This window comes from Arachis hypogaea, chromosome 20, assembly GCF_003086295.3.
Source record: "Arachis hypogaea cultivar Tifrunner chromosome 20, arahy.Tifrunner.gnm2.J5K5, whole genome shotgun sequence".
Lineage (NCBI taxonomy): Eukaryota > Viridiplantae > Streptophyta > Magnoliopsida > Fabales > Fabaceae > Arachis > Arachis hypogaea.
The window spans coordinates 14,942,836-15,014,924 of record NC_092055.1 but is presented as its reverse complement, the minus strand read 5'-3'; the positions used below and the strand labels follow the sequence as shown (position 1 = coordinate 15,014,924).

The 72,089-nt window shown below is 37.4% G+C and overlaps 4 protein-coding genes across 4 annotated transcripts; 1 reads left to right on the top strand and 3 right to left on the bottom strand.

The window, feature by feature from the left end:
• Positions 1–5,640: 5,640 nt before the first annotated feature.
• LOC112785492 (uncharacterized) lies at positions 5,641–10,078 on the bottom strand. The gene is made up of 9 exons (XM_025828955.1): positions 9,453–10,078; positions 9,191–9,323; positions 8,849–9,070; positions 8,218–8,707; positions 7,916–8,018; positions 7,510–7,719; positions 7,317–7,413; positions 6,640–7,217; positions 5,641–6,010 (listed from the first exon to the last, which is right to left on the bottom strand). Exons 1-9 carry the CDS (start codon positions 10,076–10,078, stop codon positions 5,641–5,643), a joined length of 2,829 nt encoding a protein of 942 aa, XP_025684740.1.
• A 27,366-nt stretch (positions 10,079–37,444) lies between these two features.
• On the top strand, positions 37,445–38,594 carry LOC112783693 (large ribosomal subunit protein bL12c). Its single transcript, XM_025826738.3, has one exon. The coding sequence runs from the start codon at positions 37,581–37,583 to the stop codon at positions 38,385–38,387; it is 807 nt and encodes a 268-aa protein (XP_025682523.2). The 5' UTR covers positions 37,445–37,580; the 3' UTR covers positions 38,388–38,594.
• Positions 38,595–40,077: 1,483 nt separating this feature from the next.
• LOC112785179 (mitotic spindle checkpoint protein MAD2) lies at positions 40,078–42,193 on the bottom strand. The gene is made up of 7 exons (XM_025828623.3): positions 41,942–42,193; positions 41,833–41,848; positions 41,582–41,712; positions 40,897–41,017; positions 40,688–40,791; positions 40,463–40,584; positions 40,078–40,363 (listed from the first exon to the last, which is right to left on the bottom strand). Exons 1-7 carry the CDS (start codon positions 42,012–42,014, stop codon positions 40,310–40,312), a joined length of 621 nt encoding a protein of 206 aa, XP_025684408.1. The 5' UTR covers positions 42,015–42,193; the 3' UTR covers positions 40,078–40,309.
• Positions 42,194–57,979: 15,786 nt separating this feature from the next.
• Positions 57,980–58,555, bottom strand: LOC140182965 (uncharacterized). Its single transcript, XM_072230949.1, has one exon. The coding sequence runs from the start codon at positions 58,553–58,555 to the stop codon at positions 57,980–57,982; it is 576 nt and encodes a 191-aa protein (XP_072087050.1).
• Between the last annotated feature and the right edge of the window lie 13,534 nt (positions 58,556–72,089).

Genomic DNA, 72,089 nt, shown 5'->3' with positions numbered 1-72,089 from the left:
GATACGTGTTCAAAAAAATAATTTCATTATTCTAGAGTCAAGAAGTAAAATTATAATCTTATCATATTTAAGGAATTGATTACTAGAAAAATTATATTTTGTCGGCTTTAGAAATTAAGAAGACTAAAAAGTCGCCTCAAATACAAGTATATCAACTTCAAGAGCAAGAAATATAGATTTTTTGAAGTTACTTAGAGTACAAATAACCATGAGAAATTTACTAAATCTAGACTACATCTAACTAAATTGGTTAAATTTAGTTTAAATTTGGAAATTACTTAAGATGTAAGCATTTAAGGGGGACGAGGTACATTGTTGAATTATATCAAAATTAAATTTAAAATTATTTAATTAGAATTAAATTTAAAAGATTTGTCAAAAATTTAAATTAAATCTGATCTAATCTATTGAGATCACATTTAATTTAAATTATGTATCATATATTTAGATATTTAAAATTTAAATCAAATCTAATCTAATTTATGAGATATCATGTATTAGCGCCAAAAGTAAAAAGTTTAAATCCATAAAAATGATAATATTTGAGACTCATCTCATTAGTTACCTAAAAGTATTAAGTCTTTGGTATTGAAAATTAAATAAACTAAATGGATAATATGAAAATATAAAATATATTTTATTGTAAAAGGTCTCACTCAAAAATAAGGCATTAGATATAAGGAGAATTTTCTTTCAATTTTATGGAAAGACTTATTTAGAATTATAATGACACTGTAATATATTTTGATCTTGAGTTATCGTAGATGGATATAAGAAGTTGTTTCTCAATAGCAATGTTAATGAGATAATTGTTATGCGGATATTTTTTGTGTCGTAAGATACAAATAAATATATAGACGGACAAATTAAAGGATCCCATCTATATATTCAGGAAAATTTTTTATCATTAATATCTCATATTTTATTAAATTATTATCTCATATAATTTTTTGACATAAATGTAGTTGATGTTTGTATATTAATTCAATAAAAGTAATTATATTTTTATTATTTTTGTATTTTAACTAGTGTATGAACCGTGCTCAGCACGGAAAAATTTATAAAAATAAAAAAAAATTATATGATTAGATATTAAAAAAAAATACAATAATTATTATTTTAAAAAATTTATAAAGTTACAATTAAAATCAAAGTTTAACTTAAAAATATTGAGTAATAATCATTTTATACTTTTTTTAAAGTAAAATAATTATACATTGATACAGAATTTAAAATAAAATTAAAATATTTATATTAGAATTCTATTTTTTTAAAGATTTTTCTATAAACAACATTAATGGTTGAATTTGCAGATATTCTTACGTGATTTATAAGTAAAATTTTTAAACCTCTTACTTTTAACTCTTGAAAGTGTCACATATAGTTGGTCATGTGTAAAAATTGGTTTGGGCAAGTACAATCTAACATGAGATAAAGTTTGTCCCTGAGATTTATTAATTGTCATGGTAAACGATACTATTATGAAAACTGTCTTTGTTGAAATCTAATTAGGACGATTTCATTTGTTGGTGCCATATTCATTCTTGGAATCAAAGTAATATGATCAACATTGTTACGCGTTAAGACTTCACATTCTATGACATAATTTTCAAGCTTCCTAACTTGTAGCCTTGTACCATTACAAAGACCATTGAATTGGTCAATATTTCTCAGTAACATCACCGGAACACCAATAATAAAGAATTTTTATAATTGATCAATAATTTTTATAATTGCAATTAATAAAAACTCACCCCTCATGTTCATCACGATTCTCTGTCGATACAAAATATCATCTGAGAGTTTATGCTAACATCTATTCCATACATGTTCTGGTATTAAGATATTGTTGGATGTTAATAGAATGACAAATAACCTCCTAACATATGATCCTAAGGCCCACGAGCTTGCTTCCTTAATTGCATCTATGAATTCTCTGTCATCTTGCAAGAGTTCAAGGGTGAAGCATGCATCTCTATACATAGCATAAATTATTCTTCCTACTGTTCTTATATCTCGAAAATTCATACATCCTCTTTGAATATTCAAGAGAAGTCGTTGGTAATATTTTTCGGTATTTGCTACAAAAAAATTGGTTAAAACCCCACTTTTAAGTTGCTAAATGGATTAGGCTACGCGATTTCAATTATTATGATGACAATCATGCATGAGAATTAAGTGTTATTTAGAAAATGGTTAAGATTAACGACAAACATGCATATGTGTTAGTCATGCTCTTATTATGGTTCTCTCTTTTTTTCCCTCCATATGCATCTTTGTTTAATGTGATTGATTTAGTCTAGAATTTTGAATGTTAAATCAGTGGAGGCTATACTGCTTGGTCCCCAACAATCAACACTACTTGAGGATGCTTAGCACAAACTTTTCTAATACAAACCTCTCTTGTTAGTTGTCACCCATACGGGAGGAGGAAATTTAAGTCTTCAAGATGAGAATAATAAACAAAGAAGTAAGAAATAATCTGATTCTCAATTTTGTTGTGATGTGCGTATTATTTCTTATCAAAGATATACATTATGCTTTTTGTAGGATGTGAAAGCAAGAGTGACTCAAACTTTGTTATTTTTTGTCGGTATAAACTCTTATATCTAGTGAAAAAAATAAAAGCAAATGTAAATTCTAGCAAGTACGTATGGTAAGATTGTAGGACCACACCTTTTAGAATTTTATAGCAACTAAGAAGAGGTATATTTTTTGGTAAATCATTTTAAAATTGGAGTGCATCAAAAATCACATATCCTCCATAATCCAAAAGAAGAAAAAATCTGTCTTGATGATTTAAAAAACGAAAAAAGATTTGAGTTAAAAATAAAACACTTATTCTACATCATAAATACTGATAAATCAAAATGTACTGAGTAAAAAAAAAGGTATGAAAATAAGATCTGAATTCATGCCTTTCTTGTAGCAGCTCACCTCCATCAGTTACAGATAGAGAGCATTCTAGTGCGACGGCGATCTAAACGACAACAACATTAGTGAAAATCTCCTCTTACCGGTCCGCTATCTAACCTCTCTGGTCACATTAGCATCTCCGATCGTCGTCGGCCTCCTCGTCGGCACAACTCCGTCATCATTCCGTCGCCGTATGAGCAACCAGTCTTCTCGTCTTCGCTGTTCTGAAGTTGCTAGTGCCAAGCCGCCGTTCTCCATTGCTGGCGTATATGCTTGTTTGTTGGGAGAGAGAAGACCCAAAAAGACTAAAAGAGGACTTTAGGTGCGGGTTGAAATTAATTGTACGAGATCCGGATAGATTTTCTATCTGCCCAGCTTAGAATCGGGATTAGTCTCCGTAAGTCCATGTTTTATTAAGATACAATGGAGGTAAGCAAGCCGACATTGTGTGGGTCTTACTTTCTTATTCCCCTTTTATCACCATTCACAAATTCTATGCTTTGTTTGATTGTTGTATAAATTATGGATCTACATTGGGCCGCCTAAAAAATTAATTTATTTTGCTTACGTTTTAGAATGAGTTTAATTAATAATTTGTTATATAAAATTATTTTATATTTTTAATAAATCAAGTCTAATGATGATATTAGTTAATAATAAATAGAATAATTCCGTTTAGAATGAAAAAAGTTTTACCTTATATTACTTTTGCTTACGGAAATATAAAACTTAAAAATTAACAATTCATGGAATATAAAAGACTAAGGAAATAAGGTGATTTATAAATTATCTTTAATTTATATATAATATAATTAAATTTAATGAATTCAATTAGAATAAACAATAAATTATTTATTTTATTTCAGACTTTATAAATGAATAAACCAATTAACTAATATAAGGAATTACAATTAATGTAATAAAATTAATCAAGTATTATATACTATAATAAATTACAATCATATTTAAATATCTAATCAAATCAATTAGCTAATATAATTAAATCACACCAAAACTCTTAAAAATACACCATTCTTAATTTAATATTATCTATACTATATAAACCACATTTAAATTCATTTTTCTGTGTGTATATAATTTAAAGTAATTTACCATTTATTTGATTGAATGTAAAATAATTTATAAATTAACATTAATTCATATATAATATATAATTAAATTTAATAAATTTAATTAGAATAAAACAATAAATTATTTATTTTATTTTAGACTTCATAAATAAAAAAATCAATTCAATAATATAACGAATTATAATTAATGTAGTATAATTAATTAATTATAATAAATTATATTAATATTTAAATATCTAATCAAATCAATTAGTTGATATAATTAAGTCATGTAATAAATTGAAATGAATGAGTTAAAATAATTAAATCGGGAAACACTCTCCAGAGCATGCCACGTCAGCTCCATCATTAAGTGCAAAAATTTGATTTTTATATAATAGAATAGATGGCATGTAAAATTATGAATAAGGTTATATACTCAATTCTAAAGAAGACAAGTATAGTCTCATTAAGTGTCACAAGAAAATTATAAAATTTAAAAGTGTATAAAAAAATTTTTTATGCTTCAACAGTAGTTTGATGGATACCGAACCTGTACACTTACAGTTACACATCATTGATATCTTTGGTAGAAATTTAGGTAAATTAAGAATGAATCACTAAATAGTATAGTAAAAAAGGTTTTGTTATAACAAAACATTACATGTTCACATATATGAAGTTAAAAAATAAAGTTAAAGATCATTTGGTATTCTGAGTCTGACTTTGTTAAATGTTTAATTTTGATCCACTACAAGTATATTCATATACTCAACGGAAGAGGTCTTTAAAAAAGTGGTGGGAAGATACTTGTTACTCTTTTCATTAAAACACTTGAATATAAAATACTCTTTAAAAACATTTAATTAGGTAACTACAACCACTTGTCATAAATTATGAATATATATTTGAAAGACCCTCAATTGAGTTATTTGTGATAATTTATTGGTAGTTTACTATTCACTACAAGAATTTCGGCAGATAGCGACGAAAATTTTGTAACCTCCAGCGCATATAGCGGTAGTTAGGGGTTGGGGCTGCAATCAGGCCTACATTTAGCAATGGTTTTTCTCGAACCATCGCTATATTTCAATCAACTTTGCATTTAGCGGCGTCTTTTCGAAAACCGCCACTATATGTACCACAGGATGAGTTTTTGTTTTACATTTTACGGCGGTTTTGTTTAAACCGCCGCAAAATGCGTATTACCACATATTGCAATGTTTTCTTTAGTAATAACCATCTGGGTATAATCTAGTTAAGTAAAGACTACTATCTTAAACTACATATGTTTAAATCATTGTTACGTAAACTCGTAACACTTTTTCTACATTCGTTTTACGTAAAAAAATTCACAAGTTAAATAAGCTATATATGTTAACTCATGTGAACAAATTTACTAATAAGATTTTCTTGTTTACTTTATTGGCATTTAAATTTGCATTCAAACATGGATGTAAAAGAAGAAAATAAAATCATACTCTGAATTTATAAAGTTAAAATAAAGTTCTAGAGAGCATAAATCAAAGTTACGCCTCTTTGAAGTTATGCCTTACTAAATCTAAATCAAGAAACTCTAAAAGTAGATAAACATGTACAATTGCGACCCAAATCATTAAATTAAGGGAATCAACGTAACTCTTATAATAAAAGATCAAAATTTCTCTCCAACATCGTATTGACCTCGCAAAAAATACTCTGTCAAGAATCTATGGGCTTCACGTTTTACAGGATCTGATATTTCATCTCCATACCATGGTCTTTTGTTCAGATCAAAGCACATTTTCTTAACATGTATATCATCTTGTCTTTGTTGGTCTTCTAAAGTTTCATTGTTTTCTTCCGAAACCTTATTGAGATCAAACTGCATGGATCTGTCAACTACAACAGAGGAGATATCATCTAAATTGTCTTCTGAATCAGACTCTTCTCCATCTAAACTGTCAGGAACTATTTCTCCAGAATATTCAGGTAAGATTGAAATATCAACATGAACATAACAAAATGAGTATACATAGAAGAAACTGAGAACTCCGAAGTCATTAAATATTGACTTAGAAAAAAAAATCAAACGACAATATGCTAAGACAATTTTAAAAGTAAACGCAAATTTTCGACAATTACCATCTCCCTTATTAGTAGTTTGGGAAAATTTCTTAAACAGAAGTTCTGTAGCAATTGTTGTGCTTGCAGAAGATGACGAAAAGTCCTCAATTTTTATTGGTCCTATTATGTTCACTAGTGTTTTCAAAACATAACACTAGTGAAATTATATTGAATAATAGATAGCAAGATTATCAAAAATGCAACCCTAAGAAAAACAACAACTGAAACAGCATTAAGGATTTAACGTAAACTAACTTTTCTGTATTAAAATCGTTGAAAGAAACGAAAAATCTACTTTTACTCATGAAAATTCACAATAACATAAATATTTAACTGCAAATAAAAACTATACAAGTATAAAGTAACCAAAGAAAACAACGTACAATGTTGAGTTTATTTAACTTAGTTTATGACAAAAAGATCCTTTTTAAATTACATTAAAATGCTTCATTTAAGCACCACACGACATCATCGAAATTCTCTGAAGCATTTTCTATGAGGTCTTCTATATCATCCTCTCTTGTCAACAGTAAATCTCCAATGTCACCTTCCGCTGACATGTTCAACTGGCTGTGGAGAAAAACCAACTTCAACTTCTTCATTCTCTTCTCCCATGTCATACAAATCCCGTGGTTTCACAAGAACCACAACACTCCATTCCTTAGCTACTTCATCATCCACATAGTATACAAGCTGAGCTTCCGATGCCAATATGTACGGTTCATCTTCTTCTCGATTACCAGTGTGTATCGGACGAGAGAAATTAACGCTGGTAAGCCCCAAATGGTCTTGTTTGATACCTCTACTGGTAGTGGTATCAGCCCAAACACATTTGAACAATACCACTGTGAAGGAACAGTTATAATTCAATTCAATTATGTCTACAATTTTTCCGTAATACGGAACACCACCAACAACCACTCTATTATCACACATACTTGCATAACTTCTTGTATTAGATGATACATATACTCCATTATTTTGTGTTTTCAGCCTGTTTTCCTTTATGATAGTTCTAAACTTGTATCCGTTAACATTGTACGCCCCAAAACGTCTTGCCTGAATCATGGGACCGCACGCAAACAACTTCAAGTCTTTCGAATGAAGTGTACTTTCCATAGGAACCTGGAACCACATAACATTCATACTTTATATTAAAATCGGTTTTTATATAGTACTAATTCCAGGCTAAAAACACATTGGTCAGATTAGTATTCTGTCAACCTCATGTTTGAACCACCGAGGAAATTCTGCATGGACGACACTATCTATCTTAGCTTGCGACCTTGTCTGATGACGCAAGCTTCGCTTTGTCTTTTCCCTAAATGTACTTTATGGGAGAAAAGAAAATTAGTCTAACTAGTCACTGGGAGAAAAGAGTTATATTGGTGTTTTAGAAATACATGTGTATACTTACTCAACAAACGGAACCACGGCAACGCAGTTGACTAGCACATGACGATGAGCTTGATGTTTTTCCATTGGAGTGAGTTCGAAATGCCAAACAGCCCCTAATGCCTTTCCAATAGCTAGGAACATACTTTCCCCTGAATTATGAAAATCATCAACGTGCTCATCATCAACTCGCCCTGGTCGGTTGATTCTAGTCTCAATATTATCCAAATATCTAGAACAGAAAGTCAGGACCAGATAAATAGTCTTCTGCAATTGAGCCTTCTGGTTGTGCCCTATTACGAACATATTGCTTCAGACGTCCTAAATACCTTTTTTATAAATACAATAAAACGCTTAGTATATACACAATTAATTCAACTGAGTGTACTAAAGGGGTTTATCAGCAAGCTAATCTTTCTATTGGATACATCCACCGATAATGTACTGGTCCACCAAGAGTAACCTCATCAACAAGATGCACCGTGAGGTGAACCATGACGGTGAAGAAGGATGGAAAAAAATCATTTCCATCTGACACAGGGTTTGCACAACATGATTCTGAAGCTCAGCAAGCTGCATAGGGTTTATGGCTTTCCCACAAAGTTCTCAGAAAAATGATGACAAATTTGCAATCACATTGGACACCTGACTCAGAAGTGCATTCTTCACCAAAATTAGGAGTAATTGTTCCATCAGAATATGGTAGTCATGACTTTTTAACCCAAATAACTTGCGCTGTCACAAATCAATACAACATCAACATTGCTAGAGTAACCATCTGGAAAGACCACATTCTGCAAAGTCTTCAGGAATACATCCCTCTGTGAATTTGACATCGTAAATATTGTGACTGGATATTTACCACCTTTCCCCGGCCATAATTCAAGCCTTATGCCCATGCATTGTAAATCTCTGTGAGCTTTAAGATTGTCTTTTGATTTGCCGCTATCGTTTAGGATAGTGAAGACCACATTATCACACACATTTTTTTCTATATGCATCACATCGAGGTTATGACGCAACATCTGATCCTCCCAGTACGGGAGGTCAAAGAAAACATTCTTCTTTTTCCAATGCGAGTCATCTTCATCCGCATTCTGACCATTGCGTCTTTTTTTGGATGTCACAGTTGAACTCTTCCCAAATGAAAGGTGCACATTAGACTGTTGCCTCAATACATCTGTTCCGGATAACTTCTTTGGTGGATCTCTACCTTTGACCTACCCGTCAAATCTATTTTGGTCTAGTCTGTATTTGTGTCCCTGATTCAAAAAGCGACGATGGCCCATGAAACACCATTTTTTACTATATTTCAGCTGATGTGACTTAGCATCCAGGTTACACGTAGGACAGGCTAATACACTGTGCGTATTCCAACCAGATAGGTTTTCCAATCCTAGAAAGTCGCTGATAGTCCACATCAGTACCGCACACATCTTGAAAGTGTTTCCCTCTTTGGCATCATACGTTTCAATGCCATCCCATAATTGCTTCAACTCATCTATCAAAGGCTGCAAGTAAACATCTATGTCGTTACCTGGCATTTTCAGCCCAGGAATAAGCGTGGATAGAATGAAAGATGTCTGTTTCATGCAAAGCCAGGGTAGAAAATTATACAGAATAAGAATCACAGGCCAGATAGAATACTTTGTGCTCATATTCCCAAAGAGATTAAATCCATCGCTTGCCAAGGCTAGGCAAACATTGCGCAGATCCGTCGAAAAATTAGTATACTTTGCATCAAACTTTTTCCATGCTTCAGCATCCATTGGATGCCTAAAGAAACCATCGTTATTACACGCCTGTTTATGCCATAACATATCACTTGATGTCTTGCTGCACATGAATAACTATTGCAACCGTGGTATGACAGGAAAATAACGAAGAGTCTTGACTGCTATAGGTTTTCCATTTCTCTTCATAGGTACGTTGAGCCTAACAATAGAGCCCTTTTTAGTCTTCTACTTCCATCTTGAACACTCACATTTCTTGCACTTAGTCAAGTTCTCATCATCACCTCGATACAGCATACAATCATTTGGACAAGCATCTATCTTGTTATATTCAATACCCAACTTTCTTATTGTCTTCCTGGCTTCATACACTGCCTTTGGAAGTTTTTCTTGTTCGAATGCGTCCTGCAGTAAGTCAAGAATCATGGACATTGCCTTGTCACTCACACTGCACATACACTTGAAATGATAAAGTTTCACTAAGAATGATAATTTGGAGTACTTTGAGCATCCGAGATATAACTCCTGCTCTCCATCTGACAGTAGATCGTTAAAATCCCACACCACGCGACTTGGACCTTCATATAAGTAAGGTAACACGTCTTCATCATCTTCTGCATGTTCGATTGTTGTGATGTCCTCACTCCCATGTTGCATCGTGAAATTGAATGCCTCGTTGACCATTTGATGCATTTGATTTACTTGGGATATCATATTTTCATCTACTCGTCCCAATCCAGATCTCTCTTCAACCGGCTTCTCACCATGACGCAGCCAAATAGTATATCTAGGGGAAATGGTTGTAACAACAGATGATCGTATGCATCCTCTCTTGTTTGCATAAGTTGAAACTTGCATTTAGGACATGGACACTTTATCATGCCATCGGAGGATGCATTCGCAGATGCAAAGTCTAAAAAATTGTTCAATTCTTGCCTATATTCCACACTATTCTGTGACTTTGAAATCCAGGTTTTATCAATATCTAGTATAGTATCAAAATATATCGAACTAATTAATAGTGGCATAAGAAAGTGAGAAAACAAACTTGTAAAAATATTCCTCCATCAGAATTATCACGATTTAGTTTTAGCTAGCAACTTAGGTTTAGCGAATTACAGTTGATATGAAATTTAGTGAGGCTTGCACAATATAAAAAATATCTTTCCTTCACTTACTACTATTTTCGTAAGAGAATTTGTGACGAATAATACTTAAATAAAATACAACCACATATAGTCTTATTAGCACTTTTTATAGTTTTGGCATTATTATTATTTAAAATTTTTGTCAATGTACTTTAAAGTGAAGAATGTGTAACTAATGTCTTTATTAAATATTTTATTACTTCTACTTGTTTTAACTAAATTATTGTTTAGGTGTCATGCAACTTGGTCGAACTTGTTTTCATTTTATGTTAACTAATATTGAAAAAATTAAATATTAAAATCCAATAATGATTCTATTATTATTTTAAAAGAAATTATAAATTTAAATCAATAAATTATATTTTATTGTCAGTCATTTTCTAATTTAGAATAAAAGATCTCCTATGTTCCAATTTGGATTTCTCAATTATTAATTGATTATCAAACATTATATATTTTTTTTAGACTATATCATTTTTATATATACTTTAACATATGATAAATAACATAAAAAAAAGGTGATTCATCACCATTATTATATATAACGTGTATTTCAAATAAGTTAGTAGTTAAAGATTTAATTTTACTATAAAACTAAAAAAATATTGCCATACTTAAACTAATAGAAATATAATAAAAGGAAAAGTTTAGGGGCTAGCAACTTTGTTAAATTCTGACCAGCATGTAACCAGCAAAGAAAAGTGAGCTATTGGATGAAATCTCACATCCATCTCACACCATTAAAACCATCATTGATGGCTATTTGATGGCTACAAATCACAAAATTGCTGGTCCCCTAGCATTCCTCATAATAAAATTCTTGCCCACAAAACAAAAAATATAACCACTAATAGAAAAAAATTACAGAAGATTGGAAACTCCAAACGCGTTGCCTTTCGTGAATTTCATTTCAACTTTGGACTTTTTAATCATTGTCACGATATTTATTTTGGTTGAAAATGATTACTAAATATGCGGGTCGATAAAAAAAGATAAAATGAATATAATTACTTTTTTTACCTTTGTTTTGTTATATTTTTTGCAATTTCCTCCATTTTAAATAATCATTAAAATTCAGCGTTTAAAAAATTAATGCTTTTATTTATATTTTCAAATTAGAAATCTAAATTTAACAGTTGAAATTAAATTTAAAAAAAAAGTCAGCTTAGGTTATCTAACATGTAAAAGGAAAGGGAGAGTACTACATGTACTCCGTAGAAAAAAAACCGATGACAACAAGAGTAAAAGTTATGTGTATACAAAAAACAGTGTGAAAAAATTGAAAAATTGACTGATAATTATATTTTGACCAAATTTTAAGATGACAGTTATAGTTATCATTGTTTAGTAATTGGAATAAGATGAAAAAGTGAAAATTGGGTACCAAACTCTCTTATTCCCTTTATACATTGTTATAGAAATGGTTTGAGAAAGAAAAAATTGAACAAAGTCAATATTTAATAGATTTTTATAATTTGCAAAAATTATTATACCATAATTAGTTGTAGTTGGTTTTATATTAAATAAAAAGATAAACTTAACCATAAGAAACCACTTCAACTAAATTATTGTTGCAGATATTTTTTTTATTTAGATATATTTTTAAAAAATAAAAATAAAATAGTTCATCAGAAATAATATTTTTTTTAAATTAAATTTACACATAATTCCATTTCTCTTCAAATTATTATCATACTATTTTAATCATAGTTATGAAAACCGAATCGGACCGGCCAGTTCAACTGAGTTAACCAGAAACCGATCACTAGAACGGTTCGATTCGTCTCAAAAATTGTATAACAAAAAATCGGTAAAAAAATGGTCGAATCGGTGAACCGATCAATTTTTTTAGGTCTTCCAGTTTGATAAATACCCCAAAATGGTGCCATTTTGATTTTTATAAAAAAATCCCAAACTTATTGGACTACCCGAAAGCTCCCCATCTTTCCCAGGCCCCGACTCACCTCCTCCCCTCTCTGAAAATTAAAAGGACAAACAAAAAACCCTAGCCCCCTATTCCCGTACCGCAGCCACCGTAGCCACTGCAGCCCCCACAGTCCCGCAGCACCGCGTCGTTGTCATCGCCGAGCGCTCTCTCTCTGTGTTCGTCGGCATCGTCTGGACATCGGAAGCAGGGTTGAAGATTCCTCACTGTCGCCGTTGTTGAGCTCTCTCTTCTCCTCACCATCACCGCCAAGCTCTCTCTTCTCCTCGTCGTCGCCATCGAGCTCTCTCTTCTCCTCGCCGTTGCCATCGAGCTCTCTCTTTGTCGCCGTCAAGCTCGCTCTCTGTCTCTCTGTCCCTTCCTCTGGTTAGCTTAAACACTGCTTCTTGAGTTTGTTTTTTCTTGTTTTGTTGATCTGTTGTTAATAATACTGAATTACTGATTGAGTTACTGGGGTAGTTCACTGATATTGAGTTGCTGAGATTTTGTTAATTTCTGATTATTCTGAGTTGCTGAGATTGCCAGAATAATATTGTTGATTGTTTTTCTGATGTCTTTCTGTCTCTTCCTCTGGTTATCATTCAGCATTAAGCACTGTTTGTTGAATTTAATTTTGACTTTTTTCTTGTTTTGTTCTATTGATTTGTTGTTAATAATAATGTTTGAGTTGCTGGGTTAGGTTACGGATTCTGAATGGTTGAGATTTGTTAATTTTGTTAATTTTTATATGCTATTGTGAACATGTTTTTTAGTTGTATATTTTTTTCGGTTAAAAATTTAATTTATCAAGGGGCGTTTATTATGATTTAGACTGAAATTAGAAAAAGTATAAAACGAGGTTTGAAATAGTACATACATGAGATGCAGAAAAACAATGTTACTTACCTGGTTGAAGATCCATATAACTGGCTATTGGTGTGAAAATTAAGGCCTTTAAAAAACTGAAAAACAAAAAAAAATTCATCGTGTGAAATCAAAACAATTTAATTTGAAACAGTTCAAAGTAGCAGATAAATAAGTCTTTAGAGAGAAACACAAAAAGAGGAGAACCAGATAGGTGAGTGATGCTTCAGAAATAATTTGTGCTGAACTTGTGTAAACTGATTTTATTGCTTATCAGTAAAGTTTATTTAATTGAAATGGCACGTTTATATACCTTTGAGAAGCACAGATTTTTATAACTGATTAGTTCAACAAACATTTGAAATTAAACCGATATTCTCTACTTTTTTGTTAACCTAACAGTTTAAGTCCATATAAAATATGAAAGTGGTTCAATTTAATTTTTTAAAGAAGCAATACTTAACCTGTTTAAGTTAATCCCGTAACTTCGTAACAGATTTGGGGCGACAATAAAAGAACAGGGATACATTGCATAATACAAATTTAAGGTGATTTGAAAATACAAAAAAAATATTTGAAATGATTAATGTTAAATCCACAGGTTAAATATTGTTGTGATCTCCTCCTAATTCTAAGCATTTTCTGTTTTTTCCATACGCCCCAACTTTTCTATAACTCTCAAACTCTCACATAAGCTGCACGTCATTCTCATCAGGTGAGAGACTTCTCCCTTTCAAACCCTTACATGAGTTAAACCCTTTCTCTTTGAGAGTTTTTTCCGTTGCATGTTAAATATAAGATTGTCATTATATATGTTCTCAAGCTTCATGCATTTTGGTACACAGTACAACTAAGGAGTCAGAGATCCCTTTCACTGTGCTGCACAAAACATCCACTTCTTAAAACTTGTCCACATCCATCAATAGGAAACTGAGACCAACCAAGTAAATATAGGATTTGAAATTTAATCTCCAAAGTTAAGGTACTTTTTTGTTCTTCTTTTCTTTACGTTATTTTATTTTTCTTTTACATATCATTCAGTAGTAAATAATGTATAGTATCCAAATTACTCTATGAACCTCACGTGTTACATTTCTGAATTGTTAAACTTTTTTTTAAGATAAAAAATTCTCTTTTTTTAATCCTTAACTTGTATTAATCTCATTTACTGCTTTTTGGGTTTATTATGACTTCTATTAATCTCATATTAATTCGACTTTTCATATGCTACGAATGACAAGAGAATTGATTTCTGTTCATGTGTTGATGTCTACGGGTTTTTTTTTAAATAATTTACTTTGTTTAGTTCTTTTATTTGTTTTAATTATGCAAAGGGGACCGTATTCGATAATTTAGTTTACTTGATTTTGCTCTCTCGCAGAACAACTAAGTTCTCGTGACTTTTGTGTGTTCTATTGATCTTTATCTTTGTACAATCTTTATTACAGAATGACTTCATTTTACTTTACTTAGTTACTTGTACAAGCATTTGTTTCTCACCCACTAATAATGCAAAGTCACCCCATCTTTTTTGTTTTTCTATGCATTCATCATTTTTTTTTGCTTTTATATTTTAATGTGATATCAGGAGTGTAACAATGAAAAATAGTCAAAGCACACACCCATATACATATATATAGAGGAAAGAATGTAAAGTCATGTATAGTTAGTTCCAAGAAGATTATAATGCATGAGAGTAGTTAGTGCCAACTAGCATATGCAAGGATCGAGCTGATGAAATAATCTAATTCCACAAAAACATACATGTGTATACATATTATACCCCTTACATTTTATATTCAACATCTCTTTCTCATTTACATTTGTTCTGTTATTTGTTCATAGAAAAAGTGTAAACAGAACGCTTTAAATCAGAGCAAGCAACTTTATACACATACTGAGGGCTCCAAAATATTGGCAAGAAAAAAAGACGAAGTGGTAATAAGTAATTATTTGCATTAAGATTTTGATTAATCTTCTTGAATATGTTGTTGTTGTTTACGTAATTATGTCGATATCAATGATATAGGAGAAAGAGCAAGGAAGGCCCGTTGGTAGAGGAGAGTTGTTTATCATGACTCATAAGAAAAAAAATGGCTCGTATATCCATCCCGATGCGCGTGTTGTTAGTGTAAGTCATGTTTGAAAATTTCAAGCAACTTAGCTTACTGTATATATCGTGCTACTGTTAACTCATGTCTTTCCAATGTGTTGTATATTTGTAGGAAACAATTGCGAATGTTGAGAGCCAGGATGAATCCTCTGAGCACCTTTCACAAAATGATTCGCTAGCACAAGTTCTCGAAAAGGAGCAACCAGGACGAGTTCGTGCCCTAGGTGCTGGACCATGTCCCACCCAACTCTTTGGTAACGCTGCTGGACAACCGTCGGGTTCTGCAGAGCCCAATGAAGAGTATGAGAGGAGGATTGCAGAATTGACGGCTAAGCTAGAAGAAGAGCAGGCAAAGAGGCAGTCGATACATAAGGTCTTGGGATATCTAGTCCAACAGCAAGGAGGCAATTTGCCAGCTGAGGTTGCTGCAGAGCTGACTTTTTTGGGCAGTATACCGGACTCGTTACGTGCAGGGCCATCTTCATCTGGTAATCACGACCTGCAACAAAAATTTTGAATTTCAATCAATGTTCTTAGATACTTTTGCATTTAAGTTGGTTTAGTGCTTTATGCTTATTTTCTTCAAGTTAAGCATTCCTACTTTATTTTGGATGATGTTATGACAATCTAATTATATATGTTATGTTTGCATATATTTAATTTGGTTTGCTATGTTATTTGGCTATTTTACTTGGTTGTAATTTTTTTAAATTAATTGAAAATAAAAAATTAAAGTTTAATAAACAGACGTTTTCAAAAGAAGCAAAATAATTAAAAACCTAAAATTTTAATGGGAACTTTAAATTTAGCGGCGGTTATATTGTCCATTTTTTTATATTAAGCGGCGGTTATCACCTGCCACAAAACGGCATCGTTTTCAAATCACTGGCATTTAGCGGCGGTTGCAAACTGCCACAAAATTAGAAATATCATTTTTCATCCTCATACTGCAGTGGGTAAGAACCGCCACAAAATCAGTTCACATTTCGCGGCGGTTATTCTAGCGGTTGAAAAAAATCGCCGCTAACCGTTTGCCCGCGCCCCATCTTCTGGCGTTTAATTAACCGTCACGAAATATTTTGCGGCGGTTCAAAACCGCCGTAAAACAGCTCCAGAAACCGCCGCAAAGTGCCGGAATTGTTGTAGTATTTTAATTTATTGTTAACCAAGAGAGTTCAGAGTATTTTAGTGTCTTTTGAGCAAGTTAGCACAAACTCCAGAAATGCATGCATATTTAGTTAGTATAAAATAAACACTAAAAGTTTTTTATGTGGATACTATTCATATGGGTATCATATTATTTTATGATATATTATTTAAGTGGGAGTATGTATTTAAATGCTTATATGATTTAAACAAATTTAGAATATTGATATTTCTGCAGAAATGAAATATTTAATTTTGTTTTTATTCTGACTCATAATCTCATAAAGTTTATTAAAATTGGACTAGTTACAAAATAGACATGCATGAGTTTATTTTTTCATGTAATTTTTGAATTTTCTCATCCAAATTTGATCTATGTCATTGAGTATATTAGTATGGTGATCATCGTGGTTTCGTCGTGACACTAATGTGACAAAGTTGTGGTAATTCCATAACTAATATATGAGATGGAGTAAATTGTTAAAGTAATTAGGGAAATAACACTTAGATACGCATATAATGTTTATAAGATGTGATTATCTCAAGAAAATATATATGTATAACTCAAGTGGGAGATTGTTAAGAAATTATTATTTTCTATTCTATTTATGGGCAATACATATATTAATTATAAGGGATAAGTATGATTTTGGTCCCTAACGTAGGGGCAAAAAATTTATTTCGTCCCTCGCCTTTTTTTCACAACAAAAAGGTCCCTTAGGTTCCGGTTTGTTTTAAAATCGTCCTTTGCCCCCAAAAATAAATTTTTAATACAAAAATGCTCTTGATGGTTGGTATTACTTCCCGCGAGATCAATTTTCCTTTCCCAAGCAACGCTTTGTCTGAGAACAGGACTCCTGAGTGAAACGTTTGTGTGAAACAATTGTGCGAAACCCTTGGAAGGCCTTCCTGCGACGTCCGGCGTTGGTAGCTTGAGAGAGGTTGCCGGAAAACTTCCTGGGTTGTTAACTTGGCTTCGTTCCAACAAAAATCCCTTGGCAAGGTAAGCATTATGTGAATGTAATTTATCATTTCGTAATGTGGATTGTGCGAAGGTGTGTGGAAGGGTAGGGTTTGAACTGATTGTAGTTGTTGTTGTTCATAGTTGGTTGCCTAATTCCCTGTGATGATTAATAGGGTTTTTCGGGAAGGAGATGGCGCTCTTCAACATGCGGGTGTACCATGGTGGATTATTTGGATATAAAAATGGTGTGCTCAAGTACTTGAAGGGTCAATCTACAGTTGTGGAGGACATTGACGGCGATCGGTGGAGTGTGTTTGAGGCATACGAGGAACTGAGACAGCTTGGATACCTGAAATCCAACATTTCTGCGTTATGGTACAAAGACCCAACTGAGGATGATTATGAGCGTCACTTGAAGCTGTTGGGAGGTGACACAGAGGCAATTGAAATGTGTACCATAGCAGGGAGGAGAGGCTTTGTTGATCTGTTTGTGGTGCATGAGGTTGAGGATGCCGAGGGATTTTCGGAGGTGGGTTTTCTGGACGTGGGGGGAGAAACGGTAGGTGGCCAGAATGAGAAACCCTTAGGTGGTGGTATGGATTTAGTGGTATTCGAAGGCAATATAGATAACAGTGATGGAGCTAGGGTTGCTGGTCAACAAGAATGCCAGAATAAGGATGGTGGAGTGGAATTAGGCCAAGAGGGACATGAGGCGGTTAGTGATGATGTTAGCAGTGGCGAAAACAGTGATGACCCAACATACTTGCCATCTGATAAAGAGGAAAACAGTATGGAAGACATCCACTTCACTGACAGTGATGAGGTGTACGACTATGAAAGTGGATTCGGTGAAGATAATGCTGTGCCGAAGGACTGTAATGTGGAAAAGGGCAAAAAGGTTGTTACAAGTGATTTGGATGATGAGGATGCAGTTGACGGTGATGAATTAGAGCAGGACCATGTAATAGGGATAGATGCTGATGATGGGGAGGATCTTGCTGAGGAGGGGGGGCAGAGGTTTCCTGTGCATAAGACACAAAAGGAGATGGGAAAGTACCAATGGAAGGTGGGCACATTGTATGAATCTCGGCAGGAGTTCAAGGATACGGTGGTGGCCTATGCAGTCAACACAGCTAGGAACATTAAGTTCAAGAAGTGCAACTTGGTGAGGGTTCGAGCTATTTGTCAGAAAGGCTGCCCATTTTGGTTATATGCACACAGGGTCGGTGAGGAGTTCACTTGGCAACTAAGAAGCATGAATCTCCAACATACCTGCATGCAGACACACAGGATTGGGATTATGCACAGCAAATGGTTGGGTAGCCAGTTTAAGAAGAAAGTTGAATCCAATCCAAAGATCAAGGTGAAGGAGCTGGTTGCAAAGGCTCACAAAAAATGGAACCTGACCGTTACCAAGGCAATGGCAGCTAAGACAAAACAGGAGGCTTTTAGTCAGATACAGGGCGCCTTTAGGGAGCAGTACAAGCGAATAAACGACTACTGCCATGAACTCCTAAGAACAAACCCAGGTTCCACAGTGATTCTGAAGGTTATTAGATCACTAGATTTTGCTCAAGAGAGACAGAACGCAGAACTGATGAACTATTGTGTTTTTCAAAGAATGTATGTATGCTTTGATGCTTGCAAGAAAAGTTTTCAACACTGCAGAAGGTTCATTGGGCTGGACGGTTGCTTCTTGAAAACCCCCCAAGGTGGACAACTGTTGACTGCAGTCGGAAGAGACCCAAATGACCAGATTCTTCCAATTGCGTATGCGGTTGTGGAGGTGGAGACTAAGGACTCTTGGGTCTGGTTTCTGCGTCACCTGTCTGATAACTTAGGCCCATACAACCTTGCAAAGTGCACGTTTATGTCTGATCAGCAAAAGGTAACTCACCATATATCAGCAATGCAACTTGTCCTTGTATACATTTATATATGAACTAATAGTTTGAAATCTTACCTTCTGTAAACAGGGCTTATTGTCGGCGTTTGAAGAGGTCATTCCAGGGGTGGATAACAGGTTCTGTGTCAGGCATCTCTACAGCAACTTCAGGAAGAAGTTTCCTGGTTTAGAGCTAAAGAACAAGATGTGGAGGTGTGCTAAAGCAAGTCATTGGCAGAGCTGGGAGAAGGAGATGAAAAATTTGCGAGTTCTGAATGAGGGAGCATTTAGACATCTCAATGGCATTCCACCAAGGTTCTGGTCAAGATCCAGGTTTACCTTCCTATCTAAATGTGACAGTCTTGTTAATAACATGAGTGAGAGTTTCAATGCTGTGTTAGTAGAAGCAAGAGAGAAACTAATTGTGAGCATGTTAGAGGATATTAGGGTTTATATGATGACTAGATGGGCTGCAAATAGGGAAAGGGTTCTTAATTATCCAGAAAACATTATGCCAATGATTACCAAGAAATTAGAGAAACGGGCAAGCTTAGCTAGGGACTGGAGGCCTTACTGGTCATCTGCTAGCAACTACGAGGTTATGTGTGGTCTAGATAAGTATGTTGTGGATCTGGCTGCTGGTGAATGTTCTTGCAGGACTTGGCAAATGAGTGGAATTCCTTGTCCTCATGCCATCAGCTGCATCACCTTCAAGGGCCTTAATTTGGAGTCATATGTGGCTGACTGCTACAAGAAAGAGGCCTACATCAAGTGCTACCAGGAGGTGATACACCCTGTAAACGACCCGGAGCTATAGGAGAGGACTCAATATGATGATGTCATCCCACCTCCATACAGGAGGCTAAGCCACAGACCGGTGAAGAAGAGGAAAAGAGGGGCTGCAGATGAAGATAATAGAAGCCAGACTCATCTGTCACGGAGGGGAGAAGTCCAGAGATGCTTCAACTGTGGTGGAGTTGGACACAAGAAGAACGGCTGCAGCCAGCCTAAGAAGAGGGTAAGAGGGTATGTGATATGCTATTCTAGGGTTCAACTACCATTATGATTGTCAACTATATAATTTTACTGCTATATGATATGTGTGTAACTTTCTATATGATTTTCATAACTATTGTAGGCCCAAAGTTCAACCAAAAAAGCTAAGAAGAATGCACCTAAGCTGGCACCTGGTCAGACAGCTTGGGGAGGGAGAAAGAGGAATACTGCATCATCACCAACCAATCTGCCAGCATCCCATACCAGGAAAACCCCCCCCCCACAAGGCCCAAGAAACATGAAGCCCGGCCCACCACAGAAGCACCTCAGCCCAAGAAAGCTTCCACCAAGCCCAAGAAAGCATCCACTCAGCCCAACATCCTGGCCCAGACCAAGAACAAGGCTGCATCTTCTGCAACCTCCACCAGCAACAAACAGCCTCCTAGCCAGCCATCTGTGAGGAAGAGGCCCTTTTCTATCATTCAATGCAGTGCACCTCATCTACCCCTGCAGAAGCTGAGGTTGATGGCCAAGTTACCCCCATCTCAGTGGGAAAATCTTTAGCATTTGAGTGTGAAATCTTTTGTGACTCTTGTGTTAATGTTTTGCAAGTAGTGTTTTTAATTTTGGTATTGGCTATTTACATTAAGAACATTACCTTAGTTACATTGGTTTGAGTACTGTATTTTGGTATTGGCTATTTACATTAAGAACATTACCTTAGTTACATTGGTTTGAGTACTGTATTTTGGTATTAAGTGCCTGAGGACACTTGAAGTGTTGCTTCTCTGTTTTTTGGTACTAGGCATGTGGAGGCAAACATAAAATATTTGTGTATGTTTTAACTAGTCATCAAATGAAATATTCCATTACTAATTACTGAATTTTCAGATCTTCTATTGAATGCTTTTCTGCTTTGCTCATAAACTACTTTTACATTACAAAATAACACAACTCCACCATTAAAGAAGGTGACAATTTGGGCAATATTAAACAACACTTTTCTTCATTAATTCAAACAGTTTCAAAGATGCTACAAACCTATACCACTGTAACATCACAGAATACCCTCAAACTCTACCCACACAACACAGGAAACCTCATAACATTCCCTACCAAATCATCTATAACCTAAATGCATTCCATTAGGGTGCTTCAAGTTGTAATGATTCTGCAGGAATAAGAACAAAAAGCCCACCCACCCAGCAAAACATAGAGCAGCCACAACCCAAAGCTTCGTCTCCAACTCCTTCAATCTTGCCTTTAATTTCGTTATCTTCCTCCTATTTCTTGCAAATTCAACCTCTTGCTGAACACCTCCAGGTTCCGGATCTGCCCATCTGAAGAAATCACACACATCCTGAACCTAATAGGAGCAACAGAAACATATGAAGAAATCCCAAATTCTCAGACCCACATTAGCAAAATAGGAAGAACACTTTACCTCATAGTATACACAACCCCAAAATCTTCGTCCAGGGTTATCCTTCGTCGATGATGTTTGCAAAATCGGCTTCTCACCATGGCCACAGAGCAACTCCTTTGCATCTGAACGAAAACGTGAGGCTCTTGAGCTCTGGGAAGCCATGGACGCCACTGTCTCCTGAACCCTAGCCGTCGACCTTCAGCAGTAGCTCCCGTCGTTATTCCTGCCTCCCCTGCACTTCACATTCATTCAATTTCTTGATTTAATCCTTCTATTATTATTTATTTATATTAATTAACGTTTCCCATATCCGTTAAAACGGTCGTAAATAAACCTAACGACCACAGGGGTAAAATTGTCCGAGGGACGATTTTAAAACAAACCGGAACCTAAGGGACCTTTTTGTTGCAAAAAAAAGGCGAGGGACGAAATAAATTTTTGGCCTCTACGTTAGGGACCAAAATCATACTTAACCCTAATTATAATTACAAATTAAGATATTTTATATTATATGATTTATATATAATGTTGATCTCATTTATTATCATAAATGCTGAATTGAATAAGTAATTATTACTTTTGATTTGAAATTAAATGAGAATAAAATTAGAGATACTATTTTATTTGGGTTTTAGAATTTAATGATTGTCACACTCAAATATAAATAGTAACGTCAGAATTTTGGTTTCTAACATATCAAATCCGCCTCTGTAGCTCTTTTTTCATTAAAGGAGTTGCGATTCAGTTAGGGCTGGCAATGGGTAGGGTAGGGTAGGGTTTGGACTCTACCCTAACCCTACCCGCGGGTTGAAAATTTTATTAAAACTCTACCTTACCCTACCCGCGGGTTAAGAATCTCTCGACCCTAACCCTACCCGCACCCTAAAATTCTAAACCCTACCCTACCCTACCCTACCCTACCCGCAGAAATATCAAATTTTTTCAAAGTAAATATAAAATTCAATTATTTCGAATTTTATACGTATTAATAACATAAAAAATAAAAAATTAATGCTCTAAATTACTAAATTAACTAACTAGTTTAGTGGTTGTTCACTTATTATAAGTTATTACATAAGAGAGGTTGTGGGTTCAATTCTCACTTCCTTCACTATATAGAGAGATTTTTATAAAATATGTGTTATATATGAGGTGCGGGTAGGGTAGGGTAGGGTACACCCTAAACCCGTACCCTACCCTACCCGCAGGCATACCCAGACCGTACCCTACCCTACCCGAACGAGTTGGACCGGGTTGGATACCCGCGGATAGGGTATGAATTGCCAGCCCTAGATTCAGTCTTATTAGAGATATAGATGCGAGCTTTATATTATACAAATGACATTGTGTTTGACTTTTGGATTGCTAAATTCTTCTTTGTTCAGTACCCATATCTATTGTATTGTATGAATTGGTTAATAAGTGTGGTTTTATACTTGTCCAAGTTAATGTTCCTTATATATGAGGATGGAATCCCACTTTATTAACATATTTGTAGTAAAATTGGTATATTTCTTTAAGGGATTCAAACAGCATCTCTATTTTTAAAATCTCCTCATCGAAAATGGTTAAATGAATAGTGACCTAGAAAAGTAATATATACATATATATGTATAGTGCCATCGTGACGATATTTACATATGTTCATACGAATATATTAAATAAGAGTAAAGTATCGTTTTTGTCCTCAATGTTTGGAGTAAGTCTCAAAGTTGTCCCTAACATTTGAATCGTCCTATTAAGTCCCTAACGTTTCAAAATTGACTTAATGTTGTCCTGCCATTAGGAATCTGTTAACGGAATTGATGGCGGGACAAAATTGAGACGATTTTGAGACGTTAGGGGCTTAAATAGGACGAAAACGTTGGGGACAAAAACGATACATAGAAATAAATTTTAACTTTATCCTTCACTAATATTAATCTTTTATGGTACATTGTTATTTAATTATTTTTTAATCACATTGAAGTAAATTATACTTAATTACATTACTTTGATTCTAAATAAATTTTTTTATAATTTTACTCTTAAAAATTTTTACTCATCATGAAATGTTTGTAAAATGACTAGAATCACATTATTTTATTGTATATGTATCATTTTTTTCCCACAAATTTATGTACTAGTCATTCTACAAATATTTTATGATGAGTAAAAATTTTTAAGAGTAAAATTATCAAAAAAATTTATTCAGAATAAAATTAATGTGATTAAGTATAATTTACTTAAATGTGATTGAAAAATAATTGAACAACTATGTACCGTAAAAAATTGATATTATTGAAGGATAAAATTAAAATTTATTTCTATGTATCGTTTTTGTTTCCAACGTGTTCGTCCTATTTAAGTTCCTAATGTTTCAAAATCGTCTTAATTTTGTCCCGCCGTCAATTTCGTTAACAGATTCCTAACGGCAGGATAACATTAAGTCAATTTTGAAACGTTAGGGACTTAAATAGGATGATTCAAATGTTAGAGATAAATTTAATACTTATTCCAAACGTTGAGGACAAAAATAATACTTTACTCTATTAAATAATAACTTATTAATTAGGATGCAAGAACTATTTTTTGTGAGTAAAGTTTAAGATAAAAAACTAATGAAAAGAAGCAGAAGAATACATAAAAAGTTATAAGAGAAAATGCCAACTATTTCAGTCGTGCACTCAGGTTATGTAATAGAGTTGCTTAATAGAGTTGCTTGAACCACTATAAATATTTACATTATATGTATCAATATGGGCAACAAATGAATCAATTTTTTCTAACGATGCATGTTCAAGTCTAACTCAAATATCATGTTGATATCTATGATAGTAAATAAAATTATGCTGAGAATAATATGAAGAAAAGAAAAATTGTAATAAGTTAAAGTTAAAAAAGATTCCAATAAATAATATATTTAAAATATGTACAAATAAATAATATATTAAAAAAATCAAACAATCAAAAAATTAAATAAATTGAAGTGAATAAATTTTCGTGTTCAAATAAGTAATGAAAAATGTCAACTAATAATTAAATGAGATATGACATTTTATTTTTGAATTTTAATTTTTATTTGTATGATTTGTGGATGTGTTCAAAAAAATTTTTGTGTTCGATTGTATTATTTTAGATGTGTTCTAAATTTACGCAATTATTTAATTTTTAAAATCATTTTAAATACCAAACAATCCAAAAATAAAAAAAAATAGAATAAATAAATACTAATGTTTAAATAAATAATGAAAAAATTCAACTAATAATAAAATAAGATATATTAGATGTATTTTTATTGAATAAGATATTCAAAAATTCAATTTTATTTTTAAATTTTAAATTTTAAATTTTATTTGTATGAGTTTGGATGTGTGAAAAAAGTACTGCGTGTAATTAAATAATTTTAGATGTGTTATAATTAAAAGAATAATCAATTCTTATGAAAATGCCATTCACCTCTTACTTGATATTTTGAATTTTTTGGTAGATTCACTCAAATAAATTGGAATATATATCTCTTTATTTGTAGCAACTTTATTATTAGAATTAACTATGACCAACCTATTATTACTATACATGTTGGATTATTATATTCTTTTTCACCCTAAATAAAGTTGCTGATTTTTATGCAAAGTTCTGAAAATTGGTCCGATCATCAAACTATTTTAGTTACTGATTCACTAATTCATTAGTCCAACTGATTTAATCACTACAAGAAAATGAAGTATTTGTAAAAAAAATTTTGTATTAATTTTTAAATTGTTACAAATGGTTGTTTTTTGTAACAAAAATTAGTTATAGTTACAAAATAAGAATGTTTTGTAACAATATGATTTCTTTTGTTACAAAATGTGTTAGTTTTTGTAACGAAATTGTATTTTGTTGCAAAAATTTATAATGTTTTATAACAAAAAATAAAGTTATTGTAAAAGTTCAAAATATTTTATAACAAAAAATTAATTTGTCACAAAATTTAATATTAAATTTTTTTTTGTAACTAAAATAAAAATTATTTCAAGATGTCAAAATTTTTAGGGTTGGAAAAAAAATATTTATATAATTTTTTGTATGGTAATTTTTTTTCAAAACTTTAGTTTTTCTAAAATATTTGTTTTGATAATTAAGTATTTTTTTATAAATATTAAAAATTAAATTATTAATTTTAAAAATTATAAAAATTATTTTTTAATCTTTTAAAAAATTAATATATCTAATATATATTAGGAATCAACTCTGAATTTTCATTAGAAATTAATTTTTCAAATAAAAAAATATTTAATAGTAAAATATTGAAAAGTTAAAAATTAAAAAATACTATAACTTGCCTTATTGCATGCTTTATAAATCTCCTGCCTTTTAAAAATTTAATTATAAAAAATTAATTTTATAAATCTAAGGATTATTATTCTCTAAAATCAATTGCAATAAAAAATTAAAATTTTATTTATGTCAAATTTGTAAATTCCGAGTAATTAGTAAATAACTAATCAATAAATTAATTATTAATCAAAGTAATTAGAAAATGGGATTTGATAGTTTAATGTAATAGAGCTAATTAAAACATGAATTTTGACACCAATTTCAAAGAGTTTGGCCAAGATTAGGCCGAACGGACCGAATCAGGCCCAAAAATAGGCCCAAACCCAACCCAACAGCCCAAGTAACTTAAGAAGAAGTATTCTTCTTCCTTCCATTTAGCAAGGAAATGCTGGAAACATGCTCAAGGTGAGGGGAAGGAGACATAACCCTAACACCACAAACAATCCACCATAACTTCTCGCTCCGAGCTCTGATCGCCGCACTGTTTGCGACTACGCGCCCAGCGCATCGAGCTTTACAAAGCCCATAACTTTATTCCAGAGGTAAGCCACCTTTTTCTTTTCAATTTTCTCTTCCCCCATTTCGAATTCAATGTGTAATCATGTTGGATTTTGCTTGAATTCGATGTTTAGGTTCGAATTAACTCGCGGGTATTGCCGAGTTTTGACCCAATTCTTCGTTGGTAAGGTGAGGATAACTCTAACCCTTGTGAGATCTGAATTCAAGTGAGAATTATGTTGATTTAGTAATGTTCATTGGAATTAGATTGAGTTGTGATGTTAATTGAGGCTTGTTGATGGAATTGGTGGTATCGGAAAGCTGGATGTTGGGCTGAGGTAGCTGAGTTTTCTGTTTGGGGTGTAATTTTGGATCCTTGGAATTTGTGGAACGGTGCTAGTTGAGGCATTCCATACATCACGAGTAATCGGTCAAGGTATGATTTAGGTTTCTCATATTTAATATATAATGTTTTGTGAAAACTTAGGCTAGATGACCATAGGATAGGATGAATGCATGTGTATATTAAATTGTTTGGTGCCTTGAGAATGATTGTGAACTAAGTTGGGAGTTAGTTGTTGTTTGACGTTGGGGATGAAAGATAGAATGCTATATAATGCTTTAATGATAGATTGAATAATTGTGATATGAATGTTAATCAATTGATAAATTTTGGGTCGGAGGCCATAAAACTGGGCCGGAGGCCATAAAATTGGGCCGGAGGCCGAAAAAAGGTAAGAAAGGTGAATAATGATCATATAAGCGATGATAATGGTGATATTGACTTTATAATAATGATGTTTGTATGAATGATGATTTATGTATGGCTTGAGTTGAAGAGGGTTAAGAGAGTTGATAATGAGAATTGATTAGGTAAGTTTTGGGATATGAATTGGATAGTGAAATGTGAATTGGTATGATTAGATATTGTCAACAAGGCTTGGAGTTTTAGTATTCAAATATGAGTTATGATTTTGGTGAAATAGAGGTTTGAGTATTTTTGTAAAAAAATTGATTTTTAGGCCGAAATTCGGAGAGCCATAACTTGGCTTCCAAACCCTCAAATGATTTCAAATTTGTTTCATATGAAAATTGGGACTGTGAAGTTTATCTCGTTTGAAGAACAGATAAAAATATATTAAAATTAAAAGGTTATGCGTGTCGAAAGTTTAGTACTAAAAAGGTGAAATTTTGCAATTTAAGCATTTTTCTGATTCTACATAACTCGCGTACGCGAGCCACCACACATGACGCGACCAATCCCTACGGGTTGGGCATCTCGCATACGCGAGGTAGAACATGCGTACGCGAGCAAGGAACTTTAGAAGGTTGCATACATGACCCCTTGCACACGACGCGACCAATCTCTACGGGTTGGGCATCTCGCGTATGCAAGCAAAGTGCTTGTGTACGTGAACCCTCTAGTTTTGGCAATTAAATTTTTGTGATTTAAAGCTACATTTCGAACCTCTAAACCTCTATTTTTGCCCTTTTAGCCTTAGAACATAGAGATAGACTTGGTAATAAGTTAGAGCTAGGAAATAGAGGTAACTTGGAGATGAAGTAAAGGTTGAAAATGATGAGATTAAACTATGAAAAGGAAGGTTACTTGGAAGTAAAAGAAGGTCTAGAGTAACTGAACTGAGATGTTAATGATGAGATTGGGGATGACTATGTGTGGCCGGATTGGTCGAGATGTGTGTGTGTGTGGCCGGAATGGTCGAGATGTGTGTGGGGCTGGAACGGTCGAGATGTGTGTGTGGTCGGAATGGTTGAGAGGGCAAGTTTTGGATGCGATCCTGCTTGCTCGTTAACTTGAAAAATATATTCGGATGGCAAGTCGATGACGGAAGTTTCCTCTCTTGTCGTGATGTGGATGTGGGGAATGTGAAAAGGCACTCTCCTTCATATTGTTTCTCCCACATTCTTCTCTGGTTGCAAGATAGAAAGGCACACTCCTTCGATGTGGAAAGGCACTCTCCTTCGTTTATGATCTTCCTGGAGATGCGCAATCTAGAGACAAATGTCTGGGTTAGCTACCAGATGTGTCGGGTTCTGGCAAAGTAACTGACACGTGAGCTCACGGCCAGTATGATAGACATTCATCATATGCATATGTGTGTTTTGTTTGCTATGCATTAATTGGGAAAGCCTAATTGATTATATTTTGCTAATTGTTGTAATTGTTACTTGAACTACTTGTTTTCTACTTGTGCTTGCCTTATCTGTTTGTTTGTTTATGCGAATTATCGGAGATGGAGGTATGGAGGAAAGGAGGAAAGAATTAGAGTTACGGTTAAGTTAAGTTAGACTTAGATATCCTAGAAGACCACCTTTTATAGCTTTCGTCTTTAAATATTTTAAGTTTTATAATCTGAGTGTCGGCATTCTAGGATTTCCTCTGACATTCTCAGGACCTTATATATTATGTGCGTGGCACCTTTACCATGTTGAGAACCTCTGGTTCTCACCCCATACTGTATTATTGTTTTTCAGATGCAGGTCATGTGGCCCCTCGTTAGGCGTCTGGACTTCTGAAGCGGAGTGATTTCTGGGTTTCATTTTGTCATATAGTTTATGTTTATATGTACTTAATTTTCTCTCCGAATAACGTGTTTATTTTGTTCCTCCCAGAGGTTAAAGGAGAGCTAGGGTTTTACCTATGTATTTGGGATTTTTGGGATATGTGTATATGTATGTAAATATTCTCCGGCCAGCCTTGGCTTCGCAGGCTGAGTTAGTAGCTAGTTATTTTGTATCCTTGACTCTCTATTCTCACTTTCTGTCTATTTATACTTATTATCTTTAGATTTCTTAGCACGCAAGTTATCTCATTTTCTGAGTGTTACGCTTTTAGTTTGCGTTTTTATTTTACCCTTTTTTTTTCAAGGCTCTTAGTTAAATATCTCTTGCACTATATAGATATATATATTAATTTTAGAGGTCGTAATACCTTACTATCTCAGTCTTATGACTTAAGCATAAGATTAAGTGTGGTAGGTGTTACAAAATTGAATTTAATTAATGATGGTTCATAAGTAATTCTTTTAATAATAATAATAAAGTATTGTGTATAATTTAAAATTTAAAATTTAAATAATTAGAGGATAGAATTAAATTTAAATTTAAGTGTCTTAATTTTTAGTAAAATTTTAAAATTATTCTTATTTATTTGATTAAAATTTTATATTTCAAAAATTATTTTACTAAGACAATTAAATCAAATTTTGATAATTTAAATTTAAATAAATTAAAAGCCTTCTATAATTTTCAAAATAATTAAACATTTTAAATATTTAAATTTTTACACTACTTTTATCTATTTTTTAATTCTAATCTTAATCCTAATTCTTAAATTTCTTAACACAAATTTTTGTGAGAGTCTTAATAACTCCTAACTCACCCACACATATTGAGAAGTGAAAAAAAGAAAAGAAAAAAAAAGAGGACAAGAGTGATAGATGATAGAGAAGCGGAAAAGTGAGGGAAAGAAGAAGGGGACCTTAGATGTAAGACTTCGAATTTTTGAAAATTAAATAGTAAGTTATTTACAATTTATAATATTTGTTTATAATTTTATTTTTTAAAAAAATATATTTCTTAAAAGTAATTAAGTTAAATTTTATGATACCCTGAATTTAAAATTCATTAGGATTTATAAAATTTTGTAAATAATTGAGTATTTTCATATTAGGGGTTTAAAGTTTTAGTAATTGAAAATAATGAGAGTTTTATATAATTTAAATTGAATAATTGAAAGTTTTGATTAATTTTATGAATTAAAAGAAAATTTATTTATTTATTTTTAATTTTAAATAAAAGTACTTAATTAAAAATAATTTATAAGTTTAAAAAATAAATAATATTCTTAAAATTAATTATATTTAATTAAATTTGGTTTTTAATTAATACTCTACAAAACCTTAATTCCCAAATCAAAACCCTAATTTTACCTAACCCTAACCCTAACCCTCACATCTCTTCTCCCCACAGCCGCACACACACGGAAATATGAAAGAAAGAAAGGGAAGAGAGAAAGGGGAAGAGAGTGTGAGCTGCGATGGAAGGAAGTAGAGAAGAGGATAAGGAGTTGTCCCGCGCCGACGTTGCGCCTTACCGTCTGTGAAGCCACGCGTCTTCGTCTCACCGCCGCCGAACGCCTACTGTCGTCCCAGCGTGGCCGTCGAGGAGAAAGAGAGGGCAAGCACAAGGAGGAGGGAGCTACCGTCGCGTCCCATTTCGTGGTCGTTGTGGAGGTCCGCGTCGCCATCGTCATTGCGAGCTGCAACTGCATGTGCCGTCACCGCCGCTGAAGGTCCATCGCCGTCGTCGTTCATTCCAGCCACTATCGCTGTCGTTTATGCCTCCGTTTCGCGCCGTTGTGACTCCCGTCACCGTCAGATCTGTCACTGTCATCAGTTGGTCAGCTTCCTTCACCGTCAGTTGGTCCCTGGAGGTGAGCTTCCTTCAGCCATATTCTTTTTTTTTTCAATTTTATTACTGTAAATCATCACTATACCTTTAATTTTTGATGAAAGTGAATTTGTTGCTGAAATTATAACTGAGCTAATTTTTTTTTGTTGCTGTAAATCATATTTGGAGGTAAAGTTTTGTGTTGTTGAAAAATATCACTGAGCCTCGCCTCTCCCCTGTTTGCTGGTTACTGATTTTTCTTATTCTGAGTTATTGATGGTGCTATGGTGTTTCACTGCATTGTTAAGTTTTGTTAATTTTATTGATCCTGATTTCTGAGTTGTTGGTTGCTGCTTTTTCTGATTCTGAGTTATTGATGGTGCTATGGTGCTGATTTTTTTTTATTCTAAACTTGGGCAGAAAAATTGTTTTATAATTAAATAATAAATAAATTATAAATATATACCCTAAAATATAATTATAGTATAATATAAACTTTAAAATGTCTTTCAAATTTAATGTATTACATCAACTAGAATCTAATATAATATTTGATCTCATCAATCATTAACAATTTATCATTCATTAGTCATTATATCACTATTGAACTCATTAAGATAATCACAAAAAAATTTATTGAATATTTGAATTAGCCAAACCAATAATCTAGTCATCTAGTTAATTGAGTTAATTAAATTCATCTATTCCTCCGTTGAATTAAAAACAATGAGTACAAAATGTACAATGTAGTGAAATTCATAATATTAACAGTGAGCAGAGAAAAATGAGCACAACAGTAACCAGAGCTAATCAATAATAATTTAAAGTGATTTATAAACAAAAAATTCATCTAGCAAATTTTATCTAGTATCAATAAAGTCTTTGATAAAATATAGTAGTGAACCCACATCACATGTTCAAAATGAAGTTCCCTTCTATATCAACTTAACTTCTATTAGAAAAATAGCTAAGTCTACAACTGAAAATCACAACCCCACAGTACCATAGTTTCCTTCATACTTTAGATCAGCCATAACAATCTAAGTCAATTAAATTACAAAACAAAATAGTAAAACACAACACACAAATTAAACTTAGTAAAAAACCAATATTCAGTAAAGAACCAAAGCTAATCACAAGATATTCACTAATCAATAAAATCACAATACACAAAACTAGAGCTAATCACAGAAATAGAGCATAAAAAACAAAAAAAATGAAGAACAACTGAACAAGTGGAGAACAAGCGAGCATTGAGCCACTGACCTTCGAAGATGACACTGGCAGACCGTTGATTGACGGACGACATCGACCAGATGACGGCGACACCAAGAAGATGAAGACGAGAGATGGGCCGAGCTTGTGAAAGAAGAGAGCAGGGGTTGAAGAGGATGGACGGACGGCAGCAGTGGCTTGACGGAAGGACGATGGCAATGGCTTGATGAACGGGCAGCGACCGTGGCTCAAAAAGAGGCTATGGTTGGAGAAGGGGGAGTGATTGTGATTCAGAATTTTGCACTTCTGCTCAAGACTGAGAGGAATGAGAGTGAGAGTGAGAGGCATGGTTCAATAAGCCAAATTTAGCAAGAAGGACGACATTTCTTTCAAATCGGCCAATTTTTGGTCTGGTTCAACTGGCCAGTTCACGGCCGATTTAACAATTCTCCACCAATTTTTTGAGCAGCAATTTCAAGAGGTTAATTGGATCGTAATTGCTATAGGTTCACGGTTAGACCGGTCAGACTAGCCAGTCTGATTCCATTTTCAGAACCATGTTTCTATGTTTCTTAAATAATAAAGAAAAAGAAAAAAGACAAAAACAAGTAGTCACGCACATTGCTCCAAAGAATAACAATAATAAAAGAAGTTGAGTCACGTTACTTAATAATGAAGGAATATATTGTCGCCTTTTTACTTATAATTTATGTAAAGACGGTAAGTCAAAGTGACTAATTTGAGAAAGTGAATGCACTGATGGTGACGATGACGGGTTGACGATTAGTACGATGAGTGAAAGAAAATAAAAGATAAAATAAAAATACTACTTTATTTTTTGAGAGAAAGTTAGAGAGATTTTAGTTAATAAAATTTAAATTAAATCTAATTAATAATGTGTTTATTATCTGAAAAATAGAAAAGTCACTCAATTAAATAACCAATTGAATTTGAACCAAGAGATTTTCGTATCCTATAAACATAGTTTGCATGATTTGACGGCTAATGAATTACTACATGCATAAAGTAGGATTTGAACTCGTGACACTTGTTTAAACGAACGAGTGAGTTGACTACTTGACCAACCTAAGTTGGTTACAACATACATAATTATAACAAATAATAACGATTATGATTGCAACAAAAAAAAAAAAGAAGGTAATTGCCATGATCTTTAAAAAAAAAAATGTAACTTACATTTGATGATTTCATTCAACCAAGTGTTGTTTACAAATGAACAATAATGTCAAATTACCTAACAGCAAATCACACAATAAAAATTTTAGAAGGCGAGAGCTTCTAAATTAAAGAGAGAATGATGAGTACTCTATACATATTCATTGTTCATTATTTTTCTGAGATTTTTTGCGGAGTTGTTTCGCCCATTTGAAGCTTATCATAGCCTTACCAAATTTGGCCATACTATTATTATTACTAGACCCATCTTTGCCTTTCTTCTTGTCTTTCTCTGATGATGGAGGAGGGTCTTGGTGTGTATCCCATTGATCAGCCCATGAATCTCCATTATCCATGTTGCTTTTGCAATTTGGGGCACCTTGGATTAGAGACAATTTTCAATGAGCAAACTCTCTTCAAATGTATCTTTACTTCCTATATATATAACTCTTGAAGGATGTTCATCTTTTCCTTTCTTTCAAATCAATGAATATTTCTTGTGACAAGTTTAGTTAAGCTAGGTGGCTTCATTTGTGATGACAAATGTATCTAAATTCTAAATTAAACCTAATGCCTTTACAAATAACCTTTATCTTAATTATGGATATCTCTGAAAACTGTAATTGTGGTAGAATTTATAACCTTTGTTTTTTTAACAAGGTGATTTTAATAATGTACGACATTTTTTTTTCTATCTTAAGTCTTATGACTAATAATACCCTATTGACTAAGTCTTCATGCAACGTATAGGCTAAACAAATAGATCAATGTTGTGGCTAATTTTTTTTTATATTGGATCAGTATGGGTGATTTACTGATTTACGTTAATATTATTATGTTTACTTGTTTAGTATATTATGTTAATATATATGAGAGTAATTAGTCTCAGAAGAAATCCTAAGTAACGATTTCGAATTGGACAAAAACACTAAAAAAAATGTCCAAAAATCGTATGATTTCAAATACAACAAAATACTAAAAAAGTTGTCAAGAAATCGTATGTTACTATTTGTAATAAGAAATCGTAATTATCAATTTCTTTAGAAGAGAATGATAATATTTTAAGAATTTTTTTCTAATAATAATAATAATAATAATAATTTGACGGTAACCTTATTTCCAAAAGGCAACGCTGTTAATAATAATAATAATAATAATAATAATAATAATAATAATAATAATTCATACAAAAGTTATCTAAAAAATTATTAAAAGTAATTAAAATAAATTAAAATGAGTGAGTGAAGAGCATTGAAAACCAAAAGAGAAAGAGAGTTGAGAATTTGAGATTATTGAGTGAAAATGAGATAAATAAGTGAGCGGAGGTGAGAGAGAACGGAAAATAATTAGGCACAATAGTTTCTGTTTTATTATCAAACAGAATATTATTAAACAGAATATAAGAACACAAAAATTAAAATCTTTTTTTTTTTTCATCTTTTTTTCTTCTCCTTCCTCTGTTCTCTCATCATCACTTGTACCTTTACTTTGTGTGTTTTTAGTTTGGTTTTTATTTTCTGAATTTTTATCTTCAATAAATTTTTGTATTATGGTGTATTTTTTTTTTGTAATGTCTTATTTTTCACTTTTATAGGTGGTTCGAGTACAGTGATATATATCTATCAAATTAGAAGAAAGATATATTGATTAGGATTGTCTTTTGTTCATATAAATATTTTAATTAAGAAAAGAGCTCAAATTTATTTGGATAAAAAAATAGATGAAAAGTTCTGCATTCATGTATTTTTTACATGGTTGTTAATCAAGTAATTTCTTCCACATGTGCGTCCCCCACCCTTCATTTGTTTGTCATACACGTGCTACATATAACATGCTGCAACCTAAAGTTTTGCTCAATATAAACCTTCTGCTGTAACGTAAACCTCCTCCTCCTTCTTCTTCTTCTTCTTCTCTGCTCGCGTTCTTTCTTATTGATCTGCATTGCCTTCGTCATTCTCCTCTAGTCGCGTTCATCTTCGCGTTTTTTATTTCGATTTGGTTACATTTATCTTCTTCCTATTTTTCTTTGTTTTCTTCTTTGATCTGCACTTCTGAATCGAAACAATAAATGACTCAACTTCAAATCAGGAGAGCGATTTGGATTACTCTTCTGAAACGAATCAAACTGACAAAATTTGGATTATTCAATTTTGAATCGAATTGAATGGAATGCAATTGCTAATTTGAATTGAATTAAATGGATGGAGGTGTATTGAATTGAATTGATAATATGTAAATTGTAGGCAGAGTTATTTGAATTTGATTTTATATAATGGATTATGTTTCGTCTACTCAGTACTATACAATTGTTTCACCATGAGTACTGTATTCAGTTCACCATGAGTATTGTGTTCGGTTCATTCTGCAGAAAGCTGCTTGAATTTGATTTTATATAATGGATTATGTTTTGTTCATTCAATACTATACAATTGTATTGTGTTCGGTTCACCATGAGTACTATGTTCGATTTGCCTTGAGTACTGTGTTCGGTTCACCATGAATACTGTGTTTGGTTCATTCTGCACTATTCAAAACTCTTCTTCTTCACCTTCTACTGCTTCTTCACCAGAGAGAGAAGGAGGAAAAGACAAAAAAATACAGCAGCAACAACAACAAAAGAATGACGATAGGGTTTCAGGGTTTAGGATTTTAGGATTTAGGGTTTATGGGTTCAGGGTTCAGTGTGTTTCAAACTTTCGGTTCGCCCCGTGTATTAATTTTGGTTCACCGTGTTCATGGTTGAGGGTTTAGGGTTTAGGGTTAAAGGTTTTAGGGGGTTTATGGTTTACGGTAGGGTTCATGGTTTAGGGTTTAGGATTTAGGGTTTAGGGTTAAGGGTTTAGCATTCAGGGTTCAGAGTTCAGTGTGCAGGGTTCATGTTCAGGGTTTAGGGTTTATGGTTTAGCGTGCAGGGTTCAGAGTTCAGAGTTCAGGGTTCGGGTTCAGGGTTTAGGGTTTAGGTTTTAGGGTGTAGGGTTTAGGGTTTAGGTTTTAAGGTTTTAGGGATTTAGGGTTTATGGGTTCAGGGTTCAGTGTTTAGGGTTCTGGTTTTAGTATTTAGGGTTTAGGATTTAGAGTTCAGTGTTTATGGGTTCATAATTTTTTGGTAAAAAGGAGAGCGATTTGGATTACTCTTCTAAAATGAATCAAACTGACAAAGTTTGGATTATTCAATTTGAATCGAATTGAATTGAATGCAATTGCTAATTTGAATTGAACTAAATGGACGGAGGTGATTGAATTGAATTGAATTGATAATATATAAATTGTAGGCAGAGTTATTTGAATTTAATTTTATATAATGGATTATGTTTCGTTCACTCAGTACTATACAATTGTTTCATCATAAGTACTGTGTTCGGTCCATTCTGCAGAAAGCTGTTTGAATTTGATTTTATATAATGGATTATATTTCGTTCACTTAATACTATACAATTGTATTGTGTTCGGTTCACCATGAGTATTGTGTTCGGTTCATTCTGCACTATTCAAAACTCTTCTTCTTCACCTTCTACTGCTTCTTCACCAGAGAGAGAAGGAGGAAAAGATAAAAGAATACAGCAGCAATAACAACAAAAGAATGACGATAAGGAGAAAACACGTGAAGAAGAAGGAACGCGAAAAAGGAGGAGAAGGAGGAACGCGAAGAAGAAGAAGACGCTCCGTACATAAACGAGCGTGAAAAGAAGAAGAAGAAGAAGAAGAAGAAGCGCGAGAGAAGAAGAAGAAGCGTGGGGGAGAAGAAGCGTTGGGTAAGAGCGATTTTGTGTGTGTTGGACGTGTGTATTTCACGTTTCATTTAATGGTATTGGATTTTTTTTTTGTTGGGCCAACTTGGTTACATAGTTACATGAATGTGTAGCATCATGAAAAATATATCTCACAATGTTATAGTAACTTTTTTATAAATCTAAAAATGATAGAGATTTAATTTATTGTTATTTTTATTTGTTATGATTTTTTAAAATAAATATTAGATTCATTCTTAATTTTTAGTTCAATATAAAAAATGTCTATTTTTTTAGATTTAAATATAATTTTTCTTTTTATTTGTAAATGGCGTAAGGCTATTTTAAGAATAAATTGATTTTTCCTGAAAAAAAATTCAAGCTGAGTTGCTAAAGTAATGGGAGAAAAAATTAATTTCCCGTCTTTCGGGTTGACAAACAACTGTATTGGTGAAGTGGGCTCAAAATCTAATTATTGCTTAGCAGCTCATCCCGTACTGCAAAATAACTCTATACTTGAATACCAAAAAGGAAAACAAAAACTATATACTTTACCTTTAAGATGAAATTACCACTTCTATCCTCGATTCAGTCAACTGGTGTTGCTAATACCCAACACATAAAGAGTAATTACACAGTCATTACAATTACAATTTCAAGCCTTCCAAGAGGCCCGAGAGACTCTTATCCTATCCTCTTTCTTTTTCTTCTTCATCTTCTAACTTCGTTTCACTCGTCACACTCTTCACCCTCAATTTTCCAATTTCAGAAACCCTTCAATTTCAATAACACAATGGCAACTACAATTTCAACTCTCACCCTTCGTTTCCCTTCATCCTCTTCCCCCTCTTATCCTACACCCTCCTCTTATCCTGCGCTCACGAAACCTTCCGTCCACTTCCGTTTCCACAACAACCACCGCTCGCTCTCCCACCGCACCACTCACCTCCGCCCCCTAGCCGCCGTCGCCGTACCTGAGAACATCGAGGAGCTTGGCACCAAGATCTCCGGCCTCACCCTGGAAGAGGCCAAGGTCCTCGTCGACTACCTCCAGGACAAGCTCGGCGTCTCCGCCGCGTCCTTCGCCCCCGCTGCTGTCGTTGCCGCACCTGGAGCAGCCGGCGCCGCCGAGGCACCCGCAGCGGTGGAGGAGAAGACGGAGTTCGACGTTGTGATCGAAGAGGTTCCGAGCAACGCGAGAATCGCTGTTATTAAGGCTGTGAGAGGATTGACAACCCTTGCGCTGAAGGAAGCGAAGGAATTGATCGAAGGTTTGCCGAAGAAGTTCAAGGAAGGGGTTTCGAAGGATGAAGCTGATGAAGCAAAGAAGCAGCTTGAAGAAGCTGGTGCCAAAGTTTCCATTGCTTAGGGTTTGTTGTTGCTGTTATATTCTGATTTATTTTTGTGGAATTTTCAGAGAAAACTGTTAATTTTTGTGTAATAGATAATGTTTCTTAGTAAAAAAAAAATGTGTAATTTGATTTTATTGCTTGTCTCTATGGGTTTGGAATCGAATTGAAATTGTAATGAGTTTAAAATGAGGAGCTTTACTTAATTCACTTTTGTTTACGTTGCATTTGAGGTGTTTGTTGAAATGTCTACTTGGGTTTGCACTTGATAGCCGTTTATGGAATTTGGATTGCACTAATTTGATTTATGTTTATTAATTATAGAGAGTAATTTTACTCATGGAACGCTATGGAGTGAATATTAACTCTTAAAGTATATAATAATTTAATAGATGATTCAAGTCGAAGGCATTTGTGTTGTGTATGAAACTATGAATTATTATGAAATGTACCCCCTTAGGATGAGTTGAATATCCTGCATAGACTTTCTCCAACAGTTTCATTTGATAGTGAGTGGAGTGATATGGTTTATCTTATCCTCTGCAGCTCTGCTATATGTGTATCCTATCGTCCAAAGTTGGTTTCTCTATTTATTAAAATGATGTTTTGAAACATCTTAAAAGATCAAGTAATTGTTGTGTAATAGATATGCTTAGTAAATGTTATATTGATTTTTTCCGATAAATTTTGACAATCCAAATAATATTTTACTCTAAATCAGTCATGTTTAATATTTTCAAACATCAATATGAGATGGCAATTTTATTTTTTATTTTTAATAAATAAGAAAGATGTTTTAATTCCAAGCCATGCTCTTGCATAATGACCATTGTTGCATGAATGATACGGCGCAAGAAAAATATGTTTTTGCATGAGTTGGAATTAAAAGATTTATTTATTCATTAAAATATCCATGAGATTATAAAACTCCGCATATAATCAGTTAAAAAGAGAATTAATACTCAGATTAGTCCATAAAATTATACTTGAGTTTCAATTTGATTCCCAAAGTTCAATTTACTCAATTTGATTCTCAAATTTAACATTTGTGACTCAAGCTGATCCTTGATCTTGTTTTTGTCATAAAACTGACGACTAAAGACTTCTTAATGGTTATTTGATGTGTCGCTTGAAACTTTTTGAAACCTTTAAAGCCGTTAGTGATACAAGTGTGATTACCGTCATTCTATCTCAGCAGGCCATTAGTAGTTTTGTGATAAAAATAGAATAAAGAACTAATGTGAGTCACGAATGTTAAATTGGGAATACCAATAAATTAAAACTTAAAAACTAAATTGAAACCCCAATGTAACTTCAGAAATATATCATACTATTAACTCATAAAAAAGATTCACACATCTAAACCATTAAAGTTACATATTTAAAGTCTTTCAAATTACAAGTTTATTTTGTTTTTTGCCTCCTAAAATTTATAATTTTTTGGGTCTTGAGCTAGATCTAGAGTTAATTCACCATCTAATAAATCTGCAGAAGAACTTTGTTATTTTGATCTTTTTGTTTCCACGCGGCATCACGGGAAAGTCTTAACCCAAAACATTGAAATATATGCCTTCGTTTAGCCGTTAGAATTAACCCAATAAGTTATTCACCATCTAATTGAGTTTTTCTTTTTCTCGTCTTTTCTCATCCAACGTCTTGCAGTGTTTTGCTTACTATTTATGAGTGCACTATTTCATAAAACTGCAATAATAATCAAACTACAAATTCTGAAATAAGTAATGCAAATTTGTCTACCCACTCCACTTTAGTGCCACTGTGCCAGTTATTTCTGCTACAACATACAGAAGGGAGTTTTAATACAGAAGTGATTATGTTGACATCCACGTTAGTACCAACATACATCTAAACAATGTGAATAGAAAATTCACAACCACACAGAATCTGAGAAAAAAAAGAAAAACAAGGCACAAAAAGGGGTTCTCTACTCATCCCATTCATCGTTCTTGTAAGATACAAGTGTATCAACCTTGTGAATCTGGATAGACAAAACCAACAAAGTTATCAATAGCCAATAAAGCAAGATCGGGTGCCATGTGTAAATGTAAAATCACCGAATTGCGAATGTCATATTCACCTTGGTGTCAAAGGAATGCAACTTCACCATTTGTGGATTCGCAATAAGTTTTGGATCACTCTCAATCCAAGTGAATGGGACTGCAAGATCCTTGTCAGTGTATGCTAACACATCAAAAACACCTGAAAGATAAAAGATAGTGCAACCATATTGGTCAGTAGAAGAGGAATGTAAAAACATTGGATATTCATAGAGAACTTCAAAATTGCAGAATGTGATTCTTACAAGGTTCATCCAGGCAAGGCAAATAGGTGATGCTTGAAGCAATCTGCCTCATAATTGCTTGTATCTCTCTCATGATTTCTTTGTCACTCTTTTCCCTTGATACACTGAAAGATTAAAAATATAAATCAATTAGGAAGAAGTTTAAGTGCAGGAAAATAGAAAAGGAAATTAAAGGTAGAATAGGATTTTGTTATGCCGGTATTACCCACCCCTTCTCCACAACCTCGCTATCGGTCTCAATGCTGAAGTTCCACCTTTCAAGGACTTCACCGGTGGCCTTGCTCATTATAACAAGGACAATCCTCTGCAACTTTCCAGCTTCAAGCCATTCTTTTCAACATTCATAATTCAGACACAAGCTCAATCATCAGCAATGGGGCAACAATTATATCACAACAGAAACTACTTCACTCTAAAATTAAGTAGGTAACTACTTGTTGAAAGCATTTTACACGATGACCATCAACTTTAAGGCTGAATCAAGTTTAATCAAACCTCATTTCAGTAAAACTTCAAATCAAAATGAATATCGACCTTAAGATTGAATTAAGTTTTATCAAACCCCAGTTCACTACATCAAATCAAAATGAGCATCGACCTTAAGATTGAATTAAGTTTAAGCAATTTCTCATCATCATATGACATCTACCTTAAGATTGAATCAAGTTTAATCAACCCCGATATCGGACGAAGCCAAACCAAAAACGAACATGTAGATCCCCATTCCTTTAAAACCTCACATAGCATGATTAATTCTTTTCCTAAATGACAAGCATAGTTGGCTTAAAAATGATTATAATGATATATGTTTGAACATAAAAAAAAAAAATTAATCCAACAACACGCATAGTTCCAACCACACAACGATTCAATTACTTTTAGGTCACAAATTACCAGAAAGCTGAGCAGTTAAATTGGCTATAAAAGATTTAACACCCTCATCTTCAGTAAGCAACATTGGGAGACCGTATTTCTTCACCTTCACAAAGCTTTCTTCTGGATACACTCCTCGGTTGTAAAGGATGCTGAACAATATTCCCACTCATTAATCTCAAATTATAAAATTCGAAATTTATTCATTTATTTCTAAAGAACACATCCCAAAAACTAGAAATAAAAATTAGTGCCGGCACAGAGGACCAAACCTGTTAGCAGCATATCCTGATACAAAAAAAAAAAAAAAAGAACACAAAAGTTAAAAAAAAAAAAAAGAAATGGGAGAAAAAGGAACAAATGGAGGGTGCTTATGAATACCGAAGAACTCGCTAACAATTGCTGCAGAACCACGTAGGGTGATTATGTCTTTGGTAACCGTTCTTGCGGCCATGGCGGAAGTTGAGTCCAATTTGTTTTGAAATGAAGAGCGATAGTTCTGATCGACGATTTGTGTGGAATTGATTTTGGTGAGGAAGAGGAATGGGCGCTTGAAGAAACAGTGATGAGTGTGCAGTTTGAAGTGATTTTGAAAAGCGGAAGGGAAAAAGGGGCCAATAAATTAGGGATTTGAAAGGATTAGAAACTTGTATGGGAAGCGCAGCGTAACGGCTAGTTTATCTTTTTTTTTTGTTGAGTATCATCGTGGGCCTTTGGTGGGCCGTGATATTTTACAACAGCGTTTTGCTTTTTTATGTTAATAACGGTCGATAGGAGAAGTTTGGGAAATATTTTTCTTTGGGCAAACTCTTTGGTCATTATGAGTTTGGTATCAAATTTGTCACTTACTTATTAGAAAAAAAATTTTAAATGTCCTGACAATTATTTCGAAAGAGAATGAGACTCTCAACATAAAAAATATTCTTTTGGCCTATGATTTTTACTTTATGAGACTGATTAGCCCCTCTATCAATATTTTCTTCTTTCTATATTAATGGAATAAGCTTACATGACATGTTAAACTGTTGATTTATATATTAAAAATCAACTAGGATTAACAAATCAGAAATCTCGTTATCCTTTAATCAGAAAGGCAGTGCAAAAGAATGTGCCTCATATTGTAGAAGTCAGAGAGATAGAAGCATCCAAGGCATTACTGACATTTGATACTGTCAAGAATGCAGATGACGCTTTTACTTTTAATTTGAATAGCCTGCTTCAATTTTTTCAGAGCGTTGGGAGATGGGAGGAGTCTGTACGATGTGAATCTAGAAGGGTATGGTTGGAGTGTTATGGGATGCCCATACATGTTTGGTCGTCGGAAACGTTCAAAACATTAGGTGGACTATGGGGCGAGGTGATTCAGTGTGATATAAGATCAGAGGGGGCGAGGTCGTTTAGAGCTGGGCGCATTCAGGTTGATACATGCAACTTCGACGTCATTAGGGAGTGGGTTCACATTTCTGTCGGCGATAGTGGCTTCGATGTCTTCGTGAAAGAGGTGGGGGTGGAGGATCATGGTACAGAGAATTCTGTGGAGGGCCACCACGAATGCATTGAGATCGGTATCTCTGGGACTCCTGGTGGTATTATGCCGAGGGGGGAGACGTTGTGGGATCCGGCGGCGACTCTGATGCCTGCTGCCACGAAGAAGGGGGATTTTGAGGAGGATAGAATAGTAAATTTGGATGTAATTTTGAATGATTCTCGAACGGATTATTTGAATTTGAATGGTGCTAATAAGATAACCGATTATGATTATTGCGCCGAGTTTAATGGAATTGTGGGTTGTAAGGGATATGTGTTGAATGAGGAGACGGAATCGGAAAGGACAATCTCACAAGATCTTGGCACGAGTATAGGTGAGGGGTTTCATAGGGGTACAAGGATATGTGGGTTTAAGAAGAAGTGCTTGGCTTTTGGTTTAACAAAGTCTTATTCTAAGTCCGATGGGCATGAGTTGGGCTTGCAAAAAAATGGCCCAAAACTCAAACAATTAGAGAACGGGCAAAGGAGTGTTTTGGAGGTGGATTGGGCTGCACAGACCCGGATGGTCACCACGCAGATTACCGGGTTACACTATGTGGATGATGGGGTGGTGGGGAGTGCTGCTGAGGAACTTGCGGAGGGCACGCAGGGCACCAATGCGTCCGGTTTGGACGACGGTGGAAGGCAGGTGGTCCCAAGGAACTGCGCTGATGGGGAAGATGGGGTTGTGGGGGAGCGTTGCCGATGAACGGGCGGAGGACACGAGGGGCACCAACGACCCCGATTCGGTCGATGGTGGCAGACCGGTGGTCTTGGCGCGGGGTGTGCGACGGGGTCCAAGGCACTGCGATGATGGGGCTGCCACTAGTACGGGCGACCGAAGGGCTGACCAGGGACCATGTGAAGCTGAGAACCTCAGATCCTGGGAGGCTATTAATGGGTACGAACCTGTGAATAATGATGGCAGCAACAAAGCGAACCTGGTGGAGGAGCGAAATTTGACGAATGGTGACCTTGAGACGGCAAATTTGAGGCCGGCTAATTTGGCGAAGGACGGAAATGGTAACGCTCAAGTTCCTGGTGGGAAGTTGGCAGGGACCGGTGTTAATGAGGCCAGAAGGAAGGAGACAGCGCCCAGGGCAGACACAACGACGGATGGACAACTGCAAGGTGGTGTCAGCAGAAGTAGGACTGCGGTGGCTGATGCTGAGTCTGAAACTGAGGCAGAGCGCTGGAACGAGGTTGATGAGACCATATTCACCAAGCAACAACAAGAAAAGGAAAATGCGGAGGCCTGGACTTTAGCGGTGGAGTCGGGGGCTGTGTTATTAGATGAAGAAGCAGATATAATGGCGATCTTGCAAGCTCAGAACGAAAAAATAGCAGCGAAAAGAAAGCTAGCGAAACAGAAAGAAAAAGCCAGAAGGAGTCGGCCTAAGAATCACAATAAGGTGTGTAAAAATATTTTCAAATGATTTATAGCTGCTGGAATATTAGGGGTTTGAGGGGGGATGGAAAGCTGAGCATGGTTAAAACTTTGAAGAAAAACTATAAATTAAATATGTTAGGTCTGCTTGAAACTAAGAGGGAGGTGATTACTAAATTTGATGTTACTCAAATTTGGGGGTGCAGTAATGTAAGATGGGAGTATGTAGAATCTACTGGGGCCTCTGGAGGTTTGCTATTAATGTGGGATGATGAGTTGTTTAAAGCCAGTAATTGTTATAAAGGGAAAAGATGGTTGTGTATTGAAGGAGTGGTAATGAAAAGCAGGTTTAGGTGTGCTGTTTGCTTGGTGTATGGAGCGCTTATGAGAGAGGAGAAGCGTGAGGTATGGGAGGAGTTGAGTTATATTGTGGGGTTGTGTCAAGTCCCATTATGTTTCTTGGGAGATTTTAATGAGATAGTCCATGTTGAGGAACGCAAAGGGGCGACTAGTCTACCGGTGACCGCGGAAGAGTTTCGGAGCTGGATGCAGGATATGCAGCTAGTAGACTTACCTATTGTTGACAGGAAGTTCACATGGTTCAGGGGTCAATCTTGTAGTCGGATTGACAGGGCGTTGGTCAGCATAGAGTGGGTAGAAGAATATCCAGATATTCGGTTAAAAGGTGGACCAAGAGGGCTGTCTGATCACTGTCCATTGATCTTGGAGGATATAAGGGTTAGGGGAGGTCCAAGACCTTTCAGAAGCCTGGATGCTTGGTTTACACATGAGAGATTTCTGAGATTGGTTAAAAATGAATGGAGGAATTTAGGAGAGGCTCAGTTCACGTGCAAGCTGAAAGCATTAACGGTACCCTTGCGGAAATGGCACAAGGATAACTTTGGGGACATGGATAAGCGGCTGATGATGTTTGAGGAGGAGATTAAGAAGATAGACAATCTGGTTAGTGGAGGTACATATGATGGTACTATGGAGGCTAGGAGGAAGGCATTGGTCAGCGTTTGTGAAAAGTGGTATGTTAGGAAGGAGATCCACTGGAAGCAGATGTCTCGATCGAAACATGCGCGGAACATGGACAAAAATACTAGGTACTTCCACAACATTGCCTCTGCCAGAAGAAGGAATAATAGGATTGATGCTCTGATGATTCATGGATGGCTAGTGAGGAATCAGACTAGAATAAAGGTAGCGATTATAGGGTTTTATAAAGAGCTCTATTGACAGGAGTATGGCCCAAATATTGGTTTTCGGGATGGGTTGGTAAAGCAAATCGATGGAGATACAGCTAGAGGTCTGGAGGTAATGCCGTCTGTGGAGGAAATTAGAGGGGCAGTGTGGGACTGTGAATCTTCTAAGGCCCCGGGTAATGATGGGATATGAACTTCATCAAACAGTGCTGAGAGGAGATTGGAAATGAATTCACTGCAGCTGTAATTGGTTTCTTCCAAAATGCGAAACTACCGACTAATGCGAACGTCACTTGGGTGACGCTAGCTCCGATGTATGTGGGTGCTAAGGAGATTAAGGATTTTCGACCGATCAGTATGGTTGGGTGTGTTTATAAGGTGATATCGAAGATATTGGTGAGCAGAATAAGATCAGTAATGCCGGGTTTGGTGGGGGAGACACAGAGTGCTTTTGTGAAGGGTAGGAAAATTCATGATGGGGCCCTTATCGCATGTGAGACGGTCCACTGGCTTAAGGAACGGAGGAAGAAAGCAGCAATTATTAAGCTAGATTTTCAGAAAGCTTGTGATAGGGTCAGGTGGAGCTTTGTGGCTTTTGTGTTGCAGAAGATGGGATTTGGGCAAAGATGGAGAGATTGGATGAAGGAATGTATAAGCTCAGCCACTATGTCATTGTTGGTTAATGGGTCCCCATCCAAGCCATTCAAAATGGAGAGGGGCCTCAGACAAGGTGACCCACTATCCCCTCTCCTCTTTGTTCTGGTGGTTGACGTGCTGCATCGGATGCTAGGAGAAGCAGTAAGGAACGGGCGAATTGCTCCTTTATTGGTTGGGCGTGATCTTATTTAGTTATCGCATCTTCAATTTGCAGATGATACTATCTTGTTCTGCCCTCCAGATACAGAGACGATAGTGAACTATAAGCGACTGCTACGCTGTTTTGAGCTTATGTCCGGTTTGAGTATCAATTTCGATAAATCTAATCTGATCCCGGTTAACTGTGAGAAGGAGTGGGTGACACATGCTTGTGGTGTTTTGGGATGCAAGGAAGCAGTACTACCTGTTAGATACCTCGGGATATCTCTAGGAGCTAATCCGTGCTTGGTGAAAACTTGGAAACCGATCATAGATAAGGTGGAAGGAAAACTTAGCTTATGGAAAGCAAAGGTTCTGAATAAAGCAGGCAAGCTGGTCTTCATCAAGTCGGTGTTGAATAGTCTTCCGATATATTATCTCAGTCTGTATAAGATGCCAAAAGCAGTTGCAGACAAGCTGATTGCATTACAGAAGAGATTTTTGTGGAGTAATGATGACGGAAACTACGGTATTCCGCTAGTCAAGTGGGAAGTGGTTCACGCACCCAAAAGGGCTAGAGGATTAGGGGTAGGAGATGCCGTACTAAGGAACACAGCGCTTCTGTTTAAGTGGTGGTAGAGATTCTCAAAAGAGGACTGTCCGCTGTGGAAGAAGGTGGTTTGCTCATGTAATAATTTGAGGCCTCATGCAATGCTATCTTCTCAGACATTACATGTCAAGGGGGGCCCGTGGAAAGACATATGTCAATTGAATATTAAAGAACAACAGGTGAAGGAAAAAATGGTAAGTGGGCTGGCGATGGAAGTAGAAAACGGGAGAAGAACACTTTTTTGGGAGGATAATTGGATACAAGGGGGTCCTTTGCAAGTGAGCTTTCCAATACTCTTCTCTGTTTCAAACCAACAGGGATCCGTGATAGAGGACTGTGGGTTTTGGGATGGGCTAGAGTGGATCTGAAAATTCCAGTGGAGGCGAGAGTTGTTCCAATGGGAGTTGAAACTTGTTCACCAACTTCATGAGAGATTATGGCCAGTTAAGTTGTCAACTGGAAAAGAGGATAATGTTGTATGGAAATGTGATAATGCAGGTGTGTTTTCTACTAACTCGTTTTTGCAGGTGTTGCATTCAGAGACTCTTCCTGCGGATATTACGAGCTATAGCTTCACAAGCTCGCTTTGGAGAGGACTAGTTCCTCCGAGAATTGAGCTTTTTACTTGGTTTGTGCTAGTCGGTAGAGTTAATACTAAAGAACGATTAAGCAGATTAGGAGTTATTCCATAGAGTGATATTGTGTGTGTTTTATGTAAAAAAGAGGTGGAATTTGTACAACACCTATTTCTTTCATGTGAGTTTACGTGGCAGGTGTGGTGCGCTTGGCTGAGGTGTTTTGATAGAGAGTGGGTTGTCCCAGGAACCATTAAAGAACTGTTTGAGAGTTGGTCTGGCTGGCCTAACAGAAAACAGGAGAGGAAGATGTGGCTGACTGGGTTCTTTGCAGTGATTTGGAATATTTGGCTGGAACGTAACAACAGGATTTTCAACAATAAAGAAACAGGTGTTGATATCGTCCAAAGAAAGACGTTTTTGAGCTACAAGGAGTGGACTGGTACTGATCCTCTTGGTTGTTGATGGTAATGCCGGAGATGACAGGGGTTCATTTTTGTGTTCTACTTTGTTTGGTATGACTGTTTTAGTTGCTCCACTTTAATGTGTTGAGCTTTCTTTATTTCAAAAAAAAAATTTATTATTATTTTTTATTATTTTTTTAAATATATTAGCTAAATTTATTGTGCAAAACTAAAAAATATTAGTAATTTTTAAATTATTTTTACTTATAAAAATTAAATGGAGGATATATTAGTGATTAACGTGTCACATAAATATATTTTAAAGAGAGATCATTGACAGATGGACTAATCAATATCATGAAGTTAAATATCAATGGTTGAAAATGGTATTTTTTTTGTTCGGGAGCTTTGTAGTCTTTCAAAAAAATTATCAGAGATTGGGTTGGGTATCTATTCTACTTTTTATGCTAAGTTTTTAATATTTAAAAATTATTTATCTTTATATTTTTAAATTAAATATTAATTTTTTATCTCTTTTTAGTAAATTAGATAACTATATATAGGCACCATAGCAAATATCTTCTCTTTTTTTTTTTTGAAGCACATCAAGCTCAACACATTTAAGTGGAGCAAACATACAAACATAAAAACAAAAAAACAAAAAAACAGATAAACTAATCTCCTGGCATCTCTTGTATTACCCTCAACCACCAATAGGATCCTCACCATTCCACTCAGTGTAGGTGGACAACGTCCTTGTTTGAATGATGTCAATGTTTACTCCTTGATGATTAAAAATTCTGGCATTACGTTCCAACCAGACGTTCCAAATCACTGCAAAGAACGCCGTCATCCACATCTTCTGCCCTTGTCGTCTGTTGGGCATGGCACCCCAACTCTCAAACAGCTCTTTAAGGGTTCCAGGAATCACCCACTCCCTACCAAAGGACCGCAACCAAAAGCACCACAGCTGCCATGTTACCTCACACAGAAGGAATAAGTGCTCAACAGATTCTACCCCCTTGTTACACAAGACACAAATATTATCACCGTTAGTAACAACTCCTAGTCTAGTTAACCTTTCCTTAGTCTTAACTCTACCAACTAGCACAAACCATCCAAAAAGCTCAATTCTTGGGGGTACCCAGCCTCTCCAGAGTGCACTTGTGAAACTATAGCTCGTGATCTCATTTGGCAGCGTCTCTGATTGTATGACCTGCATAAAGGACTTCGTAGAAAAGATACCTTTATTATCAAACTTCCACACAACGTTATCCTCGCTCTCAGATGACAGCTTCACTGGCCCTAACCGCTCATGTAGCTGATGGACAAGTTCTAATTCCCATTGGAATAACTCCCTCCTCCATTGGAAGTTCCAGATCCACTCCATCCCATCCCAGAACCCACAGTCCCCAATGACAGCCCCTTGTTGTCCTGATATAGAGAAGAGTCTTGGAAATCTCTCTTTCAGAGGACCATCCTGAACCCAGTTATCTTCCCAAAACCGAGTTTTCCTACCACTACCTACCTCCATCGCCAGTCCACTAACCAATTTTTCTCGGACCCTTTGCTCTTTGACATTCAGCTGACATATGTCTTTCCAAGGCCCCCCTTTTACCGGTAAAGACTGAGTTGCTAACATGACAGAAGGATTCAACTTGTTGCAAGAGCAAACAATCTTCTTCCACAGCGGACAATCCTCCTTTAAAAAACGCCACCACCACTTAAACAGAAGTGCGGTGTTCCGAAGAACAGCATCCCCAACCCCCAAGCCCCCAACCTTCTTTGGAGCCTGGACCAGCTCCCATTTAACCATCGGCATACCATTGGTTTTGTCCTCCTTGCACCATAGAAAGTTCCTTTGCAATGCAATCAGCTTGTCCGCCACTGCCTGCGGCATCTTATACAAACTCAGGTAATACATGGGTAGGCTATTCAGTACTGATTTGATGAGGACAAGCTTCCCTGCTTTATTCAACACCTTTGCTTTCCATAAACTGAGCTTCTTTTCTACCTTATCTATAATTGGTTTCCACGTCTTCACCAGGCGCGGATTTGCCCCTAAGAAAATCCCAAGGTATCTAACCGGTAGATCAGCTTGCTGGCACCCCAGTAGGCCACACGCCTAGTCAATCCACTCTTGCTCGCAGTTCAGTGAGATCAAACTCGACTTATCAAAATTAATGCTCAGCCCAAACATCAGCTCAAAACTCCGCAGCAGCCTCTTGTAATTTACGATTGTTTCCATCTCTGGCGGGCAGAACAAGATCGTGTCATCTGCAAATTGAAGATGTGACAGTTCAATATGATCTCCTCCAACCAACAGTGGAGCAATCCGCCCGTTCCTGATGGCTACCCCCAACATCCTATGCAGAACATCCACCACAAGTACAAACAGCAGTGGCGAAAGTGGGTCTTCTTGTCTTAGTCCCCTTTCCATCTTGAACGGCTTTGAAGGTATCCCATTTACCAGGATGGACATAGCAGCTGTAGTAACACACTCCTTCACCCAATTCCTCCACCGTAGGCCGAATCCCATCTTCTGTTGCACAATATCTACAAAACTCCATCTCACTCTATCATAAGCCTTCTGAAAATCCAGCTTGATGATAGCCGCTTTCTTTTTCCGTGCCTTCAGCCAATGAACTGTCTCACAGGCTATGAGTGCGCCATCATGAATCTTCCTACCTTTTACAAATGCTGTCTGAGTCTCACCCACCAACCTTGGCATAACAGACCTCATCCTCCTCACCAACACCTTGGAGATCACTTTATACATACACCCCACCATACTAATTGGCCGGAAGTCCTTCACCTCCTTTGCACCCTCCAACTTCGGTGCTAGTGTCACCCAAGTTACATTCAAATCCATTGGTAACTTAGCACTTTGGAAGAATCCTAGTACTGCCGCAATGAATTCCGGGCCAATGTCCTCCCAGCATTTCTTTATGAAGTTCAAGTTATACCCATCACTCCCTGGCGCCTTTGATGAACCGCAATCCCACACTGCCTCCTTGATTTCATCCTCCGATGGCAATACCTCTAATGCTTCAGCCTCATCTCTACTAATCTGGTTAACCAACCCATCCCTGACACCAATCCTTGGAGAATATTCCTGCCGATATAGATCTTTGTAAAATCCCCTAATTGCACCTTTAATCCTGGCCTGATTCCGCACAAGTCTTCCATTGATCATCAGAGCATCAATCCTGTTATTCCTTCTTCTGGCCGAGGCAATGTGATGGAAGTACCTGGTATTCTTATCCATGTTGGCCGCATGCTGGGACCGAGACATCTGTTTCCAGTGGATTTCCTTCCTGATGTACTATTTTTCACAAAAACTCACCAGCGCCTTCCTTCTCGCCTCTGTTGTACCATCATAGATCCCATTGCTAACTAAATTGTCCAGTCTTGTGATCTCCTCTTCAAACCTCATCAGTCTCTTATCCGTGTCTCTGAATGTATCCTTATGCCATTGCCGCAGAGGACCTGTTAAAGCCTTCAGTTTACACATGAACTGAGCATCACCCAAGCTTCTCCATTCAGTTTTCACCATACTCAGAAAACCCTAAACCAGGAATTCAGGCTTCTGAATGGTCTAGGGCCCCCTTCAAACCTTGTCCCTTCCACAATTAACGAGCAGTGATCAGACAACCCCCGCGGACCACCTTTTAGCCGGATATTCGGGAATTTCTCCATCCATTCTACAGTGACCAAAACCCTATCAATCCGACTACAGGACCGACCTCGAAACCATGTGTATTTTCTATCAGTAAGAGGTAAATTCAACAGCTGCATGTCCGCCACCCAGCTCTTAAACTCTTCTGATGTTGTCGGCACGTTATTTACCCCTTTGCGCTCCTCAGCTTGTAAAATTTCATTAAAGTCCCCAAAAAACAAAACAGTACCTGACACAAACCCGCCACATAAATGAGCTCTTCCCATACCCTCCCGCTTCTCCTCCCTCCCATGGGCTCCGTACACTAAACAAAAAGCACAATGGAAATTGGTCTTTGTTAATGTGCTGTCAATGCACAACCACTGCTCACCTTTATGACAATCCTGTACTTTAAACATTCCCTCATCCCACATCAATAATAGACCCCCAGCCGTCCCTACAGACTCCACAAACTCCCACCCAACAGAACTATGACCCCACAGTCGGGCAGCATCATACTTAGTAAGCACTTCTCTTTTTGTTTCTAGCAATCCTAACATGTTCAAATTATATTTCTTCTTCAACGATTTCACCATACTTAACTTTCCGTCTCCCCTCAACCCCCTAATATTCCAACAGCTGACAATCATTTAATCCATATTTTACTCACCTTAGGTTTACTCTTCAGCCGACTCCTTCTTACTTTTTCCTTTTGCTTCGCCAACCTTTTCTTTGCCGCTATTTTCTCGTTTTGTTCTTGCAGAATCCTCATAATATCATCCTCCTCATCATACAAAATAGCTCCCGATTCTACTGCCAGAGCCCAGGTTGCTTCAATATCTTCTCATAATATCTTCTCTTTTTTTTTCTTCTAAAATGTTATTTGTCAGGAATAGGAATGGATCCTCTCAAATTTCTTTTCAATTAAGGGAGTAAAATATGATCTCTAATCCTTCAATACTTTTTCTCTCATATTTTTTTTATGTTTTTTTTATCCCACTTATAAAATTAATGGTAAAAGATTATATTTTACCTCTTTAAAAAATAAAAAAATAAAAAATCCATTTCATCGGAAATAATTTCTCGATATATATACTCTTTAAGTTGGAATAAAAAAAATATGCGAAAAATATATTATCTAATAAAATATTATATTTAACAACATAAATTAAAAAAAATACAAAAAATATATTCTCACAATTTAAATTAAAAACTACTAACTTCCCCATTTTCTTCTACCAATTTTTAAGTATTAAGTTTAAAAATTATATTTTTTATATAATATAGCAATACACAATTAGATATTTAAAAAGTACATAAAAAAATTAGGAAAAAAATTCAATCTTGACTCTTTTCTATTTATTCTTTTTAATTTATAGTCATTCGTGTATAAGTAAATTTTTAAAAAATAAAAATTCATAATTGTAAAATCAACAAATTTTAAGTTGGAAATGTATCATGCTTGAAAATTTTGCATTGAAAATTAATTTTATGAATATCTTCTATTTTTTTTTGTCAAACTCACACTATCTTTAGTGAGACCCTGGGAATTAAGTTGTTTCTATTTTTAAAAATTAATTTTGTGAGTGTTTGAATATGTTCGGTGTTTCGGGTACCGGACAGTTCGGGTAGGTATCCTGATTAGTGAGGGGGGAGGTCTCGTTTGGTCGTAGGCCACCGGGCTGGTGTAGGCGGGGTCCCGAGCACTTCACGTGGAAAGGGGGGTGTCACCTGCAAAGACACTCCGACGCTCGAGTCAGTGAGGGTGCAGGCGAAAAAGGGATAGAATGATGTGTGTCGTACCTTGGGGGAAGGGTAGGTCCTTTCCCATTTATACTGTATCAGAGGTGGGCCCTGCAAGGACAGGCCCACCTTCTTCGAGACCTCCCTTGCACAGCTGTAGCGAAGCTGTCAGGGACGCATGTCCGGGTCGGCGATCGGGCACCTTGCTCTTAACCGTTCGGGTCGGGTGGTGTCCGGGTCGGACCGGCCCACATTCAGTTTGGGCCAGGCCGTAACAGTGCCCCCGACGCGCCAGCAACGATCGTGGGGATCGTTGGTGGCGTGTCATCTCTCCTTTCGTGCGTTGTCCCCAGGTTGACCGTCCGTGGGGGGACGTGCCTCTTGCGCGGGTGTCCGTTTGTTGCTGAAACGACCGCTTGTCGTCTCGTTTTTCGTGTGGAGCATTAAATGCTCATAATGGACTGGGAAATCCTGTACGCAAAGACTATTTTGCCCCCAGGTCTTTCGCGCTTCCTGGGTGGCAGTTTTAAACAGTTTTTGCTTTGATCTTTCCCTTTACACTCTTGCTCCTACTATCTCCTTCTTCTCCTTCTTCTCCACCCAGAAAATCTCAGAGCTTTGTTCCAGCATCCTCATGTATCTTTCCTTCTTTCTTCTCAGTTTTCGCAACCGATTCGTGTAATCTTTGATCCTTTCTATTTTCTGCTTCATTGTCGTACGTTTGCTGCTTGCATTTGCTCCATGTTCTTGCTGTTTTTGTTTGATCTTTTGTTGCTAGATGGCTTTCTAGTGCCAGGTAGACGCATTAGGGGGGGTACCATTCCAAGGTAGTTTTTTAGGTAGCTTGCTTGATAGATGACTTTAGCCATGCTTAATCTTAACTGTTGAATAGGATGGACATAGTTTCTAGGTTTTTCCTGGACTCCCGACCTCATAGACTAACGGAGTGGTATCCCCACTGTAGGTATGCCTCGCGTCGTTTCTCGGGCTTCTCCTTCCGCCGCGAACTATGACCCCTACGCTTGGGTGACCTCCGATGTGAAGGACTCGCCAAATCAGATGGACCTGGAGGAGTTGACGGAATTTCGACAAGCCGAGTATCTGTGCGGGGGGACGGATGAGGAGGCCAATTATGACGTCTTCGTTCCTGCCCCCATGAGCGGCTGTATGAGATTAATTTTCACTCCCCCGAGTTGCCGACTGGATTTGGTTTTACAAAGCCATGTTCACCCAGGTGGGCGTTCGTATACCGTTTTTCGACTTCCAGATGTCGCTTCTTAATCGGATATCCGTGTCGCCGTCGCAGCTTCATCCGAACAGCTGGGCTTCTATCCGCTGTTTCGAGATGGTTTGTAAATATCTCGAGCAGCCGGTGTCGGTGGATGTCTTTCTCTTCTTCTTCAACCTTACTAACCCTTCCAAACAAGGGAAAGCGAGGAAAGGGTTCCTGTCTTTCCGATCTGCCCAAGGTTGGAGGATATTTGGCTTGTTCGAGGACTCCTATCATGGGTTCAAGGACAAATATTTCAAAGTTCGTCCCGTCAAAGGTCGCCATCCCTTTTAGTTGTCGCTAGAGGGAGAACGCCTCATCCCGACGTATTGGAGCTTCGGGGCAGGGTCTAATACCTTCATTAAGGTGACCTACAAGGGGATGTCCCCTATAAATAAGAGGATTGCCGACGTGTTGTTTGCGATTTTTGGAAAGAACCCTGTGAACCCCCACCTCCTTATGGGTGAACGGGAGGCCACCAGGAGTTATATTTGTGAGCTGTTTTGTCTTGTACTTTTGTATCGTTTATCATTTAATTTTCTCTTGCCGACTTCACAACTGACGTATTTGTTTCTCTGTTGTAGTGGAGATGTCTGCTTTGGTAACCGGGCTCGAAGGTTTAGTCAAGACCTTCATGGAGGATAGCGATGAGGAGAAGGCTGACGGGAAGGTTGTCGGGGAGTCGGGGGACCCTACCGAGGAGAGGGAGGATCACGCCGTACCTTCGCCTCGGGACGCCAAGATATCAGACAAGAATTCTGTCGGGATGAAGGCTTCTCTTATTCCCGAGGAGACGGCTGGTATTGGTCAGTCGTCCTCTACCCATCGGGAGTTTGATGATCTGAAGCTTGTCCCTACTCCCAAGAGGCAGAGGGCATCCTCCAGCCCAGAAGGGACTCTAACTGTGATGGAACAGAATTTCGATGCTAGGGCCTTTATTGACAGCCAGCTGATTCCCGGTACGGAGGATCACTTTCTTGGTACCGAGCTCATGGGGCAAGCGAGGTGGATGTAGCGCACACTTCTCCGTGGAGCGGTAATAGCTCGGAAGGCCGAGTTTGAGTTGTCAGGCATGCAGGCGTTGCGAAGGAAGCTCGATACTGCTGCCCAGACCAACAACGAGTTCAAGGTGCAGGTTGAAAAGCTCCAGGAATGACTGTCTGCGGCGGAGAAGGGGCGCAAGGATGCCGAATAGAAGGCTGCGTCCTTTGAGGAAAAAATGAAGGTCTCTGATGCCACCGTCTCCCGTTTAACCGAGCGGGAGATGACTTTGGAGAGCCAGCTTAGCACCGCGCAAGGTTGGGTGGTTGCTATGGAGGAGGAGCGCGACCAGGCCGCTTCGTTGGCTAAGGCTGCCCAGGCCGAAGTCGAAGAGCTTAAGAGAAAGCATAAGGCGACCAAAGAACAAGGGAAGAACGCGATCTTCATGACTGAGGAGGCTCTCAAGGCTCAGGTGAAGATTGTGGCTCCCGACTTCGACACATCGGCGATTGGGGTTTTCAAGACGATTAAGGATGGCAAGATCGTCGATTTGCCGAAGAAATGAGTTCTTGCGCCTTCTGTTTTTGCCTGAATTTTGTGATTTTGTTGTGAACACTTGTTAAAACTTTTTATATCTTAAGGGTTGCCTGGTCGACTGGCATTTATCACCTTTATCTTGCTTCGTTTAGTCGCATTTTGTTTTGTTACCGTTTTTATGGTGTGGACTTATTGCTTGTGTCCATTTTGCCATTTACGTTGGTAACGGTTGAGACCGTCTTGGTCTTATTGTCGCAGCCATTTGTTATGGCTATGACTCGATTGACTCCCGGGGTGATCAGTCCCGGATTGCCGTTTGACGAACGCGATAGTGTGGGGTACCCATTGGGGAATAGTAGATGGGAGAATTCAGATAAGTAAACATTAATCGTCAGTTAAACAAGTTCATGAACATGGTAGGCATTTGATAAAAGTAAATCATTGGAAATTAACATTTGATGAAAGTAAACATTTATCTAGTTCGTCAGGTCGCTTGGACGGTGTGCCCAAGCTATGAATAGAACCTCCTCAGGTTACCTGCATTCCATGTTCTCGGGATTTCTTTGCCATCGAGTCTTTCCAACTTGTAGGCGCCTTTGTCAAGCACTTCTTTGATTCTGTATGGGCCTTCCCAGTTTGCTGCCAGCTTTCCTTCTCCTGGGGTCGGTAGCCCGACATAGTTGCGCCGCATGACGAGGTCTCTTTCCTCGAATTCCCTTTTGAGGACCTTGGTATTGTATCGTAGGGCTATTCTTTGTTTCAGTGCTACCTCTGCCAAGTGGGCCATCTCTTTGACCTCGTCTACCAGGTCTTTGTCCACCGCTTTTTCTACCCCCGGGAGAAGTAGCCGCGGGCTCGGCTCGCCGATCTCCACGGGTATCACCGCCTCGACCTCGTACGTTAGGCGAATGGGGGTTTCCCCTGTGGAGCTTTGTTCGGTTGTTCGGTAGGACCAGAGAACCGAGGCGAGCTCATCGGCCCATGCGCCTTTTTTGCTATCTAAACGCTTCTTGAGACCTAGTAAGATGATCTTATTTGCGGACTCCACTTGTCCGTTTGTCTGGGGATGTTCAACCGAGGAGAACTTCTGTTTTATCCCCAAGCCGGTGAGAAACTCTATGAATTTCTTGTCAGTGAATTGCGTCCCGTTATTCGAGATGACGATCTCCGGGATGCTGAAATGGGTTATCACCTGCCTCCACATGAACTTCCTATAATTGGATGAGGATATGCTGGCCAGCGGCTCAGTCTCTATCCATTTGGTGTAGTAGTCGATGGCAACTATGAGGTACTTGACCTGCCCCGGGCCAACTGGGAAGGGTCCCAAAAGGTCGACTCCCCACTGTGCGAAAGGTCGAGTAGACGTTAGTAGGCTCAGCTCGGAAGCTGGCGCTCTGTGGAAGTTTGCATTTTGTTGACACTTCGCGCATTTTTTCACAAACTCCTTGGAGTCCTTCATCATTGTTGGCCAGTAGTATCCAGCTCGGATGAGCTTCCTTGCTAAGGCTTTGCCCTCGATATGATGGCCGCAGCACCCCTCGTCTTGTCGGGGTGTAGGCACTTCAGCAAAGGTTGGCTGAGTCCCTTTTTGAATAGTTGGTCCTGTATGACCGTGTATTTGGTGGCCTCCCTTGTTACCGTTTTGGCTTCCTTTTCGTCCTCAGGGAGTTTGCCGTTTTCCAAGAAGTCAGTGATGGGGTCCATCCAAGAAGGGCTTATTTTGGTCAGTGTAGGGCAACTGCCGGCTCTTTCGTGATGCCTTGAATGAGGGAGCGGTTGCCGGTTCCAGGTTTTGTGCTTGCCAGCTTGGATAAGAGGTCTGCCCGTGTGTTCCTTTCCCTTAGGACGTGTTGGACCGCGACCTCCTCAAATTGTTTGCTCAGTTCCTTGACCCTTTCTAAGTATTTCTGCAACAGCGAGTCTCTGGCTTGGTAGCTTCCATTTACCTGCGCGGTGACGACTTGCGAGTCGCTGCACACTTCCAACCTCGTTGCCCCGACTTCCCGAGCTAGAACCAAGCCCCCCAGGAGGGCTTCGTATTCTGCTTGGTTGTTTGATACGGGGAACTCGAACTTAACTGATTGTTCGTAGATGACTCCGGCCGGGCTTTCTAGGATGATCCCGGCGCCCCCAGACATCTGGTTGGAGGCTCCGTCTACATGGAACTTCCACCGTGTGTCCGCGACTTCGGTTGGGTTCCCGGTTACTTCCACCAGGAAGTCTGCCATTTCTTGCACCTTGATCGCATGTCGGGGTTCATAGCTTAAGTCGTATTGGGACAATTCGATGGCCCAGGTCATCATCCTTCCCGCTAGATAAGGTTTTTGGAGCACCTGACGAATCCCCTGATCCGTTCTCACGACCACCTGGTGACTCTAGAAGTATTGTCATAGTCGGCGGGAGGAGACCAGGAGTGCCAGTGCCAGCTTCTCCAGCTTGCTGTATCTAAGTTCTGCCCCTTACAATGCTCTACTCACAAAGTAGATTGGTTGCTGGGCCTTCCATTCTTCCCGCACCAACACCGCTGCAAGCGCCCCCTCTGTTATGGCTAGGTACATATAGAGCGGTTCTCCGGCTTTCGGCTTCCCGAGCACCGGGAGTGCAGCTAGGATCTCTTTGAAGTGGTTGAAAGCTTCTTCGCATGCAGGGGTCCACTCAAATGCTATTCCCTTCTTCATCAAACCAAAAAAGGGTAGGATCTTTGCTGCCGATGCACCGAGGAAACGGTACAATGCGGTGAGCCTTCTCGTCAGCCGCTGGACGTCTTTGATGCAGCCCGGGCTCCTCATCTGGAGTATTGCTTGGCACTTTTCAGGGTTGGCCTCCACTCCCCTCTGGTTTATCATGAATCCCAGGAACTTTCTGGCCTCCATGGCAAAGGCGCACTTAAGCGGGATGAGCCTCATGCCGTGTTGTCGGAGGGATACGAACACGTTCTCTAGGTCGCTTATGAGATTGTCCGGCCGGGTGGTCTTTGCGAGGATATCATCCACATAGACTTCCACCGTCTTGCCGATGAGGTCGCTGAATATTTTGTTCATCAACCTCTGGTACGTTGCCCCCGCGTTCTTCAGGCCAAACGGCATCACCCTGTAGCAGTAGGTCCCTCCTGGCATTATGAACGCCATTTTATCCTCGTCTGGCCGGTGCATCGGTATCTGATTATAGCCGGAGTAGGCATCCATAAAACTCAGATACCGGTATCCCGCAGCCACGTCGAGGAGTGCTTCAATGTTGGGGAGGGGGTAGCAATCCTTAGGGCATGCTTTATTGAGATCGGAATAGTACACACACATCCTCCATTTTCCATTGTGCTTTTTTACCAGGACCACGTTCGATAGCCAGGTCGAATAGTCCAGCTCCCGGATAAAACCCGCTTCGAGGAGGCTGGCCGTCTGTCTGGCCACTTCTTCTGCCCTTTTCTGAGACCTTTTTCTCCTCCTTTGAGCCACTGGTTTGGCTTCCGGTCTGATGGCTAGGTGGTGTGACATGAGACCGGAGTCTATACCCGGCATGTCGGCAGGTGTCCAGGCAAACAAATCGCCATTGGCTCTGATCATCTCCATCAAAGGTTCTTTCAACTCATGGGGGACGTTCCTATTCACGAACGTGAATTTTTCCTCCGAGTTCCCGACCCTAAACTTTTTCAGGTTCCCTTCGGGTTCGGGTCTGGGTTTGTCGTCAACTCTGGCATCCAGGTCGGCGAGAAATACTCCCGATGCCTCTTTAGACTTTTTTCTTAACGAGAGACTGGCGTTGTCGCAAGCGACTGCCTTTTCTAGGTCTCTCCTCACAGACCCTACTGACCCTTCTTCAGTTATGAATTTCATTACCAACATCCTTGTGCTGATGACTCCTCCTAGGTCGTTGATTGTCTTTCTCCCCGGGATGATGTTGTAAGCGGTGGAGTCTCGTAGGATCACGAACTCGGCCATTATCGTTCTTCTCCCTTGGCCTTGTCCCAAGCGAGGTGGATGTACCGCACACTTCTCCGTGGAGCGGTAATAGCTCGGAAGGCCTAGTTCGAGTTGTCAGGCATGCAGGCGTTTCGAAGGAAGCTCGATACTGCGGCCCAGGCCAAGAACGAGTTCAAGGTGCAGGTTGAAGAGCTCCAGGAACGACTGTCCGCGGCGGAGAAGGGGCGCAAGGATGCCGAAGAGAAGACTGCGTCCTTTGAGGAAAAAATGAAGGTCTCCGATGCCACTGTCTCCCGTTTAACCGAGCGGGAGATGACTCTGGAGAGCCAGCTTAGCACCGCGCAAGGTCGGGTGGTTGCTATAAAGGAGGAGCGCGACCAGGCCGCTTCGTTGGCTAAGGCTGCCCAGGCCGAAGTCGAAGAGCTTAAGAGAAAGCATAAGGCGACCAAAGAACAAGGGAAGAACGCGATCTTCATGACTGAGGAGGCTCTCAAGGCTCAGGTGAAGATTGTAGCTCTCGACTTCGACACATCGGTGATTGGAGTTTTCAAGACGATTAAGGATGGCAAGATCGTCGATTTGACGAAGAAATAAGTTCTTGCGCCTTCTATTTTTGCCTGGATTTTGTGATTTTGTTGTGAACACTTGTTAAAACTTTTTATATCTTAAGGGTTGCCTGGTCGACTGGCATTTATCGCCTTTATCTTGCTTCGTTTAGTCGCATTTTGTTTTGTTACCGTTTTTCTGGTGTGGACTTATTGCTTGTGTCCGTTTTGCCGTTTACGTTGGTAACAGTTGAGACCGTCTTGGTCTTATTGTCGCGGCTGTTTGTTATGGCTATGACTCGATTGGCTCCCGAGGTGATCAGTCCCGGATTGCCGTTTGAAGAACGCGATAGTGTGGGGTACCCATTGGGGAATAGTAGATGGGAGAATTCAGATAAGTAAACATTAATCGTCAGTTAAACAAGTTCATGAACACGGTAGGAATTTGATAAAAGTAAATCATTAGAAATTAACATTTGATGAAAGTAAACATTTATCTAGTTCGTCAGGTAACTTGGACGGTGTGCCCAAGCTATGAATAGAACCTCCTCAGGTTACCTGAATTCCATGTTCTCGGGATTTCTTTGCCATCGAGTCTTTCTAACTTGTAGGTGCCTTTGTCAAGCACTTCTTTGATTCTGTATGGGCCTTCCCAGTTTGCTGCCAGCTTTCCTTCTCCTGGGGTCGGTAGCCCGACATAGTTGCGCGGCATGACGAGGTCTCTTTCCTCGAATTCCCTTTTGAGGACCTTGGTATTGTATCGTAGGGCTATTCTTTGTTTCAATGCTACCTCTGCCAAGTGGGCCATCTCTCTGACTTCGTCTACCAGGTCTTTGTCCACCGCTTCTTCTACCCCTGGGAGAAGTAGCCACGGGCTCGGCTCGCCGATCTCCACGGGTATCACCGCCTCGACCTCGTACGTTAGGCGAAAGGGGGTTTCCCCTATGGAGCTTTGTTCGGTTGTTCGGTAGGACCAGAGAACCGAGGCGAGCTCATCGGCCCATGCGCCTTTTTTGCTATCTAAACGCTTCTTGAGACCTAGTAAGATGATCTTATTTGCGGACTCTACTTGTCCGTTTGTCTGGGGATGTTCAACCGAGGAGAACTTCTGTTTTATCCCCAAGCCGGTGAGAAACTCTGCGAATTTCTTGTCAGTGAATTGCGTCCCGTTATTCGAGATGACGATCTCCGGGATGCCGAAACGGGTTATCACCTGCCTCCACATGAACTTCCTATAATTGGATGAGGATATGCTGGCCAGCGGCTCAGTCTCTATCCATTTGGTGTAGTAGTCGATGGCAACTATGAGGTACTTGACCTGTCCCGGGCCAACTGGGAAGGGTCCCAAAAGGTCGACTCCCCACTGTGCGAAAGGTCGAGTAGACGTCAGTAGGCTCAGCTCGGAAGCTGGCGCTCTGTGGAAGTTGGCGTTTTGTTGACACTTCGCGCATTTTTTCACGAACTCCTTAGAGTCCTTCATCATTGTTGGCCAGTAGTATCCAGCTCGGATGAGCTTCCTTGCTAAGGCTTTGCCTCCGATATGATGGCCGCAGCACCCCTCGTGGACTTCTCTGAGTACGTAGTTCATCTTGTCGGGGTGTAGGCACTTCAGCAAAGGTTGGCTGAGTCCCTTTTTGAATAGCTGGTCCTGTATGACCGTGTATTTGGTGGCCTCCCTTGTTACCGTTTTGGCTTCCTTTTCGTCCTCAGGGAGTTTGCCGTTTTCCAAGAAGTCAGTGATGGGGTCCATCCAAGAAGGGCTTATTTTGGTCAGGTGTAGGGCAACTGCCGGCTCTTTCGTGATGCCTTGAATGAGGGAGCAGTTGCCGGTTCCAGGTTTTGTGCTTGCCAGCTTGGATAGGAGGTCTGCCCGTGTGTTCCTTTCCCTTGGGACGTGTTAGACTGCGACCTCCTCAAATTGTTTGCTCAGTTCCTTGATCCTTTCTAAGTATTTCTGCAACAGCAAGTCTCTGGCTTGGTAGCTTCCATTTACCTGCGCGGTGACGACTTGCGAGTCGCTGCACACTTCCAGCCTCGTTGCCTCGACTTCCCAAGCTAGAACCAAGCCCCCCAGGAGGGCTTCGTATTCTTCTTGGTTGTTTAATACGGGAAACTCGAACTTAACTGATTGTTCGTAGATGACTCCGGCCGGGCTTTCTAGGATGATCCCGGCGCCCCCAAATGTCTGGTTGGAGGCGCCGTCTACCTGGAGCTTCCACTGTGTGTCCGCGACTTCGGTTGGGTTCCCGGTTACTTCCACCAGGAAGTCTGCCATTGCTTGCGCCTTGATCGCATGTTGGGGTTCGTTGCTTAAGTCGTATTGGGATAATTCGATGGCCCAGGTCATCATCCTTCCCGCCAGATCAGGTTTTTGGAGCAACTGACGAATCCCCTGATCCGTTCTCACGACCACCTGGTGACTTTGGAAGTACTGTCGTAGTCGACGGGAGGAGACCAGGAGTGCCAGTGCCAGCTTCTCCAGCTTGCTGTATCTAACTTCTGCCCCTTGCAATGCTCTACTCACAAAGTAGATTGGTTGCTGGGCCTTCCCTTCTTCCTGCACCAACACCGTTGCAAGCGCCCCCTCTGTTATGGCTAGGTACATATAGAGTGGTTCTCCGGCTTTCGGCTTCCCCAGCACTGGGGGTGCTGATAGGATCTCTTTGAAGTGGTTGAAAGCTTCTTCGCACGCAGGGGTCCACTCAAATGCTATTCCCTTCTTCATCAAACCGAAAAAGTGTAGGGCCTTTGCTGCCGATGCACCGAGGAAACGGGACAACGCGGTGAGCCTTCCCGTCAGCCGCTGGACGTCTTTGATGCAGCCCGGGCTCCTCATCTGGAGTATTGTTTGGCACTTTTCAAGGTTGGCCTCCACTCCCCTCTGGGTTATCATGAATCCCAGGAACTTTCCGGCCTCCATGGCAAAGGCGCACTTAAGCGGGTTGAGCCTCATGCCGTGTTGTCAGAGGGATGCGAACACGTTCTCCAGGTCGCTTATGAGATTGTCCGGCCGGGTGGTCTTTGCGAGGATATCATCCACGTAGACTTCCACCGTCTTGCCGATGAGGTCACTGAATATTTTGTTCATCAGCCTCTGGTACGTTGCCCCCGCGTTCTTCAGGCCAAACGGCATCACCCTGTAGCAGTAGGTCCCTCCTGGCGTTATGAACGCCGTTTTATCCTCGTCTGGCCGGTGCATCGGTATCTGAATGTAGCCGGAGTAGGCATCCATGAAACTCAGATACCTGTATCCCGCAGCCGCGTCGACGAGTTCGTCAATGTTGGGGAGGGGGTAGCAATCCTTAGGGCATGCTTTATTGAGATCGGAGTAGTCCACACACATCCTCCATTTCCCATTGTGCTTTTTTACCAGGACCACGTTCGATAGCCAGGTCGAATAGTCCAGCTCCCGGATGAACCCCGCTTCGAGGAGGCTGGCCGTCTGTCTGGCCACTTCCTCTGCCCTTTCCTGAGACATTTTTCTCCTCCTTTGAGCCACTGGTTTGGCTTCCGGTCTGATGGCTAGGTGGTGTGACATGAGACCGGAGTCTATACCCGGCATGTCGGTAGGTGTCCAGGCAAACAAATCGCCATTGGCTCTGATCATCTCCATCAAAGGTTCTTTCAAATCTTGGGGGAGGTTCCTATTCACGAACGTGAATTTTTCCTCCGAGTTCCCGACCCTAAACTATCCAGGTCTCCTTCGGGTTCGGGTTTGGGTTTGTCGTCAACTCTGGCATCCAGGTCGGCGAGAAATACTCCCGATGCCTCTTTAGACTTTTTTCTTAACGAGAGACTGGCGTTGTCGCAAGCGACTGCCATTTCCAAGTCTCCCCTCACAGACCCTACTGACCCTTCTTCAGTTATGAATTTCATTACCAACATCCTTGTGCTGATGACTCCTCCTAGGTCGTTGATTGTCTTTCTCCCCAGAATGATGTTGTAAGCGGTGGAGTCTCGTAGGATCACAAACTCGGCCATTATCATTCTTCTCCCTTGGCCTTGTCCCACTGATGTCGGCAGGGTGATTATGCCATATGGCTTGATGAAATGGTCGCCGAGTCCTACGACGCCGTGCTTGTGAGTCTGTAGGTCGGCGTCCCTTAGGCCTAAAACATCGAACACATTGCAGAACATGATGTTCGAGTCTGCCTCCGTGTCTACAAGGATTCGCTTCACGAGACCGGTTCCTACTCTAGCCGTTATGACCAGGGGGCTTTCTCCGGCTTCGTCAAATCACTGATCCTCTGGGCCGAACGAAATGGATGGGAGCTTTCTCTTGCTTCGCGTAGAGGATGAGAAGAACAGAATATTTTGAGTAAATTTTTAATAGTTTACCCTTGAAATAAATATAATAAAAATGAATAAAAAAATTAGGATACACAACTAAATTTGCTTCAAAGAAATGGTTTGACTTTCAATCTTTATTTTATTTTGATCGACGACTTACTTTTCTTCTATTTTTTCCCTCTCTTCTCTTAATGTTACCTCAACCTCTTCCTCTACTAAATTTAATGCACCGTAGCTTTCCACCACCCAATATCTATATAATTGCCATATTGGTGGTGACCGAAGACATCATCCATCACAAATTTGGTGTCTTCATCCAGTGACACAGATCCAAAATTTTTTTATAATAGGAACAAAAATATATTAAAATAAATTTTGTTAAACATTAATATATTTTTAATTTGAAAGAAAAAAAATATTTATAATTTAAAATAAAAAAAAATATATATATATAAAATAATTAATAATTTTACTTATATTTATAATAATGATGTATAAGAGTTAAAATAAAAAATATGAATTAGAATTAAATTAAAAAATTAATTTTTTCAATTAATTTCAATTAATATCAGTCAATTTTTTTAAATTATATTATTTATTTTAAAATTTAAACTCTCAAGTCTCTAAAAAATTAAAAAATTTTATAATTAAAAAAATAATTAATGTTAGATAACTAAAAATCAACTTTTTATAATTTTTTTATTATTTAATATATAAATAATATTTTTTTTATCTCAACTAATTTTAAAAAAAAATAAAAATTTTATTTATATTTAAAAAATTAAGCAACAATTTAGTAATTAATTGATTGACTATTTTAAAAAGAACATTATTACTATTTATTATTTTTTTATTTTTAGTTTTAATACTAAATTAAATTTAATGCGATATATATAATTACATATTAAATTTAACAAAATATTTTTTAACGTAATTCTCAAAAAAATAATTTATAATTTAATATAAGAACAAAAATATTATAATAATAAGGTCATATATATTCATTTATATATGATTATTATTAATTTTTCATCATCCAGTGAGGACGAGTACTCCCTCTCTCTTTAACCTAGATCCGTCCCTGTCTTCATCTCTTTTAGGCGTATTTGCGACTCGGGTGTAATTAGGTTTGACTCGATCTGGATCCAACAATAAATTATGACCGGATTTATATTTTAAATTCAAATCCAGTCTTAAATCCGACAAAATTTTCATACTTTAGATTACTTATTCATTGACTCTGCACCGGATTTAAACTCAGGTCTAAACGAAAAAAAAAGTTATATTTATTCATCAGCACTAAAATCAACATATTTACATGCATATTTAAACATCATGTGCAACATATATTCAAACAATAAATCTAAATAATATCATTAGACAAAAGAAAAAAAAAACAATATATCATCGTAATAGATCTAGTAAAAAAAGGGGGGAAGTAATATCTTGGAATAGATCTAGAGTGAAACGAGCTTAGGAACAACGACATATTAGAGGCATCGATGACAATAAAATGTGTCTGTAAGAGAGAGGTATCCACACCCTTATAAGACATGTTTCGTTCTCCTCTACAACTGATGTGGGGCGTTTTATTTCACCCTCTAATTTGATCCAATGTCTTTGTTGTCACATCAATTTGTGTACTGACTCTAATACCATCTAAAACATCCTAATCAATCTGCTTGTGGATATTGTCCGTTTTGACACTCTGGCCCTCACGATTTTATTCTTAACGATATGGATGATGAAAAAATTCCCACACTCACTAATCAAAATGCATCTACAAGGAGGAGATATCCACACCCTTATAAGGTATGTTTTATTCCTTCTTCAACCAATGTGAGACTTTATATTCCACCCTCTAATTAGGCCCAACATCCTCATTTGACACATCGATTCGAACACTAACTCTCATACCATTTGTATCATTCCAGTCAATCCGCTTATAGATATTGTCTGCTTTGGCATTCTAGCCCTCACAATTTTGTTCTTAATGGTAGGGATGATAGCGAACCTCCTACCTAGCAGTCAAAACGCATCTATAAGGGAGAGGTATCCAGACTCTTATAAGGCATATTTTGCTCCTCTCTCCAACTAATATGAGACTTTACATTCTACCCTTAATTGGGTCTAATGTCCTCATTGGCATATTGATTCGGATACTAGCTTTAATATCATCTGTATCATCTGAATCAATCTGCTTGTTAATATTGTTTATTTTGACATTCTGATCTTCAATATTTTATTCTTGATGGTAGGGATGATGGTACAACCCCTCACACTCTCCCTTTAAAAACGCATCCATAAAGGATTTGATAAAAATTAGTTGGTCGAACCGAACCAACAATGAGCCAGTTTTTAAATCCCCTTGAAACTCTATCGTTTTAATGTTAGCGAGAAAAAAATAGAAATAAAAAGAAAAACAAATCTTAAATTCCCTTCACTTCTTCATTCTCAACTCTCAGCCTTTTCAAATAAGATAGAACGAAAAAGTTAGAAGCTACACATTTAATCACCGTCTGTTCTAGCTAGTAACAAACATTTAAGCCTAATTCCTAACCCACCAATCCATTTTTCTCTACATGTCTCTTTCCTGTCCTTCAAGCGGCTCTGTCGTGAGAATGGAAATGGCGACCACCGCTACCGTAAAAACGATTCGAACGACAAAAAAATAAGAAAGAGGTGACTAATGATTTACCTTTTGTAATCTTGCTTCCCTTCAGCTCCTCAAAAAATGAAAAAAGATGAATGATGGTATCATGTAAAGCAAGCATAACATATATAGGGTTTTCACTTTTCATTGTTGCTGCGTGCTCAACTACTCCATGTGTGTGGTGTTATTGCTGCCGTATTTGAGTATTTGTGGATGTACATGTGATGTCTGACATTTAGACTCAACTACCAATTTGTTACCAGAAAGATTTAGACGCTGACAAAAAGATTCTTAAAAGATGTTATCAATAAAACAGCTCTTGAATGATTTGAAAATGTGACAAAAATAACTAATAAATATTATATTTTTACAAGTGACAAAAAAAACTGTCGTATTTAGCAAATAACTTATTTATTTGATCCAAATTTTTATGACAACATTTGAACAAATATTTAAAAGGTGTACCAAAAAATTTGGAGCGAAATTTGATCTCTAGATTTTTCTTTTTATTTTTCAAAAAAAATTTTTCATTCACAATAATTTTGTTTTTCAAAAATATTTTCTTGATATAAAATTACCAAATTTTAAGGATGTAAAGATCTTATTTTTTTAATAATACTTAAAAAAATTGCATCAAAATCTAATTTTTAAACTCTTTTTTAGAATATATATTTTATATCTAGTTATTTTTGTTGCGTTTTTTAATATTTCGAAAATTTATTTATCGTTATCATCTTTTGGATTTATTTTTTTCAGTGATATGAAATTTTAGATATTATTTTAATAATTTACTCCTTATATTTAAGACTAAATATTTATTTTACGGGATATATGTAGTCTAGTATTTCATTTGGGTGGGTTCTTTTTTTTTTCTATTACCTTTTTAAAATTTTTTAAAGATTTATTTAATTTCTTTTTGTTATTACGATAGTTTTATACATAATCTAAGTTCAAACTATAAAAATAATATATCTAATTCAATATATATATATATATTTGTTTTTTTTATTTGACACTTATATTATATTTAGAGAAAATGATAAATTGATCCCTAACTTTTTGGTCAGCAGATATTTAATTTCCTGAGGATTTAAAAATATATTTAAGTTATTGATCTTTTCAAAATTTGAACATATCGATCATTGAGTCTAATTTTGTCTAATTTTAAAAACACTCACACACGTGCATTCGTATCAACCAGGTCAGTACAACGGGAGTTATGTTTGATTTTTCTATTGAATCTGACAGACCAAAATGAACATGAGAGATCGATATGTTCAAGTTTTGAAAAGGTTAGGAAGTTAAATATATTTTTAAATTCTTAAAAATTTAAATATTTACGAATAAAAAGGTGAATGACCTATTTGTCATTTTCTCTTATACTTATGTAACATTATAAACTTGGCCAATACAATGGTGATGAATACTTTTATGTTTTACATGTGATGAAAAGCTGGTAACATTTATGTGGCTTGTATATTGGGAGGAGCGGTGACAATTTCTGATTCGAAGGCAGATGCCATAGTGAGCATGTCATTCCAATTGTTGTAATTAACATAATTTAATTTAGAAAAAGTCTATGTAACCAACGCATTGTACAGCGAACTCAGTCAACTTCTAAAATTATAAATTTAAAATTAAAAAACATAGCTTTGTGCCAAAAAACCAAGCCTTATACTCCAATCCATAAGTTGCAATGCCGCAACCTCCCATTCTCTCCCTGCCGCGCATTGTGTTCCCCTTCCCTACTGCGACCTCCCTCATACACTAATGCTACACATCACGTTCTACCTGACAACCTACTCCTTCCCCGCCCCAATTGCACCACCTGTCGCGTGCTGCCCTATGGAAGTGACGCATCCGCTGCGAAAAAAAAAACGCTTAGAGCGCCCCCTGCATGTACGACATAGATGAAGGTTGGGTTTGTGCTACTGTGCTGAGCAACACACCAGCGACGGAGAATCAGTGATGGTCTGCCACCAACCACAGTCTGCTCCCACCGTGAACGACACAGAAAAATGATTTTTGATATTTTATTTTTCTTAGGTTTTGTATGTTTCTTTTTGTTATGTTTCAGATATTTATTTTTATTAGGTTTGCATATTCTTTTTACAATAACGTTCTTCTTCTTCTTCTTATAAATTTTGGATGATTGTTTTTATTTTTTTGGATGTTTCTTTCTCCTAGATTTCGGATGTGTATTTTTTTATATATTTTAGATATTTTTATATATGGCTTATTTTTAGGTTTTGAATGATCTTTTAATAGTTTCAAATATTTCTTTTCTTAGTTTTCGGATGTTCTTTTTTCAATATTTTTGGATGTCTCTTTTTTATTAGGTTTTGAATGTTTCTTTTTATTACGTTTCGCATGTTTCTTTTTATTAGATTTTGAATATTATTTTTTACAATGGTTTTGGATGTTTGTTTTCATTTGGTTATAGATGTTGTTTTTAGATTTTGAATGTTTCTTTTTATTTGATTTTGGATGTTTTTTATGATAATTTGAATTCACGTTCCCTTCAAAGAGAAAATTTAAAAAAAAGTTGCTAATTGGCTATACCCCTTGTTAGTTACCTAGCAATGTATATAGGCTCAAAATTAAAATGTATGTATTTGTTAACATAAGGGGTAAGTATGGTTTTGGTCCCTAAAGTTGAGGGTGAAAATCGAAACCGTCCCTCATCTAATTTTCGATTTAGAATCGTCCTTAACATTTTTTTTCGTATTAAAATTGTCCTTTTCATTTTTTTCGGACAAAAATACTAAACAAAGCATTAACAAAATTAAAAAAATGAAGAACAAGTGAGCAAGCACTGACCTTCGATCTGAGGCGGTGAGCAGAATCACCAGATGAATCAGCACAAACACAAACACAAAATCACAACACAGTTCAATAATAAGTAGCACAAACACAAATCACAAACACAACAAAACGAAGAACAGAGCAGTGAGCAGTTAAAAAAAGAGAGAACAGAGTAGTGAGCAGAAAGCCAGTAATAGAGCGCATGAAAAAATAAAAAAAACGAAGAACAGAGAGCAGTTAGCAGGCAGTGCTGACCTTCGGCGACCAGACTAAGACGACGGCGCGAGTAGAGGACAGACGAGGACGACGGCGAGCAGAAGACAGGCAAAGACGACGAACACCTAGAGTGCAGACGAAGATGACGACGGTGAGTGAGAAGAAGACGAAGCTGTTCGGCAAAGGGGCTAGGGCTTAGTGTGCAAAGGCTTCCATGGTTCGAAGAGAGAGAAAGTGAAAGACTGAAGACTGCTTTTTTCTTTATTTGGACCCTAAACGTACAACAACACCGTTTATTTGACTGAAGGTTGCTTTTTAATTGATCTCTCCTTTTTCGTAAATTTTTTACAAAACTAATAAGTAAAGCTTACAAATTTACATGGCCAGGAACCTTTTGCACATGCTTAAGATCCTTGGTTCAACTCCCATATGTAACATTTTTAAACATATATAAGTATAACACATATTATGGAGGGTGCGGGTAGGGCGGGTAGGGTTGAGGCTCAACCCGCACTCTACCCGCTCCGCGCCCAACCTTACCCGCAGCGGATCATGGGACCACTCATTTCCACACTTTACCACCCAATTAAGATCAGCTACAGTTCTTGGCTATATACATAGCATACCTTACTAATATATTTTACAAACCATTATAATCGTTCGCAACACATGCACATACGACAATGCCATGTTGCATGCGTCCATGGCCATGGAGTCTAGTCATGAGTGCGCATAAGAGTGCGCCACAACTTCTCTGCCTCCTGATCCATAGCCCGCTTCTTCTGGTTCCAGTAAGGTAAGATGATCTTTGTTGCAGTTTTCATTCTCACCTTTTCACTCATCATGACACCAAGCCTCCTAGGGTCAAGTAACCCTCATTCAGCAGCCAGTAAAGGCACCACACAGTGAAATCGTTCCTGGTTTAGAATTTCACAACTTGTTAGACCCTCAATATTAGACAAATTACTAGTTTGGCAATAATATGATTACATGTAATACTCAATCACTAAAGAAATCATTAAAGCACCTATCTGGTAGGCTGGGCACTCCTTTGGGATAATTAATGGGTCCCCAAGTTGTAGGATCCGACGAGACTTCTCTGAAACTGCCAGTATTCTGCTCTTACTTGAAAATTTGTGATAAGGTTATCATCTACATAAAACACAGTCCCACAGTAACTTGCTTAGCAAAGTAGTTATACACCACATGGAAATCACAAGGTCATTAGAAAACTGTGGGAAAGGGCATGGCACTCACAATTGTGCGCATGTTGCGCTCTCTACGCTCCATGTTTTCATCGGTCTTGGTAATATCCAATGAGTAAACCCTGCCTTGTTTGACGTGGACCACCATAATGTACCATGAATGATTAGGTTCACATATGGGGATTATCACCTACCATGTACAC

Excerpts from the sequence above, each read along its gene's own strand:
- LOC112785492 (XM_025828955.1), bottom strand. The coding sequence starts at position 10,078 with ATGCAAGTTTCAACTTATGCAAACAAGAGAGGATGCATACGATCATCT. Across the intron at positions 9,324-9,452 it reads TGTGAGTGTTCAAGATGGAA|CAAGACATCAAGTGATATGT; the intron begins GTAGAAGACTAA and ends ATTCATGTGCAG. Across the intron at positions 8,019-8,217 it reads ATTGATTTGTGACAGCGCAA|ATGGAAATGATTTTTTTCCA; the intron begins GTTATTTGGGTT and ends ACCCTGTGTCAG.
- LOC112783693 (XM_025826738.3), top strand. The coding sequence starts at position 37,581 with ATGAAATTACCACTTCTATCCTCGATTCAGTCAACTGGTGTTGCTAAT.
- LOC112785179 (XM_025828623.3), bottom strand. The coding sequence starts at position 42,014 with ATGGCCGCAAGAACGGTTACCAAAGACATAATCACCCTACGTGGTTCT. Across the intron at positions 41,018-41,581 it reads TTTAACTGCTCAGCTTTCTG|AATGGCTTGAAGCTGGAAAG; the intron begins GTAATTTGTGAC and ends AATGTTGAAAAG. Across the intron at positions 40,585-40,687 it reads GCCTTGCCTGGATGAACCTT|GTGTTTTTGATGTGTTAGCA; the intron begins GTAAGAATCACA and ends TTTATCTTTCAG.
- LOC140182965 (XM_072230949.1), bottom strand. The coding sequence starts at position 58,555 with ATGACCTGGGCCATCGAATTGTCCCAATACGACTTAAGCTATGAACCC.